Source organism: Stenella coeruleoalba (assembly GCF_951394435.1).
Source record: "Stenella coeruleoalba genome assembly, chromosome: 17".
Classification (NCBI taxonomy): Eukaryota; Metazoa; Chordata; class Mammalia; order Artiodactyla; family Delphinidae; genus Stenella; species Stenella coeruleoalba.
Window position 1 is genome coordinate 61509580 of NC_137163.1, and position 72089 is coordinate 61581668.

Sequence of the window (72089 nt, forward strand, 5' to 3'; positions counted from 1 at the left end):
CTATAGAATTCTAGGTTGGTGGAGCCTCCAGGATTTTTAGCGAGAATTCTTCTATACTTCTCAACCTCTTTCTTATAGAGGTAAATTTTTTTCCTTCAAGATACGACAGAGTTATAAAGGAATATTTCTTGAGGTTCTATGAGAACCTCAGAGTGTTCTAGAGGGAAAACCCAGAAAAGTATGGGGCCCTCTCTAAAACCATGGTCTCCAGGAGTTTCTCACTTTTGTGCTAATCCATAATCAGCCTCCAGCAACTCATCAAAATTCTACTTTTGATAGTCCTACCCGTTTATGACTGTAGCATCTTCTGTTCCATATAAATCAATTTCACATGCTACGTGTCTCTTTATGAACCTGTCTCTCCGATTTTATGGTGTCAGTTTTCTGTACCTCCTTCCTCTCCAAGAAAAGCTGTTGATATTGTTTGTTCAGCTTTTTTCTTGTTGTAAGGATGGGAGTGATGACTTCCAAACTCTTTTTAATGTAATTAATTAATTAATTTATTTTTAAAATTTTTTGGCTACATTGGGTCTTCGTTGCAGCAAGCGGATCTTGACTGCAGCATTACAGGATCTTTCGTTGTGACACGCAGGCTCTTTTTTGTAGTGTGCGGGCTTCTCTCTAGTTGTGGTGTGCGGATTTTTCTCTCTCTAATTGTGTTTCACGGGCTGCAGAGTGCGTGGGCTCTATAGTTTGTGGCATGCAGGCACGCTAGTTGAGGCATGAGGGCTCAGTAGTTGCGGCGCGCAGGCTTCATTGCCCTGCGTCATGTGGGATCTTAGTTCCCCTACCAGGGATTGAACCCACATTCCAATGCGTTGAACAGCAGATTCTTTATCACTGGACCACCAGGGAAGTCCCTAAACTCTCTTTATGTATGAGATGAAACTTAAAGTCCTCCTTCTTGTGTTTTCAATCTTGCTGTAAGATAGTTTTATTGGGTGAAATAAACATAAAATGGATTTCTGTTTCAGACAATCTAGATTCAAGTCCTGTTTCTCCACTTAATAAGTGAGTGACTTGAGACAAATTATTCTACCAAGCATCAGTTTCCTCATTTGAAATTGGGCTAAAACTTTGCACCTAGGACTTCCCTGGTGGGGCAGTGGTTAAAAATCTGCCTGTCAATGCAGGAGACACGGGTTTGAACCCTGGTCCGGGAAGATCCCACATGCCATGGACCAACGAAGGCCATGCGCCGCAACTACTGAAGCCCGCACACCTAGAACATGTGCTCCACAACAAGAGAAGCCATCACAATGAGAAGCCCGCGCACCACAGCGAAGGGTAGCCTCTGCTCTCCGCAACTAGAGAAAGCCCACGCAGCACCGAAGATCCAACGCAGACGAAAATAAATAAATAAATAACAAATAAATTTATTAAAAAAACATATGTACCTAGAGTGTCTATTTTTGGCAATAGTGCACTAGATATTTGCAAACCAAATCTTCCACTAACAACACTAGAAAAAAGAGAGGGGAAAAAAAACATTTAAAAAAATTTATTTTAAGGCATTAAAATAGTGAGGAGTTGTATGACTACAAGCTAAGAGGGAAGGGAAGCCAAAGAGGGACCACCTTTTCCCTCCAGGTAATTACTAATTCCAGAGGTGGTGGCTGAGAAGCTGAGAAGCTAAGCAGAATTTTTGTTAGATTCACAGACAGTGGAGACTGAAAATTGAGTTCAGGGCCCTACAAGCAAGAGGGGTCCAGGAAAATACTCTAGGAGTTCGACTGAGACCTTGAAGTTTATTCACTCCAGCCACAAGGGTAACTAGACTACTTTTCAATTGGCCTTCATCTATTATTGGATTAATGTTATTTCGGAATTCATTGTGTGGTTTCAAGCTAGCAGGCTTGTTCATTTTTGTCAATTTTGCTTGAAGGATGTAAAATTAAAAGCTTGTTGAAGTACTTGTTAGGAGGCCAAAAAAAGGGCATGTATATTATCATAGGGTTGAGGAATCTCACAAAGTTGTAACAGCCTACTTCAGTGCGCAAAATAAAATAGATTTTGTCACACAGTGATTTTGAAACTGTGATTAATATGCAACTGCTTTTGCATATTTGGCTTTCAGTCATTCTTCCCCCTAATATAATTCCAGGTAACAGAATTATGAAGAACACTGGTACAAAGCTTAAAGATTAACTATGTTGCAGGATTTTATTAGTGGGATCTAAATGCCTAACACTTGTTATGGAAGAAAATGTTCAAAATGTTTCAAAGTTGAATTTGAAAAATCCAAGTCTATTTGGAGATCACTTCTACTCCTTAAACTTTTCCCTTTACTCCACCCTATCCAGGCCCTAACTTCAATTCTCTTTTTTATTTTGCTTTTCATGTATGCATATTACCTCATTATTGGGAAGATCATCTATACAGTTATTATGTAAATGATCATAATAAATGTATAATATATAATTATATTTATAAAATTGTATAAATAAAATAATATATATAATCATATATATGGCTTATAGATGTCTCAGATATTTAGTATCATATATAAAACCTTAACTTAATTGAACACTACGCAACCCAAAGTTTTCAGGACTGGGCACTCCCAAGCCCAAAGTCCAAATCTGACAAGTGAGTCACAACTGAATACCAAGTAATATTGTCAGAAGGCTATTTTTAAACCAATTAGTCCTTCTATTTTTATTCAAAAATTGTAAATTCACTGCTTAAAATTATTATGTCTATACATTAAACTAAAGCAAGCATCTGATTAATAAAGGAAAATACTTTTGATTTATTTGTGTAGCTATTTTCAATAAAGGCAATTACAAGGTTGAATTGCTGCAGTGATTATCTAGGTTTTCTAATAGTTTTACCTAATTAGACATCCAGTTTCGACTCTACAGAGTCCCTTTCACCCATTTCAGATCACTTCCCTTCCTGTTCTTGGTTTCTGTTATCTTTTACTCTCCAAATTAGAAAATCTCCTACTGGGAATTAGATACTAACAGAGATTCTTTCAGCATACAGTATTATAAGAACAAACATTGATAACTCTCTTGATCAGAATATTGGTATGAAAGGTTTAGCCTAAAGTTCAAAAGAGGAGAAGATTTATATATAGGTATAAAGACCTTGAAAACATCTTACTGGAGCTACAGAAGACCTAGAGTGTACTTTAACTGTCAGTTGGATATGAGTGTATGACTCTTTACTTCATTCAATGATGAAAATACAAGATACATCTGAAAGTGAAAGTTGGATAATAGTAAAAGAGAGAAAATTATAGATTTAAGATATAGGCTTGGAAAAACAAAAAGATAACATTTCACAAATTCTTAATTAGCTAAAAAAAGAACTACTGCTAGTCAATAACTTCAGGAATTATTTTTTAGAATGCTAACAAGAATAAATTTTCTTTCTTAATTGTACATCCCTAGTTTTTCCAGTGAGATATGGTTTAACATTTGGAGTTACTTCAAGCCATTATGATTTCTTTGTTTCCTAATTTCAATTTATAACCACTGCCATTCAGTAAAATTCACACTGAACTTGGAAGTATCAAAACACTTCCAAGATGAAAGACTGCCAAATTCAAAGACTACTTTTTTTTTCTCCTTAATGCTTGAGAGCCAGTTTTATTGTGATTTGTTAAATACCTTCATAGTTTTGAGTGTGTACATCCAAGAGTCTTGTTACAACTTCCATGGCTGCCAACACTAAAATAGTGTTATGAGCACATTGCTTACATGGGATGAAATTACTCAAGGTGGAAGATGATCTGATATATTATTTGGAGCATTATGTTTCTTTAAAATATGTTCATCAAATTGAGAAATACAGTTCTGTGCCAGTAAAGGAATGAGTAACTATTAATGCAATTCATGGAAATTTAAACTTAAATTTACTAGTATTCCCAAATTCCTTAGAGTACTTTTTCCTATAATTAATAAAAGATCAAAGAATCATAGAATGTGAATCTGATTTTCAATATCTGTTTCATCAGCTTTATTTAAGAAGTTTCCAAAAATTTCACTCTTAAACTAACAAGACTTCCTGTTGGTGTGTATATGCTGTAATAAAACAATCAAAATCAGTGTATTTTTAAAATTAATGGCAATTGAATGACAATACCTTTAGTATTTACATAAAAATAGATACCAGAAAGAGGAAGTGATCCACAATGTCACGTTTTTATGTTTTCACCTATTGGAAAGTAGTATTTATTGATAAAAATTACAAAATGACATTTTAAAAGACAATGTCAACAAATCAGCTTTTACAATTAACATTTTTATCATAAGCATTACTGTAAGTGATGTAGACCACAAAACTGAACAAGATTTTACGTGTTCATTTCAGTTGATTTTCTTTAAAAATAGCTGGTCAATGATGACACACAATATATGAACTCAAATCAAACCACAGCTGGAGTACAGTGGGAATGAAGATATTGCCTTACTATGGTCTTGAACTGAGTTACTGGAAGCACACTGGCAGAAAATTAGCCAATTATTATTTGCTTTTTTACCTGCATGTTTCCATCGTGGAAACCTCCATCATTATACATTTTTCAAAAGTTTTTATTTTATTGTATTTTAAAGCAGGATTAAATCTTTATTTTTTAGTGCAATATTAGATTCACAGAAAGGTGGAACAGAAAGTACAGAGAGTTCCCATATACCCCTTACCCCCACTCTGAAAAACCCCCATCCCTTTTTAATGTCTCCCACTGCAATGGTTCATTGATTTGGTACAATCAATGAACCTATGTTGATACATCATTATCACCCAAAGTCCATATTTTACATTAGGGATCACTCTTGGTATATTCTGTGGGTTTTCACAAATGTGGAATGAAATGTATCCACAATCATAGTATCATACAGAATAGTTTCAATGCCCTAAAAATCCTCCCTGCTCTGAAATCCTTCGTGCTTTGCCTATTCATCCCTTTCTCCTACCAACTCCTGGCAACCACTCATCTTTTTTCTGTTTCCATAGTACATTTTGCCTTTTCCAGAATGTCATATAGTTGGAAATGTACAGTATGTAGCCGTTTCATATTGGTTTCTTTCACTTAGTAATGTGCATTTAAAATTCCTCTGTGTCCTTTCATAGCTTGATAGTTCATTTCTTCCTAGCGCTGAATAATATCCCACTGCTTGGATGTACCAAAGTTCATTCATTTGCCTACTTGAAGGACATCTTGGTTGCTTCCAAATTTTGGAAAATTATGAATAAAGCTGCTGTGAACATCTGTGTGCAGATGGCTGTGTGGACAAAAATTTTCAACTCCTTTGGGTAAATACCAAAGAGCATGATTGCTGGATCACATGGTAAGAGTATGTTTGGTTTTGTAAGAAACTGCCAACCTGTTTTTAAAACTGGCTGTGTAAGTGTATATACTACCACAATGAATGAGAGTTCCCTTTGCTTTACATCCTTGTCAGTATTTGGTATTGTCAGTGTTCCAGATTTTGGACACTTTAATAGGTGTATCGTGATATTTAATTGTTGTTTTGAAACGCCTTTCCCTGATGACACATGAAAGATATATCGTTAGGGAAAGGCGCCATATGTTTATCATTGCTTATCATCACCATATGCTTATTTATCATTCACATATTTTCTTTGGTGAGGTATCTCTCCAGGACTGTTGTTCATTTTTAATTGGGTTACTGGGGGGAAGTGTTGCATTTTAAGAATCTTTGTCTCTATTTTTGATGGGTCCTTTATCACTATGTTTTACAAATATTTTTTCCTAGTCTGTAACTTGTCTTTCTATTCTCTTGACAGTATCTTGCACAAAAGTTTTAAAAATTTAATTAAATCTAGCTTATCAATTATTGCTGCCATGGATTATGCTATTTGTTTTGTATTCAAAAAGTCATTAACATACCCAAAGTCATCTAGATTTTCTCCAACATCATCATTTCAAAATTTATAGTTTTGAGTTTTACATATAGGTCTATGATCCATTTTGAATTGATTTTTGTGAAGGGTGTGAGATCTGTGTCTAAATTCATATTTTCACATGTGGATGTCCAGTTGTTCCAGCATCGTTGGTTGAAAGGATTATCTTTTCTCCATTGTATTGGCTTTGGGACCTTTGTCAAAGACCAGCTGACTATATTTAAGTGGGTCTATTTCTGGAATCTCTATTACTTTTCCCTGATCTGTCAGTTCTTTCACCAACATGACACTCTCTTGATTACGGTAGCTTTGCAGCAAGTCTTTAAGTTGGGTAGTGTCGTTCCTCCAACTTTTTGTTTTTCTCTTTCAATACACTGTATTGCGTTGGCCCAGAATGTGGGCTGTCTTGGTGAATGTTCTATGTGAGCTTGAGAAAAGTGTGTATTCTACTGTTATTGGATGAAGTGCTCTATAGATATCAATTATATCCAGTTGATCAATGATGTTGTTGAGTTCAATTATGTCCTTACTTATTTTCTGCCTGCTGGATCTGTCCACATCTGATAGGGGAGTATTGAAGTCTCCAATACAACAGTACATTCATCTATTTCCCCTTGCAGTTCTAGAGGTTTTTACCATATGCATTTTGATGCTCTGTAGTTAGGTAAATACACATTAAGGATTGTTATATGTTCTTGGAGAATTGCCCCCTTTATCATTATGTAGTGCCCCTATTTATGGCTTATAATTTCCCTTGCTCTGTAGTATACATACTCTGTCTGAAATTAATATAGCTATTCTTGCTTTATTTTGATTAGTATATCTTTCTCCATCCCTTTACTTTTGACCTATGTGAGACTTTATATTTAACATAGTTTTCTTGAAGACAACATATAGGTGAGTTTTGCTTTTTGATCTACTTTGACGACTTCTGTCTTTTAATTGGCATTATTTAGATCATTGACATTTAAAGTGGCTATTGATATAATTGGATTTGGTTGTCTTTTTTCCTGCATTTTGTGGTTTTAATGAGCAATTTATGTGATTCCATTTTCTTTACTATCTTAGCATATTAGTTATAATTTCATTTACTTTTTTTCAACGGTTGCCTTAGTGTTTTCAGTATGCATTTAAAACCAATCTAAGTCAACTCTCAAGTAACACTATACCATTGCACAAGTAGTACAAGTACCTTGTAGTAACCAAAAAATTCCTAATCCCTCTCTCCTGTCTCATATCATTGCTCTCAATTCATTTAACTTATCATTTAGGTACACTCGGGAATACTGTGTTGTTACTACTATTTTGAACAAATGATTAAGTATTATATCAATTAAGAAAAGAATAAAAGTTTTTATTTTACCTTCATTTATTACTTCTCTGATGCTCATCCTTTATGTAGATCTGAGTTTCTGACCTATATTCATTTTCCCTCTTTCTAAATAACTTCTTTTAACATGTCTTGCAAACTAGGTCTACAACTTTGTCTCTGAAGTTGAATGTCTCTGTCTTTTAATTAATTAATTAAACAAATATTTGTTATGTAAGCTACATTCTATGTTATTCTACTAGGAGTACAACGATAAATAAATTCAACATGATTTCTTATCCCAATAGCTTAAATTCTAAATGGGCTGGTGGGGGGAGAAAGAGTAGGCAAATGAACAAACAACATAATAAAATGATTGTTCGTTGAGATACATGTTTAAAGGCATTCATTATGGTAATGAGGAAAACGATACCTCAGGGGACAGAGTAAAGATTCTCTGAAGAGGTAACATATGAGCTGAAACACGAACTGTTAACAATGTATTAACCATATGAAGAGTATTCTGAATAGAAAAAAAAGCCCTAAATTACACTAAAATAAATAATAATGATGATGATGCAAGTCCAGTGTACTAAGTGAAGAGGATTGAATGGGAAATGATTATGTCGAAGAGATAGGGTGTGTAAATTATCTAGAGCTTGGTGGGGGCATGGCATGGAATTGAAATTTTACTCAAAGAGTAGTGGGAAACCATTAGAGGTTTCAGAGGGGTACTGCCATGATTATTTATGTTTAATTATGGCACACAAATCCGAACTTCCAACATAATGCCTTTCTCATTTAGCCTAACATTCGATTTTACAATTTACCAAGGCATCTTTCTGTGCTAGATTATCAGAGAAAAAAAATGGCTACCCCTTTCAAAAGATATTTTTGAACAAACCAAAATATTTTCATGTGTATTAATTGTAATTTCATTTATTAAAATATACCTTTAAGTAAATAATTTCCTTTTTATATTTATTGCTACTAAAATTTTATTATTTTTTAGCTGTGAAAAATGCACAAGTTGAAGAAATTGTTTTGTAGTTTTTCAAAGGGTTTTCTAGGGAAAGCTTGTTTTTGTGTCTGATCTTATCTGAATCCACCTGGGAGTCAGGAGACAGTCTTGGCCCCAGAATGAACTGCTGTGAATACTTGGCTGGATCTCAAAATCCATGTGTGACTAGCACTTTGAGCTTTCTGTAATTACAGAAAATTCTCAACCTATAGGAATTAACTTAGAGTGATTCTCATTTATAGCACTCTTGCAATTGCACCTGTGTAATTATTTATGACACACAGAGGAACAAGAGCACAGACTGGCAGTCAGGCTGTCTAGATCAGGCTGTATTGCCACATAAAACTTGAACTTCTGGGCTATGTCCTTGGGGTCATTCTAGATACCTGGTTCAGGTGCACCATCAATTCCTGGATAAGAATTAACCACTTCCTTGCATGTTCACCATTCTCTTTCCAGCCAGGCATTTCTTATATTATAATAAAAATATGTATTAAAGTAGATATTGTATATCCTTTTTAAATTATTATTTATAAATTCAAAAAGCTTTTTGCTACTACATATACATATATTTGTTGGGCTTTTTTTCATAGTTCAATAATGATAGTGTTTGTAGTCATGTTGATAAAATGTTAGTCAGTAGGTCCTTGGGTATTTTACATAACTCTCTATTGCAATACTTTACTAGAACATAGCATTGTCACATTAGAGTGACTTATAAAAGAATACTCAATATATTTTAAAATTCCTGTATATATTCAAGTTATGATCAGTACAAGATTATGTGGATCACTTTTTAAAGGAGGAATATAACCTAAGTGTTTATTTAATTGGTTAAAAAAATGGATTATTCACCTATGTTCTAATAGAATTATTAAGATGACTTATCATAAATAGCCTGACAAAGAACCTCGTTGTTTTTTAAAATGATATTTTAAAGATAAATTCCTCCAAAATATATTCTAAGAAACTAAGGGAAGGTCTATGTCAATGTCAAAATATACTTAAAACAAATATCTAATATTTCCATTAGATCATGATTTTGCATTAGTTTTTGATGCCTTAATTTATCTGAAAATAGAATAAACTCTCAGAAATGTTTCATAGTTTTCAGTGTTTCAGTGCAAACATTTTTCATTAGATTATTTTATAAATTTGATTTCTGATGTAATTTATATTGATTTTTACAAATCTGATTTTTACAAATTTTATTTTTAATGATAATATTTAATTTATGTGGTTAATTAATTTTATTTTACCATTACCTATGATAGTATATAAATATGAATTAATTCTCTATGTTGTTTCAGATTGGGTTCCCTAGGGATCAGACTCTGAATTTAGCATGTAGTATATTTATTAGGGAAGGCTTTCAGGATCTGAAACAGGAGGAAAGGGGACAGTGCACAACCTTTCAAAGAATGACGTAGCCACAGGACATGAGAAAAGATGGTGAGAACCAATTAGGTCCAAGATGGCGGAAGATTCGACTTCCAGTGGACCTTGAGCCTCATTATACACTCATTGTAATACATTAGCATATGCTAAATGACACACCCACAGGTGCCAGGATAGTTCTGAGGCCAATCATAAAAGGTCAAAAAGTGGGAGGTGGCCCAATTCCTGGAAATCTCCACCTCTTCCCCGAAATAGTTGGAATAATCCTCCCACTCATTAGCCTAAGAAATTACCCAGCCCATAAAAACTAACCACGTCATATTTCAGGGCCTCTCACCTTCTGAGATGGCCCACACTCTCTGGAGTGTATTTCTCTCAAGGCTGTTCTCACCTTTTGAGACAGACCACATTCTGTCTATGGAATGTGCATCTCTCTAAATAAATCCACTTCTTAACCTATCACTTTTTCTCTCACTGAATTCTTTCTGCGATGAGACATAAAGAACCTGAGCTTCATTAAATCCTCAGACCAGGGGTGTGATCTAAATTAAAAGACAGTGGGTTCAAGTCCCCTGAGTTGTGGGGTTTCAGATCTACACTCTTAAAGAGGATAGAGGTGGGCTTCCCTGGTGGCGCAGTGGTTGAGAGTCCGCCTGCCGATGCAGGGGACGTGGGTTCACGCCCCAGTCCGGGAGGATCCCACGCACCACAGAGCGGCTGGGCCCGTGGGCCATGGCCGCTGGGCCTGCGCGTCCAGAGCCTGTGCTCAGCAATGGGAGAGGCCACAGCAATGAGAGGCCACGTACCACTAAAAAAAAAAAAACAAAAAGGATAGAGGCAAACTTTGGGAAAGAAGAAGCTGTGATGCAGACTCAAAAAAGACCTCAGTCAATCCCATAATGAGCTCTGAAACTGGACAGCTGTCCAGAGTTTTCCTAAGTTGGGGGAGGAGGGCTAGGCTTCTATGCCCCTGCACTGACCAATCCTTGGATGCAGGCTGCTCTCGAGGAAGAAGGTATGGTGATGAATGAGGTGACTTTTCGTAATTTTCAGAGATCTCTGCCCACTGATTGTTCTTAGCCAGCTGCATTCCAGCAACTGGCAAAATACGTCCTTCAGTCTACGGTGTACCTTGTGCCTCTCTGGTGCATATCTTCCTCTAAATTTAGTTAGCAGCTCCTCTGTGATTCTGGAGAGCCCCTTTTCTGGGGGAAAATTAAGAAAGAAAGGTAAGTGGAGTAGATTTGATAACGATACCAAGCAGGACCTTCTGGGGGTCCTGGGAACAAAAGTCTTTCTGTGTCCCCCATTTCTTCATTACAGGAAATAGGCTTCATTCAGCCTCCGTGACCTTCCCTGAGTTCCAAAGAGCAGGTTCAAACATTTGCTGATTAGGGAAGGGAGGGGATGTGAGACAAGGGAGGAACAGTCAGAAGAAACAATAGTACAGCCTTGGGGTAGGGTCCCGGTTCCCCCTCAAGGGATACACATAACAATACCTTTGAGCTGTTTTGCAGATACTGAAACTCCCACCTGGTGGGAGAAGTTAACAGTGCGGTTGTCCACGAGCACGTAGACCAGTTGGAACCAGAAGGTTGATGATGCCGACTCCCACATACCTCACCACCAACCACTCAGAAAAATGTCCAGGAGCTGATAATGCCCTCTTCTTTGAACCATTACTGTAAAACTCCTCGCTACCCCTTCCAGGTCAGGACACATACTTGTGAGGGCATAAACCTGCTATGGTTCCCTCATGCCTGGCAAAGCAATAAAGCTATTTTCCAATTCACCCAAAACTCTGTCTCTGAGAATTAATTCGGTGTTGGATTACAGATGCCAGATTCAGCTTCAATAACCCACAAATGAAGATGTCCTTAAGGCTGCAGCTGATCATTGTGCCCCCTTCTTCTACTACCTAGAGTCTCCTCACCTTTGGTTGAACCACTGTAGTCTCAGTGGCTTGCATGGCTGGCATGATCCAGACCTTCATCTCAGGGATCTGAGTCTCTAATTACCAAACTCTTCCCAGGCACTGGCTGTGGAACTTGTCCGTTTTCGTTCACAGATGGGCAACGGGGCACCAAGAGATGCCCAAAGGATCACCTGCTCTCTGCTCCCACTGTGTAGCAGCAACTCTACTTCCTGATAATCAGGGGCAACTACCCCTGCTCAGATAGTGATTCTTCTTTTAGTGTCCTGGTCTCTTGGAAATCATATAAATAGAAAATATTTGTAAATGGAAGTCTTCTTCAGAATTACCTCTTTAGAGCCAATACTTCTAATCACTGAGAGCCCAGAGTTATGGGCACAGAGAGCACAAATTCCCCAAATGGGCTGGGAATCATTTTTCTACCATTTGATTTCCAGATCTAATGATTTTACTTTCTGGGGATACAGTTAGAATGTAATGTGTCCTGAAGGATAGACTCCTATCCTCAGCATTTATTATCTGCAAGCTGTTTCCTCTGATGGATATTCAAGAAGCCATTTCTTCTCTCCGTAAACTCAACAGCTTCTGGCTGAATAGGAACCAATATCAGGTTTGATAAGATATCAGGCTGATCGAGATATCTTCTGACCATATTATGGCAAACGGCAGGAAAGTCAACATAGCCTTGGATCAACTCTGTCAATGTAGATCTTTGGCTGTTCCAAATGATAGGACTAAACAGTTTCTGATCCGGCATCCTGCTGCAGCTTGGAGCCAAGCTGCCCCGGGGGCAGGGCGGGGCCTGGCAGGTGGACAGACACACAGACCCTCGGACCAGGGACTGCAGCACCACCTCCTTCCTCCCCTGATCCTTTTTTTTTTTTTTTTTTTTTTTGGCGTATGCGGGCCTCTCACTGCTGTGGCCTCTCCCGTTGCGGAGCACAGGCTCCGGACGTGCAGGCTCAGCGGCCATGTCTCACGGGCCTAGCCGCTCCGCGGCATGTGGAATCTTCCCGCACCGGGGCACGAACCCGTGTCCTCTGCATCGGCAGGCGGACTCTCAACCACTGCGCCACCAGGGAAGCCCCCCTGATCCATTTTTGACCAGAATGAAAAAGAATGCATTCATTAGATCAGTAGCCACATACCTCATACCTGTAACCATGTTAATCCACTGCAATTAAGGCTACTACTCTACTTGGTTGAAGTTTGTGGCAGTCTACTCTTATTCTCCAGGATTTCTCTGTCTTTTTAGGATCCATTTTGATGAATTAAATTGAGATATAACAGAGACTACTATTCTTTCATTCTATAGGTTTTTAAGGGATAATAATATTTGTTTCCTCCCCCTCTCCCACACCAGCTTCAAATATGATATCCTTTTAGTTACTGACGTTTTCTGGAGAGTGGGAACACTTTTCTAAGCTTCCTCTTGGCTTTCCCCACTAAGATAGTTTTTATCCAGCAGGACAAGGAACAGATGGTTGGATTCCGACAACCTCAAACTATGTCCAACCCACTGAGGTACTAGAGAAATGATTATCAGATTGACCTTTGGACTCAGCAAAATCACTGTATCAGTTAAGATTCAATCATAGAAACAGAAACACAAGAAGTTATATACAATTATGAACTTATTTTAAGACTTTGATATTACATAGTTTTAGGGCTGGTTTAATACTCTACATAAAATTGCTGCTTCTGTAAATAGTTCTGTGGCCTGAAGTCAACAAGGTATTAGTTGGAAAGGAAATATGGACATAATGGGTAAAAGCAAGGACAGACTGGAGTGTGTGAAGATGAGTTGGAATCCACAAGGGCACATCAGAACTCTTACTGATGACTCCTTGCCTCTAAGAATCCAACTGCTATCAAGTGAATGACGTGCCTGAGGATCTCGTGTCATTTCTCAAGGAGCTAACCTTGCTCATGGCCTGGGAGTCAGAGAAACAATGGCAGCAAAATCAGCCAGAACTGAGGGAAGTGAACATGACTACTTCCCCACACAAACAAGGGCAGCCAGCGATTAAGTGACAGATGTATGAGCTGCAAATGCACCTGGTACCTCGTACTAATCTTCTGAGCATAGAAGGACATGGCTGCTGCTTCACTTACGCTTTCCCAATTCACACAAACAAATTTTCTCTTGTGGCCTGAACTAACCCAGAAATTCAGGGAAAGGAATTTTTGTAACATAATTTCAGTTAGTTATTTTGAAACAAATCCACCACACTCATTGTGGGCCGATCCTAGGCCATGGCTCTATTTATTATCCAGCTTCCTTATGCTACCATTCTAACAGGGGTCCATGAAGATGCTTCAGGTTTCCAGGTATCAGTGTCAAGCAAGAACCTCTTGCAACAATTCCAAAATGTTTATTTTCCTTCCTCCAGGGAATGTTTATCTGAGTAAATGGCCATAGGTCTGTTTGGAAAAGGACTGGGGGAATCCTTAAAATATATACCTGCTATAGAGATATAGGGCCTGTCTGTCCTGGGGGCTCTTTTTCAGTCAATGAATTCTGGGTTAGAAAATAGACCTAAGTCTGGGAACTTGGCAAGATACTGCAATTTAAAAATTTTGTTTGGCAACCCTCAGCTCATCATCCTTGTTTCTTCCTTCCTTCCTCCTTCTTTCTGTCTCATTTTTCTCTTCCTTCTCTCCTTTCCTTCTTCTTTCTTTCCTTCCCTCCCTCCCTCCCTCCCTCCCTCTCACCCTGCCTTCCTCTGTTCCTTCATTCTTTCTTTTTGGTTGCATAGATTGAAAAATACCCTTGTTGGCTATTTATCTTGTTACCGCTATGGTCTCTTTGGGTCTAGCCACCATCTCCATAGCTCTTTGCAGATCAAGCCCCTTTAGGTACTACTGTAAACTTGGTGCTCATTAAAATGCTTGTGCTTGTCTGCATCACCACTCAGCCGCCATGATTTTAGGGTTCTTGCCAGGAGGCTAAACTTTGTATCCTAGTAGGTTGTTTCCATATTAATATAATCTCCCTTATTCAGCTTTTTGTTATGTCCCTCCTGGATCCTACTCCCTGGAATCCAGTTCTAACAGAACCAACTTCCTAACTGCTGGCATTATATCTCATTATGTTGGAGATATAATTCCCCCTTATTCTCTCAGCAAGCCTAGCATTTCCAAGACCCGGCAATGTTGTGACTTAACCCTCAATATTGGTTTAGTCAACAGGAGAGGAGGAGGGGATATGTCCTGAGGGGCATATGTCTTGTCTGAAGAAAAGGCCTTTGCTTGTCCTCAAGCAGTGAGTTCTCCTTACCAGAAAGAGTCTTACTCTCTTTTTTTTTTGCGGTACGTGGACCTCTCACTGTTGTGGCTTCTCCCGTTGCGGAGCCCAGGCTCCGGACACGCAGGCTCAGCGGCCATGGTTCACAGGCCCAGCCGCTCCGCGGCATGTGGCATCTTCCCGGACCGGGGCACGAACCCGTGTCCCCTGCATCGGCAGGTGGACTCTCAACCACTGCGCCACCAGGGAAGCCCTAGATTCTTACCCTTAACAGCAAGAGTAAGGCATTTCTGCAAAGAGTTCCAGAATATTTGGGAATTCAAAATTTTCTATAGAAGTTCCTATCTCAATTTCAAGGTCCCATTTTTCCCAGTCAGGGCCCTTACCCTGGTGTAGCTGACTTGCCTCATTTGAGAATTTAACCTCTCTGGGAACTGTGCTTACACTTTTGACTAAATCGTGGGCATGGCTTAAACCTTCTCTGTCTGCCCGACTATTATAGTACTCTGAAGTTAAGATTTCTCCATCCTTTCTGTGACTGAATGCAACTCCTCTCACTTGGAAATTGCTGTGGCCCTGACCCTCCTTCATTGATCAACATTTCTGCCTCAAGGGAAATCAGATGAATCTCACTAGGGGCCCTCTATACTGGGTCACTGCCATAGCCCCTTATGTTCTTTGATTTGACCTTCATTGACTACTGCATGCTCTTCCTTGGTCTCAGCCTCTAGTGTTAAATCATTGAAGATTCTGAGGTCTCTATTTGCAGAATTTCACATTACTTTCCCAGAAGCACCATTATGCCTGTGCTTAATCATAGACTGGTCTACATTTCCTTTACTCTGATGTCATCACCCCCTATTTTTCAAGAAAAAAATTTTTTAAAGTTTCAGTACCTGTATAGCTTTTTCTTATTTTTGAGAAGTGTTTCTCTGCGCAATTCAGTGGGATTGGAGGGAAAGAAGAGACATAAGCTAAAAAAAATCATCTCAAATAATCAAGCTGAAATGGATGTCATGTCACAATCAAACATGGGGTTATGATAAACTTCACTATTAATATATTTGATGTGTTTTCTTTTTTCTAAGTCACATTCATTCTGTGAACTGGAGCTAGGACTATTCTTACTTCTGCTATAAGATTAGGGTATATATCTTCTATGCTCCACAGAGATATAAAAATTACCTGTTTCATATTTTAAATGATGGTTTGAAAATTATTTAAATTGTGACTACTAAGTAAAAATATTGATTTTTTTTAAGAAATTGGGAGAATGTGGTGAGGATGAAGTGTCTGTATACAAAGAAACTCTAAAAATGAAAAAAAAGTGCAAAATATGATTAAAAAAAACATGTGCTTTCAAATCTTGGGGAAAAATATCAGCGAAAATAGCTGCAATAATTGAATAAAGTTACTAAAGAGCAGTACATGCAGAGCAGGCGAGTGATGGGATGGAAGATGGCAGGTTTTCATTTTACACCTTAAGTATAATTTGTGTTTTAAATGATGTATACATGTTACCCTGATAAGAGTGAAAATAAAATAAAACCTAGTAGAATTCTATAAAAATAAAATCACTGGTTTAATAATATAAGAAATGGTACAAAGAAGCTTTAAATGTGAACGAAGGATACCAGGAATTAAAACATTTAGGTTAAAAATTTACATGCCAGGGCTTCCCTGGTGGTGCAGTGGTTGAGAGTCCGCCTGCCGATACGGGGGACACAGGTTCGTGCCCCGGTCCGGGAAGATCCCACATGCCGCGAAGCGGCTGGGCCCGTGAGCCATGGCCGCTTAGCCTGCGCGTCCGGAGGCTACGCTCCGCAACGGGAGAGGCCACAACAGTGAGAGGCCCGCATACCGAAATAAAAAAATAAAAAATTTACATGCCAAATTTATGTACAGTGTTTAAGTCAGCCTAGGGCATCTGTTTTAATTATTGGGACAAAACTTTCAAGCAAAACTACATAATTAAAGTGCAAATATGAGGCTCTTCCTTCAATCAGTGTCCCACTCTACAATTATTTGAAGATGTGCTAATTAATTTTGCTCTTGCCTCTAAAGACCAGTATTTTGCACACTCTATGTAAATTTAAGTGACAATATAAAAGACACCATCAGTATCTCTAAAATTATGAAATCATTTTTGAACCCTAAGGAAGGACCACATTTTAGGTTTTTTTTTTTTTTTCTCAATTTTTATTCAGAAAGTTCAGTGAAACAATATGGTATCACAGTTTAGAAATATTTTAATCTCACTATAATTTAACATTAAAAAAACTAGTAATTTTTGATTTTCAACAATGAAATTTATAAAAATAATTTTACATTTATAAAATGAATCATTATTTCACAATAAATTATTCTTTTTTATTACCTGAAAAAAGGTTTGTGCTATATAAAAGCAATAACTTTGCTTATCGACATTTTGAAGATATGCTGAAAACTTCAGTTCCCCTTTGTCCAGCATTTTTGGCAGTTAAGTATACAAAAATATTATATTACACATTCCCTGACCATAGTATTTAAAACAAATTTGTTAGCAATAATTTCTAAAACATGGCTGTTTAGTAAATACATGCAGATAAGTTAGAAGGTTCACTAAAAATGAATTATATGTTTTACATTCTAAAGATTTTTTTAATGTCTTCTGAGAGAACAACACAAAAATTAAACAGAAAACTACAAAATATATTTCCATTTATAAAAATCAAAAGCATTCTTATTCATGAAATAGAGATACTAGTGTAAATTTTTTTAAAAATGAGTTAAATTTTTTTTCTGTCCTCACTCTCTCTCAAAGATATATTTTACAGTTTCCAGGTACCAGCTCTTCAAGGAATTTTATTGATTCTATTAAATCAATGATAGCTTCTAAGTAATCATTTTGCCTTTTTAAGAGTTAATAAGTTAGTTACAGTTAACACAAGCTTTTTATTTGCAGGGTAAGTGGGGGGCTATGAAATCATAATCATAGAAAGTTTGAAAGGTTCTGTAAAAATCATTTAATTCAGCCTCTTGCAGCTTGGAGAACCCTTTTTATATCATTAATAATTACTAAATCAGTTTTCCCCTGCTTCAGCAAATGAAGTGTGTGTGTGTGTGTGTGTGTGTGTGTGTGTGTGTGTGTGAATGAGAAAGAGAGAGGGAGGCATCACTGTTTCTTGAGGCAGCCTGTCAATTGTTTTAAATGAGCTCCAGATTTAGATAATATCAAATTGTCAAATAGTTTTGGGCTCCAATGAACTACATTCCTCAGTCCACTGGATTTTTTGAAAATGTGCTGAGCCACTGATTTAAATTTGTCTTTGCTTTCATCATAACCTACCTGTTATATATTTTAGTTTCTTTAATCCGTTCAAAAGTGTTTTTTTTTTTTTTGATTTGTTTTTAGGAAGAAGATTCGTTAAAAGTACAAAAGTGGTTTCTTATTCATGTTGCAACAAATTTACACTCATTTACATGTAAATATGTGTTAACAGGTAACACAATGGATAATATTCAATCATCACTCAATTGCATATATTTTAAAACCACAGTAAGAAGCTCACATTTTCATTCTATACCAAAGATTTAATCTCCTTAAACCAGACCTGGACTTGAATATGGCTCTCCTACTTTTTAGGTTAATGAACTTTGGTTACATTATTGAAACCCTCTAAGCTAAAGGTTTCTTCCCTTTACAAGAGAAAGATAATTATACCTCTCTTACAGGGTTGCTCTGAGGATTAAGTGAGGCAACACGTGTGTGATAGATGGCTACTTTGTCACCCGATAGCAGAAGCCCAGTGATGTACAGTTTTTGTTGGCACAAGGCTTTCTACCTAACACTCCCAGCCTCCCCGAGAACAAGATGGGGGCATGGGCTGAGTTCTAGTCAATGGATGTCTGCTTCTAGATTGTTTTAGGAGAGGGAAATAAATGTCTGTCTTGGTTGAGCCACTCTTTTAAGAGTTTCTTTTTTACAGTTTAACCTGTATCCTAACTGATAAAACTAACATGTTTTATTTTAACATACATCTTCAAATATAGGCAGATTTCAAGGAATACCCAGTCATCTATGGAATGCCTATTTATAATCTTCTAAACTTTATATAGGCATATTTAACTGTGGGCCAAAAAGATACTTCTTAGCCACGGGATACCCATAAGTGATTTTTCTTCAAAGAAATATACCCTATTCTACACTGACTGCTTTATTTTTTGAATTTGCAAGTTTAAAATTTATTTAAAAACTTGGTTCATTTAATATTAATCTGGGATTTGTGATCTACTGTTCGCAGTCAAAAAAGAATACTTAGCTCTGCATCACATCACCATAAGCAATTATTTACAGATTTAAATTAATAATAAGACAACAAATGAAAGTAGTACATAAGATTCAACTGGTTCATGCACAGTACAAGTTTATACTATATAAACATATTGAAGCTCAGATATACATTGGTTGCATCTAAAGGTTTTAAACAATAGCAACAACAAACAAAATGAGCATATAAACAAGAAAACAGGATACCATCTTATAACAGCACCATGAAGAAGCCTTGGCTAAGAGTTTGCCAAAAGTGCTATCCTGAGATATTCCAAGACCAACAACTTTTCACATTTATGCAGTGCCGTTCAGAAGTAAACATATTCTCACAATTGCTTCTGTTTGGAGAGAGGCTGGTGTGAGATGACTGAAGCTTGATTTGCAGCTATTTTGTATGGTTCTTGTCCAGAGCCTTGAGGTGGGGAAGGAAGTGGGGTTTCTGGAGTTGCTAAAAAAAGAATCAGAGAATTGTATACAATGGTGACAGTCACCTTGGCCCATCCCATTAAGTCCTTCATGACACCAATATGCATTACTTTATTTTGGATATGTTTTGAAAAGATCATATATAAAGTAGTGATTATAATACATTATCAGGTCATTGACATACTATTGGAGATGCACTCCCATCTTACTGTCCCAATTAGCATTAAACTAAATCATACTTAAAAATCTTGACAGTCACTTTAAGGTGTCTTCTTACTTTCTTAATAGCATTTATGAACATCTGATTCTCTCATAAACCCAGCAGAAAAAAAGTTAAAATGAAAAGAATTAGTTTTTTTCCAAATCTTACAATATAAATTTTATATTGTAAATCAAAATCGCAATCAAAAAAGCACATAAAATAAAACATATTTGGTTTAGATTTTACTAATTCAAACATTAGATGACATAAAAAAATTAAGGTAAGATAATTTTTCAAGTGCTTTGAAATCTATGTTGTAGTTAAAAGCATCTAAAAAATACTGGCTTTGTCACTTCCACGTTATTCTATTACAAATACACTTGGCGGTCCCTTGCCTGTCAATGCAAAGAGCACTGAGTAATTTAAAAAAATAAGTTACAGTTTGAATACTTCATTGTCGATAACAGTATTTCTTTCTATTGGCAAATTTTAACCATATTACAAAATAATCTAGAAGCCATTCTATAGTTTTTAAAAGCTTGAAATATTTTAGTACTCACGCTATTATTCCGTATATTTAACAGAACAAATAGAAAATGTTTAATGATCAGACTGAGTCATTGCAAACTTCTTAGATATTTTTTTCCCAAACAGTTTCTTAAAATTCCATACAAAATGAGAACAGTCCCTTTTTGCCTGGTTTTCTTTAATATATTAACTTTATATTATTAAGTGTGAATTAGCAGTTACTTAGAAACAATGTCTTTAGATATAATTTAATTGACAAAAGAATTACCAAATTTGCTTTAAAAATTATTCCTGGATATTTAGGATGGATCTAACACTCAAGTAGTCTGCTCTAAAAGACCAAGAAAATATGCATGAACTTAAATATGTGTGTATATGCTTGTGTTTAATATTTTGCTTTGTGTAAAATATAAACTGTTCCAAATGAGCTTAAGCAAAGCAAAGTTTTCCTTTACAAATGAATTTCTTAAATATTATGTTGAGAGAGGGAAAATAAAAATAAAAAGTGTGATGATGTGATTCTAAAAAGATTAGGGTCAGCAAACATGCTTTTAAAATACTACAAAGCTAGCATTTAAAAAGTAAAGGATTTAACCACCAGCAGAATTGTTAAGCTTTCTTGTCAGTTGATACCTACAATGTTCAATGTGTTGTTAATGTGTTTTATTTTCCAAGTTTATGAATAAACTGATCTCTAAGAGACACAACTTCATAGACTCTTTGGTATGGTATTGGGCTTGCCTCTCTCTGCTCTAGACTATTAATTAAATGAAAGTGGTAACATCTGCTTTGCAAGAATGGTCCCAGTATGGTTCCTCAAAAAATTAAAACCAGAACTTCCATAGTATCCAGCAATTCCACTCCTGGGTATATATCTGAAGAAAACAGAAGCGCTAATTTGAAAAGATACATGCACCTCAATGTTCATAGAAGCTTTATTTACAATAGCCAAGGTATGGAAGCCACCTAAGTGTCCATTAACAGATGAATGGACAAGGAAGATGTGAAAAAAATATATATAGATATATTTATATATATTGAATATTATATATTATATATATATATCATTTATATATATATGAATATTACTCAGCCATAAAAAAGAATGGAATTTTGCCACTTGCAACAACTTGGATGGACCTGTAGGGTATTATGCATAGTGAAATAAGTCAAACAGAGAAAGACAAATACTGTATGTTTTCACTTATATGTGGAAACTAAACAATAAAACAAATGAATAAATATAACAAAGCAGAAACAGACTCATAGATACAGAGAACAAACTAGTGGTTACCTGTGAGAAGTTGGGGAGAGGGAAGGGGAAGACACAAGAAGGGGATTGAGAGGCACACACTACTAGGTATAAGATACAAGGATGTGATGTACAACACAGGGAATATAACCAATAACTTTAAACGGAATATAATCTATAAAAATATTGAATCACTATGTTGTACACCTGAAACCAATATACCCTCATAAATCAACTGTACTTCAAGGAAAAAACAAAAGAGAATGTTCCCAAATTAATGTCTTTCAACTACCTTGGGACCCACAGATTAAATGTGCTATAGTATACATCATTTGTATTTTTTTCTAACAATTTCATTTCTGCCTCTGGCGTATACTCATAGAACTTTGTGTTTCATACACTATTTACACATAGATCTACCAGTGTGTGTATCTAAAGAACAGCAGTGATAGTATGCATTTCTGTGGCTTCTACTCTCCCTACCACTAGGTAGCAGTCAGATGGAATGGTACTCACTTAATTTTGTCGCATTGCACTCAACATTTGGGTAAAACAACATTGTAGCTAGTTATTAAGGGCACTTGTAAATTCAGTAGGCAATGCTGGTACCCATAATAATTGTATCACAATAACTGAAGGCATCTCAGTGAGGTAGCTGGTTTAGTGTTCAGAGGCAATAGATCAAAAGTAAATCTGGAATTAATTAGTATGAATTCAGAAGCAATTAATTCTAGATATTTTTGTCAAATAGAGATTTTTTTCATCTCCAATGTGACATATAAAAATAAAATTTGTGTTAAATCTGCAATAATATCAGATTAACTATCTACTAGCAATCCCTAGTATTTATATAGTCATTTTAGTTCCAAAGAACTAAAGGAAGCCTAAGGAGCCCACGCTTTGCACAATTATGATATACATGAATGTCAGTTGTCACAGCTTAGTTAAATAGCACCAGTCTTTCGAAAACATGATTCAAATTTCAGTTAGCATGTTAACTCTAATTAACTGTGAGTATTGCATAAACTCACAAACTTCACTGTGTTACAAACTTCACTGATAACTCTTCAGTCTACTAATAATTACCTAAAATAATAGACGTGCATTTTGATCAGTGACCAATCACATCACATCCTTCATTCTGTCCATGATTATTCAATGAACATATTTCCTTCCGTTCATACACTGACAACAAACTGTGTAGTTGTGTTGCCTCCTCGTCTCCCTCTCAGTGACAAATCCACATGACAATTTGCAAAAATGGACAACTGAAAGAGAACTGGCCAAAAGGGGAGAATGTGCAGTAAAGAAACAAAAAGTGATAATGTTGGAAGTGAAATTCAAATCGAACACAAATGGAGTTATAGAAGAAAGAGCTGATGATGGAAATGTTGACACTATCATTGTTTGAGTCCCTAAAATTCAGCCAAGAACTTAGTGAAGGAAAGCTTGTCAACAGAAATGAGGAACCAGTTGCACGGAAAAGGTTGAAGAGGTCCCAGAGGGAGTGAAACTGGCAAAAAACTTCACATCAAATGGATTCTCAGAGATATTTTAGGACATTAAAAATGCAAAGGATAAAATGTTGGAAACTGACCCAAACTTCCAAAAGAGTAAAATCCATCAAAGATGGTCACTTCCTCTTGTAAGTCATTAGAAGAGAACATGGCAAGCAGTGTTTAAACTACTCTTCATATTTTTTTACTAAAAGATAAAACACATTAATTCTCAGTGTTATTAATATTTTAAATTATGGTGCACTGAGAGTTAAAACTACTATTTTTTTTTAGTTTCCCTATACATTTATAACCTATAGCTAAAAGAGTTCTTGATGTTTTGACAAATGTATTTAAAGGTCACAAGCAATCATAATTTTCCTGTTGATTATTAAGATTCCTTTGCATGGTTCCACCTTGTATAGTCATTTTTATGGTCCTGTACTACCAGGCGAAGCTAGGACACCCTGTATGTTCTTTTGTGCTCCTAAACCTATGAAGAAGAAAGATTTAGTACTCACATCTCCATTTTAGAGAGAAAACTCATACCTAAGAAGAATAAGTGACTTGCTTCACAATCTCCCACAATTAAACCTTGGAGAAGAAATTATATCCAATTTTTATAATTTCTGGGCACAAATAGATTCTTTCCCCAAATTCCACCTTTTCTCAGGTAATTAAGTTTAAGAAATACTATGTTTCAAAAGTAGCCCAGGGGGCTTCCCTGGTGGCGCAGTGGTTGAGAGTCCGCCTGCCGATGCAGGGGACACGGGTTCGTGCCCTGGTCCCGGAAGATCCCACATGTCGCGGAGCGGCTAGGCCCGTGAGCCATGGCCGCTGAGCCTGCGCGTCCGGAGCCTGTGCTCCGCAACAGGAGAGGCCACAACAGTGAGAGGTCTGCGTACTGCTAAAAAAAAAAAAGTAGCCCAGATACTTACAGATCTGGTCTGTATGAACCAGTGTTGACATTGGACCCAAAAGTATAGTTTGTCCAGTTAATGGATCTTGAGATAAATGTGGGTGCATTGGATGATGGAGATGGTTAGCCTCACTGGAAGCACCTACAGAAGATAAAAAGATGCTTGCATGAGTGATATTTAATCAGGAACAGCAAGTTTACCTTGGAACAATTGTTTTGATTGACAGCTTGAATATTGCTATTTTTGCAAAGTGCTTTTTGGAAATTCAAAAATAAATTAATAGAGCCACTGCCATGTTAAAGACAATGTCAGCTTTCACTGTACATTGGTTAGATTAATGTTGTGTCATATTATGTTGTATATTAATAATGGACCTTCTGTGCAGTTTCCTGGAATCATTAGGTTTGCTGCCTGTTGTTAAGGCAATTCCAAGAATCACTTACCTTAAGTTTACAGTATTTGGGATCACCCTACTAGCATAAACAACTTTTATTTCAGAAAGATATCATTAGAAACACATTAAGCACTAGAAAACTAAAATTAAACTAAACTAAAATAAAGTGATTTTATAAGGAAATTTAATCTAGATCAGAATACAAAATAAATGATTTCCTAAGTTATTCCTGACATCTACTGCAGCAATGAAATCTCGTTTTTCCCTTTTCATTGTGTTGTGTCAGTTAATTACTTCAGGAGCACAATGTTTATTTCTAAAGTATTTACTATATATATTTTTTGGTTTTGTTGCAATTCCAATATCCTTGAGCTTTTAGAGGAGTCAAGGCATAGAAAAATATAATATACTCCAAGAAGTACTAACAATAGGAGATATAGTTCTATTTACCATATTTGGGAGGATCTGAAAATTGAGGAAAGAGGGACAGGGTAGAGTAAAGATGGTGGAGGTGAGTACAAATGGAGGGGAGGTTTGAATGTGTTCAAGTATTTCTGTTCCCATCCAATGGGTTTTGCAGACTTTCTAAATATAAAATACTGAGTTCATTACATCATGGACAAAAGGTAAACAGGTCAAGTTGCTCTAAAGTACTGTAGTATGATGTTAATAAATAAAATAGAAATTCTTAAATATACTCACCACCCAGTAACATCTCCTGAAGTAAGTTGTCGATTTTAACCATCCCAAAAAGTTTAACGAATTGTATCTGCTCAATCATTTGCCAAGTGATGCTCTGCAGCGTTGGCAGGAGTAGAAGCAGCTCCCCAAACCTGCCCCGGGAGTCGTACTGCCTGTCGTTGATGTAGTCCTCCAAACTCAGCTGCACTTGGAACCTCATGTTCTTAATCTTTACTGGATCACTTAGCCCTTTTGCATCTAATAAAGGAATAAAAAGGGCAATCTAAATACTTAACCTTACTAGAGTGCAACAGAAAATATTCCAGTATTTAAAAAGTAGTTTAATTTTCACTGCAATTAGTTTTAACGGAACTTTGGAAACAAACCTGGATCAAAAAATACAATTGCCTTCAAACAAGCATATTCATTGTCATCAATCTGAATTTCTTGAAATGGTCGGACCAGCTCGTCTAGAACCCGGTTGGCCACACGGCTAATCTCAACTTCACAGCTGTTGCGGTGAATAATGTAATTGTTTCCTAGGTAAAAAAATAAAATAAAATAATAAAATAATCACCTTCCTCACACACACAAAATTGTCAGACTTTGCTTAATTTTTTACAAACCAATATTTTAAATGGTCTTCCCTTGAAGAAACAGGAATAGTACTTCCTCTTTCAAGAACATTGTTAGTTATGTTAGAAAAACTTTAGAACACTTACAGGATCAATGACATTGATAATATGATCACATGCATTTTAACAGCCTCGGTCACTTGTGATAATACTAAAGTACAGACTAATAGCAAGCTAATTATTGACAAGGGAGAAACAAGATATAATGATTAGCTTTCCACAATATCAGTTATCTATTAGTGTTTTACTCATTCATGAGCATATTACAAAACCTAAAGAATCTCTCTTGCTTACAGTGAACTAAAAATGGCATTCCTTTAGTGGTCTAGGCGTATATACATGTAACAACTACTGAGACACAATTTTAATAAACCTAAGTAGACGAGGCTGATTTTTGAAAATTAGCATGTATATTCTCATGAGTTTCCTCATTAAATAGTAAATTCTCTCTTCCTGGACTTGTTTAAGTAGAAGCAGGATGATCACTTTACAGGGCTGTATTCAAAGGAGTTCAGAAATTGGACAGAGAACTGGACCACCTAATCCCTAAAGGCATTCTACCTTAGAAAGTCTGGGGCTATAATATGATATTATTATAGCTTCTAAAACATTAGAAAATTGGAAGCTTATTTTAGCCCCTAAAACAGCTCCTAAATTTTTTTCTGGTTTTATAAAAAACAGAATAGGGCTTCCCTGGTGGCGCAATGGTTGAGAGTCAACAAACCAGAATATTCTGACTTCTTTCACTGCAGGCAAAGACAATCTTCAGTAGAAATAATAATGTGCAAAATTATTCAAAAAATGTAGCCCTGCTCTTCTTATGAAAAGTGAAAGTACCTAATTATTTAGGGTAAAACAATTTAGAACTATGTAGTAAAACTGTTTTGATTTCTATGTATATTGTATTCAGATTTATAATGAGAACACTATTGCAGGGGAACTAAAAATGCGAGAGAAAGTTTAACAGAATTTAAAAGCAGTCATATCATGTGGTTTAGAATCCTGGCTCTATCCCTTACTTGCTTTGTGACCTTAGGTAAGTTTTCTTGGCCTTCATTTCCTCACCTACGAAACAGGCTGAAAATAATAGTACATATCCCTCAGGGTTATTGTGAAGATTAAATGAGAGAGTGTATATATAAACATGTAAAGCACTTAAAGCAATGCATCGTACATAGTAAGTCCTCAGTAAATATTAGCTATTGTGATATTATGCTCAGTTTATTTATATTTGGGACAAAATATCTATCACAAAAACGGAATAAGACAAGTTAATCATCATTTCACACAGCCAGAGGGAGGTAGAGCTTATAAACATTAGAGGGATCTCAAACATCCCAACAGGAAACCTAACTTTATACGTTAAGTAGGGTATCAGGGCACTTCCTTAATGAAGACACAAGCTTTTCCTTTGTGTCTTATCCCACCTGCCATCCTACTTTTGTGTGTTATAGCACTGCTCTTTAACTCTCAGAATTTTTCAGGCATTGTCACAAAAATTTTTTTTTAACTGGGGGTTCTGTAGCATATCATGGGCAATGAGATCATAGGAGATAAACACGTTCCTTAGAAGAGTATAAAATAATATATACTATAATTATTAGGTAGACACTGAGAGTATATGAAACAACACTGGGACTCCATAAGATGGTGACACAAATCACTAACTCTTTGTCCTGATATGATTTAAACATACCTCAATGTTATGTTTATTGAGCAACATCTTTTATTTTTAAATCTTAGTGCACCCTGAACATCCACTCTGAACTTCCCTGAATTAACGGCAAGGAAAAACAGGGCTTGAGTGAGGACCTGACCAACTAAGTCCAATTTGTGAAGTGACAGAACCATTTCGCAGTGTCTATGAATGCCTGGTACATACAGAATAGGCCCCATGGAAGTACGAAGCATGCATAATTTTTTCTCAAATTAAAAAAAAAAAAAACTTACCCAAAAGCAAAATATCTTTATACACCATGGATCTCTTTGTAGCTCCAAGCAGTAAATGTTCCCCTGCGTGAGCTCTCAACAGTGCCACCTTAATGAAAAATTCCAAGTTTAACAATTAATTATAAAATATAATGATTAAAAGATTATATAAGCCTGATTAATTTAGTATTCTTTAAGACTGGGACTTTTTTTGTTTTAACAACTACAGTACTCATAGATTCTTGCCATGATTAAGGCTTCCATTTTTCTACTTTTAGCATATCAACAGAGTTTTACTTTTCAAAATTTCTAAAACTAACAAGTCAATACAATGGCAGCAAAAAAAAAAGAAAAAGAAAAGCAGAACAGTTTAGTATTTGGGAGTGAATGATGTTTGGGCATAGAGTCAAACAAACCAGAGTTCAAATTCCGGCTTGGCCACTTACTCTTCTTTAACCTTGGGTTAGCTGACCACCAGTATGTTTGGGACTCATTTGTTTTCATCTATCAAATGGACATAGTGATAAAAATCTGAAAGTGTAGCTATGAGGACTAAATGAGAAAATATATGTAAAACAAGATCTCTTATACATAATCAACTGAATAAACAAAAGGAAAACAAAGATTGGTGATATAGCGAAATGAGTATGGGGGATCTGGGTTCTGACACTTTCTAGATTGAACCTTTAACTCTGCACTAAGCTCTCAAAGGAGCACCATTGCCTGCTGAATAGCACCAGTAGGAAGACCAGGAAGCATTTCAAATTTAACACATCAAAGTAATGCTTCTCCAACATCTTCATCTCCTTAGTAAATGGCACCATCATCCAAATGCTTTTTCACACCAAAAACAAGGGTCTGTTTGGATCCCTCTCTCATTGCACAGCAAATCCTAGTGTTGCTTCTCCATTGCTACGGCCCCTGGCCAAGCCTTGGTCATTCTTCGCCTGGCCCACCAAAATACACTCCAAAGAGCTACTAGGTATTCCTGCTTCCTTTCTGGTTCCTCCATCCTAAGTCCTTCTTGCCAGAGCTTCTACGATGATAACTTGTAATAATAATAATCACTTAATATCACTCCTCTGCTAAAAACTCTTCACTGGTTTCTTACCGTCCTTAGAATAAAACCCAAAAACCTCAACCATGGCCTCCCGTGAGGTTATGGCTCAATGCTTTTGCCCCCCTGCCCACGTCCCTGGTTTCATCTTACAACATCCTTTGCTCACTTTTCTCCAGGCACACTATGCCTGCCTGCCTCAGAGCCTTTGAACTTGCATTTCCTGTACCCAGAATGCTTTCTCCTCAGATCTTGACATGCTTAGCCCCTTGCCACTCAGGTCTCAAGAAAAATCTTCTTTAATCCCCAATTTAAAGGATCTGCTACCACTCCACTCCCAGTCATTCTCCAACAACTCATCCCATTTCATTTTATAGAACTCTTCCCCACCTAGAATTAACTTACTCATTATCTGTATATTTTTATTGTCTGCCTCTCCCAAATAGAATGCAAATTTTATGAGAATAGTGGTGTAATCTGTATTTTTACCGCCGGATACTCACAGTTCCTAAAACTGAACAGTAATCATAAGAAATATTTGTTTGATGAATACACTGAGTGAATTTAACTGATATATGGTTCAGTTTTAAAAGCTGTTAAGTTTTTAAAGAGATTATAAAACTTATGCCACAGAGCTCCCAAGAGTATTAAATAAAATAATGTAATATATAATGCATTTGAAGCCCGAGTGCCTTATCCATAATAGACATTCACCAATCCATGGCTCTTAATGTTATATTAAAGTGTCAGTTAGTAAATGAAAATTATTATTGACAAGTTACAGGATTTCAATTTCCCAATTTTAAATCATTGTCTTAATACATGTCAGCAACTTTTTTAAAAAAAAGAGTGGTAATAAAAATATAAAACTGATAAATAACATAACCCTACTTATATGGCTTGGGGTGAGACAAGTAAGTTTTAGCAATTTAGCATTATTCACTCTGAAATAACCTTCTGAGCCAAGCTATCTTTACGATATGTCCACAACCATGACTCATACCAGGAAGGGAGTTACAGAACATTTTAAGAATGATTTCAGATTTCACAGTATTTTCTTTTTGTAACCAGGTGAAATGCTCTCCTAGAAATATAACTGCTAACTATCTGTGATCACTTATTTTCTGGTTATATAAATATTTTGCCCTTCTTTGATTTTTAAACAATCATGTACTTTTCCCTTTGATTGTTTCTTTGTCTTTGTTTATCAGTGATAAAGAGCATTGGTCAGAGGGTATAAAAATAGACACTGGTTATATTATATATCATGCTTTATTTAACCTGGGGGAACTGGAAATTTTCAAATTATTTACATCTACAGAATATTATATACTACTTAGAAGAGTTAAAAATGAATCTGAAACTAATAATCTAATCTTTATAGACTAATTAGAACATTAAACTTCTTAACTACTTTTTTTTTTATTAAGAAAGTGGATCGCTTTATTAGAAACAGTGAATATAAAAAGGAGATTGATTTCAGGTAAGAACTCTTTAAAAATATTTCAAGACTATACAAGTAAAAACTTTTTACAAAGATGTTCAGCATTCCTTTTCCCTTGGTTCATTTTAAAGAACCTAAATATTTTATTTACTTCAAGACATCAGAACATTAGACTGCTGGTGAGTTAAGCTCCTTGAGATAATTCAAAATATCAAATATCTCAATTTTTGAGAACTTATATATTTGATGCTAGTAATTAAAACATTATATTATATTGATATACTTTTTTTTTTTTTTTTTACTGATTTGAATACAGTATGTTGATAATCTGAAGTGTAAGGTCACTTGAGAAATGAGATCAGCTAATTTTTTTAACATTCAAGTTGTATTTTAGCCACTAAGTTCTGTTACAATTCTGCAGGTTCAAAGAAAAAGTCAGATTAAGTCTCATCAGTGCCCCTACTGCTGGTCATTTTTATGGGTAACTAGCAGTTTCCCCCTCCCTCTAGAATAGTCAAGGTTTATAGACCTGTTAACACTGATTAAATGGCAGTACTTTCCAGTATGTTTACATTTACAATAAATAATGTAATAATAAATATAAAACAGATAAACTTGAAGGTTGCTTACAGGTTAATTTATCAGACAAACTCCAATGTGCATAACCTTGCAGAAAGTCTGGGGAAAATTAGAGTTCATAAACCATGAAAGGTAGAGACAAGTATCTTAGCTACTTCTTTAAACATATTGGAAAGTGAACTTTTAACTATTAACTAAAATATCTTAATATACATATGACAAAGTATGAAAATGTCTATATTAGGAAAAGATCACTACATCTGAATTCTATTTTCAGTAGATTTCAGAACACAATTCTACAGATCTTTTTTTTTACCAGATTTATACTTTTTATACAGTAAATGCTAGAATAAAACTGACAACATGAAAGGCACAATTTTATATGTTAAGTGCATAAAAGTGCCTACAAAGACACCAACACAACCTGTGTGGTTTCTGTCTAGAAGTGGCCTGGTATTTCTGAAGAATTTTATATGCACCTTTAGTAAACACTAACACACAGTGGGGTACCATTTGCCTTCCAGACATTTATTCTTCCAATACTTTATCTCACAATGGCAGTTATCTACTACCTGCCTTTCTCCCTTACTTAAGCTTTTTAAACCTCAGGAGGGAAGAACATAGGCTTGATCAACCCTCATCCTATCAATAAATTTATAAGACCCCTAAAATAGAATTTAAACAGTCTGTTTCTCAATAGACTGTTTAACTTCAAAGAGAATGAACAAGAAAACCAATCTTTCTCTCAGATAATTTAACCTTTGTCCAATATAGTAAATCTACTATAAATATAATTAACAGAACTGAAAAACTTAGCACTGTTCCAAAAACATTTTTTTAAAGCATTCATAATCTCTTTAAATTATACCTGATCATCCAGTGGTAACTCACAAAAGGCAGGAATATATTTAGCCCATTCCACCAAGACTAAGAGCTGCTGTTTCATGGATTCACAGACATCACCAATACTGGCAATTTTCTTAATATTTATGTCAGTGCTCACACCAGGGCTTGAGACTGAGATCTAGCATTAAGAAGAACATTATATTAATTCATCACTGAACATAACACAAGACCACTATGTCTCTTTTTTCTACAACTGCAATAAGTAAGCCCCATTGAAGTGGGCACTGTCATTGTCACAGTATCTTGAAATATACTAAACATTTAAAATTGAGAAATCAAATACCTATCAATTCAAGTTAAATTGAGAACATTCGCTGCATAGCACCATGGTCTGGGAGTACTATCTTATTTTCTGGCCAAACCTGTAAAATAAGTTACCACAACTTTCAGGGAGTTTCATAATTCAAGATGACTATACAAAGAGCTATGGAATATCCACATGAACTATGTTGTATGATTTTATTTTTAATTGAAGATGATAGTTCCATTAAGAAAGCCCATCTTTAATTTGTTGTAATTTATGAAGGAAAGTTTCCATTGGATAAAGTTTACCAACTGAGGAGAAAAGATTTAGATGAGAAGTTGCTGCATTTAATGGAAGCCCACCCAAATAAAGTTAAGAAACCAATCTTTGACTCAGCAAGTTGAAAATCTTAATGTATAATGATACATTTTTTAAATGATATATAATTTTGAACTATCTAAGATATAAGTAGTGTTCAAATGCCTTTCTGCTGAAAAAAATCACTTTCTAAAAGTTCTTCTAAACTTAATTTTTGAACATGTGTGTGTGTGTGTACATGTCTTTCTGCAGTGTATGTCTATTTCCTCACAGTTCCTTTCAGGCCATTCTCGAAATACTTTGTAGGACCATCAAGTAATCTTCAAATAATGATGATGATAATGGTGATGTTAACTTCATCATTTACCCTTGTGTTAGCAAAAATGAAAGTAGTTGCATTGACTCATTATAGAACCTGATTAATAGCTATTTCGTTGTTTGCTTTATAATAGAAAAATACCATTAACATTTCTAATACGGGCAATGGTAAAACAAACTTTCTTCAAAAGGTTTCTTTATTTGATTCTTAAGTGATTTACTTTTATTTATATAACTAATCACTTATATTTTTAACTTTAGAACTGATATCCTCACTCTAGAAATTTCAAATAATAAAGTTCCTGTGTTTTCTAAATTCTGGTTCTTCCCTTAAATACCTGTTTCCAGGGCTTCCCTGGTGGCGCAGTGGTTGAGAGTCCGCCTGCCGATGCAGGGGACACGGGTTCGTGCCCCGGTCCGGGAGGATCCCACGTGCCGCGGAGCGGCTGGGCCCGTGAGCCATGGCCACTGAGCCTGCGCGTCTGGAGCCTGTGCTCCGCAACGGGAGAGGCCACAACTGTGAGAGGCCCGCGCACCACAAAAAAAAAAAAACAAAAAAAAAACACCTGTTTCCAAAGCAGATGTTAAGGTGAGTTCTTGAATCTAGAAGTCATTTTCAAGGAAGGAAGCTCTAATGATAGGACTCAACTAAACACCCCCAAAGCTGTGATAATTGATTTCCAGATTCAATCAGTAAAACAAGATACTGCTCCCAGGGCATTGTGCTATGCATTAAGTATTTTAAATCAACCTTGCAAACAAACTTTTAACACTCAGACTGAAATGCATTTAATTTTTCCATTTAAAAAGTAGGAACTTGCCCAAGAAAAGTTAAAACTGAGTCAACAGTCCAACTAATATTTTCAAAGTAAAATTCTTCAATTTGCATAGGTGTAATTTATTATAGTAATGAGCACATTTGAATGAACTTAAATCATTTTAGTATTATGCCTAAATAAACATCTGATTCTATTAAACAGGGCTGGATGCTGGTGCAGCAGTAATGCAGCAGTACCTGGCGAGACCGAACTTCTGCTTGTGCCAGTGTGTTAATGGAGGGGATGTTGCTGCCATCAAATGTGCTTCTTCTGGTGCTTATTCTATCACGTTCGTTTTGCACAGCTAGGGGAGAAAATCACAGTATTTACTGGTCAGTTTTCTTCGATATATCTCAGAATATACAGTTTGAAGTAAAAACAACGTTACTATAAAAGGAGAAATGGGATGCCTCTAAAAGACCTTGGGGGGGGGGGTGCTTGAGGCAGGGAGAAAAGTATGACTGAAGGTATGTTTCATTCTGTACCATTTTTAAAGTAGAAAGAGCCAGGCTTGTCACTACAGTTCATAAAATATTGCCTTTTGGGACTTCATGATGGCATTCATGTTAGAAAGTGTTGGGTCAGCCAGTTCAGCCATGCTGTATTTTTACGAGGTTGGTTTTCCATTCTCTCAAAGTTAATAAAACCATAAGATAACTAGAGGAAGAGTACAACCTGTGAGATTGACCAGGTCAAAGATAAGAGTGTATTCACTGTCAGAAAATATGAGTCATACATTTTGAAACTCCCATTTTTCTTTTTCTTTTAAAACACTAGCAAAAATGGAAAGTAAATTTATTTTAGTTAAGGTGATTTTCAGATCGCAATCCTATGCTCTCTTATGAAACAATGTCCTCAGGACAGTTTACAAACATTAATAAGGCAAAAATTGCAGCATGTAGGGGTCTCTCTTGAGAACATTGAGATTAGAATATCAGCATTTTGGAACAATGAAGAAATATTAAGTATTTATATGAAAGTCTTCTAAGAAAGAGATCTCTTTGTTTCAGAAAGGAAAAAAAAGAATAAAGTGTATCCCCAAATTTTTTATTGAAAACTAAATTTTTAAAAATAAGGAAGAGGGAGAGGGTTAGTATGAATTTGTATACTTGTAATACATAGAATAATAGAAGTCAGATGTCAAAGTTGGATTTCAAACGTTAAAAGGTAAAATTATCTTCTCTTAACCAAAAAGAATGGAAACAAAATATGTAGCCCCTAAATTATTTACACTAATGCTCTATCCAATTCTGCTGGAAAGATAAGACATTAAACGATCAGAATTTTTTTCTGTAATTATTCTTTTATTAAAGAAATTCACCAATTTCTATGCCAAAATCTGCTATCTAACCAAACTTACTATTAACTATCAACTCCACTAATTTGAAAGAGAAAATATTAAACTTCTTGCCTTTAAGAGTGAGTAATCTTTAGTTAGAGTGAATCATTAATATTTTATTTTTAAATCATATTTACTGGTAGCTTACTTCCTCTCTTTCCTTTTTTTTTTTTTTTTTTTTTTAGCAAATATTGTCATTGACTTTCAGCCTAAACTGACTCATTTGGAAATGTATACATGGAGGTAAAAAAATTAAAATGTAAGTTATGCTTTTATGAATTTCGTTTACATGACCAATCTTTAGAAAAATGCTAAAAGATATTGTGAACATTTGTAATTATCTTGCAGCTACCTTTTTTGACATGTTTCCATCTAACTAACCTTAATATTATGCTATTAGTGTAAATAAGAAAAATATATCTACTTTGAAAGCTAAAAGTTACTTCCTAATCTATTTAGGAAAAATTAATACATTATTCTATGAACAGTATAAGATATACTTTCACTGTTTTTGAAAATAATTTTATTTAGCAGATTGTAAACCTCTTAATGGAATTGTAGAATCGTGGTTTGCTTTTACATTGGTAGGAGTGAAGCAGAGGTTCAAGTAGAAATGAATGAAGATAATTGACAAAGCATGTAATTAATCCCATAAACTACCAAATAGGCCACTAGAAATAAATCATGTTGAAATGAAAGTGTTTTTCCTTTAACTTTGTGAACTTTATTTTGCCTTCTTTTCTGAGGCTAGCAACTGAATGAAATGAATGGAATTTTTGTCTCTTGAAAATACTGAGTGACAAAGAAAAAAACTATGTTTAAGATCGGTTTGATATTTTTCACATATCTGATTTAATTTTTTAATAATATATGAAACAGTTCTGAAAAATATCTCTTTGTATGTGATAGTGATAGGGATGAGCATGTGGCAAAATGGTAAACAGAAAATTGTATAGCAGCTATTCCCTGCCAAACATTTAAATGTGCTAAACACATTTGTTTTGCTAAATTAACCATAGTTAGAACGTAGGATAATATAATTAGATTATTTAATATGTTCAAAATGAAATTAGTGCACATTAAAATAGAGCATCTAGTCCATTGTCTCTGTCTTTGAATAGAATATAAGTTCCCTGACAAAGGGGATTATTTTGTTCAGTATGTTCACTACTGAAACCTCAGCACCCACAACAGTGTTTGGAGAGCAGCAGTGCTCAATAAATTTGTTAAATAAATAAATGAATGCATGAAAAGTCAATGTTCAGTTAATGTTTATGAAATTAATAAAGATATTAAACTGTTATTGAGAATGAAAAATTTAAAATTCATTTAAAATTCATTTATAATTGCATCCTATTAATATAGTTTACCATTTAGCTTTTGAACAAGACATTGGAATATTTTTTCAGACAATAATTTTCTTGCCAGGGATTACGCAGTAGTGGATAGAACATGTCAAATCGGTCAGCAGGTAAAGACGGGCTCTACCACTCACCAGTGGGTATCAGTGTCCTTGAGTAAATTCTTAAACTCCAGGAACCACAGATTCTTCACTGAGGATAATCAGAACTCATGTAAAGGTTATTGTGATTAAATGAGAACATGTGTGTATAACACTTTTCATCAATAATGTTAATAATCATTATGTTATATATTATTACCTTCTTTTTTCATTCCTGCTCTAAAGCACTTTCTTAATCGACAGTATCTACATTGATTCCTTTTGTCTTTGTCAACAACACATTGCCGACTGAACCTACAACACCAAAAAAATATATTAGTTTGCAGAAAACTGTTATTTATCAAAAAAAGCAGATAGACTTTAAAAAGTATAGTCAAATTTAGATCAACAGAAAGAATGTATAAGAACAAGTAACTATGACTTTTCTAATCTCATGATCAACATGAAAATACAAGCCTCACCTCTCATGCAGTCTTTCTAATAAAACAAAACTGAATGATATCTCACTTTTGGCCAGTATCCATGATCATTTCTCTCTTGAGCCATGAAAGCCAAACCTAGTTTAAAATTTGTGGCATACAAATTCTAATGCTTACTGCTAAATGATTTCAGTGTGACGGGGAACTTCACTCCTCTGAACTTTCATGCTTTTCTCTATTTAAAAATTTTTCTATTAATTTTACATCATATCCAATTGGAGTTTACTCTAAATTCCAAATTACATATCAAGAGGCAATTGAATAAAGTATAAAGAGTAGAGTCTCTGAAAAATTAGGTACCACTTCACACCCACTACAGTGGCTATAATCAGAAAAAAACAGACAACAGCAAATGATGAGGTTGTGGAAAAACTGGACCTCTCACACACTGTTATTTATAATACAAAATGATGTGGCTGCTTAAGAAAACAGTTTGGCAGTTTTTCAAAAAGTTAAACACGAGTTACCAAATGACCCAGCAATTCCACTCCTAGGTATACACCCAAGAGAAATGAAAACATATTCACACAAACACTTATACACAAACGTCCATAGCAGCATTATTCATAATAGCCAAAAAGTGGGGACAACCCAAATGCCATCAGCTGATGAACAGATAAACCAAGTGTGGTGTACCCACACAATGGAATATTACACCTGGCAATAAATAAGGATGAAGCGCTGATACATGCTACAACATGGATGAACCTTGAAAACACTATACTAAGTGAAAGAAGTCAGAAAAAAAGGTCACATGTTGTGTAATTTCGTTTATGTCAAATGTGCAAAAGAGGCAAATCTGGGCTTCCCTGGTGGCGCAGTGGTTGAGAGTCTGCCTGCCGATGCAGGGGACGCGGGTTCGTACCCCAGTCCGGGAAGATCCCACATGCCGCGGAGCGGCTGGGCCCGTGAGCCATGGCTGCTGAGCCTGCGCGTCCGGAGCCTGTGCTCCGCAACGGGAGAGGCCACAGCAGTGAGAGGCCCGCATACCGCAAAAAAAAAGAAAAATAAAAAGGCAAATCTATAGAGACAGAAAGTAGATTAGTAGTTACCTCATATTGGTGGGGAGGGAGTTGGGGGGAATGAGGAGTGACTACTAAAGGGTACTAAGAGGTTTCTTTATAGGATGGTGAAATATTCCAAATTGAACGTAGTGATGATTGTACAACTCTGTGAATATAATAAAAAAATGAATTGCATACTAAAAGAAAAAAAATGTACAGTCTCTGGAATTAAACCTGAGCTTGATTCCCAGGTCAACATTCACTGTCTATAGAACTTGAAAATGTTATTTAACTTTCCAAGTTAACCCACAATTGTAAAATAGGGAAAACTTGCCGTCACAGGTTGTTAACTGAGCATACTTAAAAGACTATGAGATCAGCAAAACCTGAGCTTAAAAAACCTTTTTGCCCCTAAACTTACATCAATATAATATTTTCCAAATGGAAAATCATGGCATTTGCTTAATACCAATATATGTAAAAAAGCTAAGTTGGCGGCAGTATTCATAATGGGAAGGTGGGAGGAGTAAAGCCATACATGTCGTTGGAATAGTTTTTAAATTTCCAAAATTTGTTATGGGAACGTTTCTTTCCCACTTTTCTCATACAGGAAGGGTGGAAATCTTGAAAGCTCTGTGTGCTGACATTCTCTGACTCTTAAAAGTTCTTGCTGGAGTGTTCAACTCAATATTCTGTAATAACCTCTATGGAAAAAGAATCTGAAAAAGAATAGGTATATGTATATGTATAACTGATTCACTTTTCTGTACACCTGAAACTAACACAACATTGTAAATCAACTATGGTCCAACATAAAGTAAAAAATTAAATTAAAAAAAAGTTGCTGTTGGATTTAGTTGCTTGGATGGTCATTTTTCATATACATATATATATATATATTTCACCTTCAACAGAACACATAACTTAAAAATTGTAAAAAGTATTGTTTACATGTTATTTTGTATGTATTTTAGTTTTAATCTTTTAGAAGCACTCAATATTTGATGTAATCATAGAGAAAATGCTTTTGATGAAGGAAATCCGCTTGATTACTTTACACCTCTCGAGTCTGGCTGTATATAAAAGCAAGAACATACTCTTTTTTGTTTACCAAGAAGCTTTTAAAGTGGATGATTTAGATTTTTATACCTACTTTAAGCTGTCCTAAAAAAGTTACTAGAGGACACTAGTTTAACTTTTCCCACATCCCTAGAAGTCAAATGGCATCATATTGGAAGAGTTAACTTCTTCCCAAACATCCAACTTGTACCTAAAACACCTTAACAATCCTACACATGACTTTCAGAGACAGAGCACACACAGATATTTTTATGTTAAAGTCAGTCATTTTTTAATAACCCGTATTTAACACAGATATAATCTGTATTCAAGAACTGTCATTCTGAACACTCAAAGGGAAATATCTAACCCTAAATCATGCTATGATGTTGACTTTTTTTTTAAAAAGCCTACTAGAAATGTGTGATACATAAAATATAAATACATTTTAGACAAACGTTAAATTCAATTACAAAATTGTGGCACGAGAAATACATCTAAAACTTTAGAGCTGAAAATTTCATTTTATTCAGTAACATCAACAAGCTACCAAAGTCATCTGCCTTTTTATAATTTTGTTCCAAGACTCAGGACGTGATGACGCTAAAAAGATAAGCAATATGCAGAAACGTACACGCATTGTGAAACCATTTAAATACAGATTTACATATGGCTCTTGGTATATGAACACGTGGAGAAACAATAAAGAAACACAAGGAAAAGACAAACACCAAAGTTCAGATGGTATTTACCTCTGGGAGAGAGGGGAGGAAGAGAAAGTGATGGGGAGGTGTTCACTGGAGGCTTCAATTATATTGGTCTAAACTGGGTGGTAAGCATGGGGAGTTTTTAATATACATTTTATAAGTCTAAGATGTTTCATAAAAGAGAACCACCCGTGTGACTGCATGTGTATACACACCCACACATCCTCACTTTTCACGTTGCTTATAAATTTTGTTCTTAGAGTTACAGAAATTTGAAAGCTCTGAATTTTATTCCTGTACTTCTTGCATGGCATTTTGAAACACCTCTAAAGATCTCCTTCTGGGAAGGAGCATTTCAAGTACCTGCAGGAATAAACGTGACTCTTGCGGATGCTGCGTCTGAAGAAGCCCTTGCACCCGTCACAGCTGGAGGCGCCATAGTGCTTTCCTGTCGCTCTGTCCCCACATATAGCACATAGACAGTTGACACCATTATCTGTGGTATTCATACTTGTTGTCTCTGGGACAGAACTATCTGTTAAAGAAAGACAAAGTGGTAGAGTGCAAGTTAGTACTGAGTATTTCTTACATAAATTGGCCTACTAATTATTCATGGGAGGGAAATAGTCCCTTCCTCAACTTCTTGGAAGCTCCACACCAGTGCTCTCCTTTTATCCACTGGCTGTTTCTGCCAGTCTCCGTTCCAAACTCCCCACTCGTATTTTGGAGGATTAAAATTTGGTATACCATAGGGCTCAGTCCCTCAACTATACCCTTTCCCTAGGGAAGCTCATCCAGTCCCATGATATTAAATATCATCTGTATGATGAAAAATTCCCACATTTTATTTCTAGGCCCGATGTCTCCCACGGGTATCAGTCTGAAATGCCCAAATACCTACTGAACAACTTCACTTTGGAGTTTAATAAGAATTTCAAATTAATGTATCAAAAATAGAACTCTGATTTTTTTTTTTTTCTCCTAGAACTTGTTCTTCCTTCAGTCTTCCCTAGTCAGTCAGTGGTACCATCTGGTACCTAAGGCCAATAATCTGGCCTTTACTGAATTCTCGCCTTCGTTGCTCACATCCAATCCACGAGTCGTATTTAAAACACGTATCGAAGCCACACCTTTTCAGCCTTTTACCATGGCCACCCTTATCCAATCGAACAGAATCTTTTCCCTGGATTATTGCAATAGCTTCCTACCTAATTTCTCGAATACTTCCACCCTGGTTCCCCTACCGTTTATTATCAGAAAGCCGGCAATGTGCTCTTGGCATAAGAAATTCACATCACATTAGCCTTCTGCATCCAACCCTTAGATACAAAATAAAGCCTACACATATTCCCATGGCCTACAGAGCCCAGAGTGAAAAGGTTCCCCTTCCATCTCTCTGATCCCATTATCTGGCACTACTTTTCATCCTGTTCACTAGTCTCTAGTAATGTTGCCTCTTTTTTTTTTTTTTCTCCTTGAAGTCTGTTCCCATCTCAGAGCCTTTATACTTGCTAACCCTTCTGCCTGGAAGGGAAGCTTTTCCTCAAGAATTTCTATGAGCTGGCTACCCAGTTTCTGCTCAAATCTCACATTTTCTGTGAAACATTCTGTAAACACACATCTAAAAGAGTCATCTCTCATTTGCCCTTCAAGTAGAACCTAGTCCCCTGCTTATATTTTAAACTAACCACTTCATTTTCTAAAATTATAATATGCTTTGGTCTGTTCATTTATTACCCATCTTTCCACATAGAATAAAAACTTCATGATGTCAGAGGATTTATCTGTCTTAGTCACCCCTCTGCCTTCCAGCTCTTAGAACTACGCCTTCCATAAAGTGAGAAGTAATTGTTTTGAAGAAAGACGCTTCAAAAATCCACATCGATATTTTTACTTAAATATTTCTTAAATTAGTTAATATTGTTTACTACATCTTTACAATTATCTATGTACTCAAAATATATTAAATAAATAAGAATATATTATACACTTTAATTAATAATAAATTATATAATAATGTAAATATAACAATTAATTATATTTCCAATATAAAAAGGATAAAATCAAAGACTGTTATGTCCAAATTACATTCTGTGACAATATATGTATTCTACTTACTAATACTTCTGAGTTGACAAATATTGTCATATATAACTTCATAAAGTTACAAAAATCTTCAGTGAGAATATGCTTAAGGGTAATCGTGACATTTTAGAATTTAAATGCTAGTAATTTTTCTTTTGATAACATAAACAAAATAGATATTAGAAATATGGCAGAAGTGTTAAGGATTGACTGTGTTCTGGAAGATTATATGGAAACAAAAAAAAATATTCAACTCTTGCTTCCAGTTTAATGTCATACTTACATATTATTAACAAGAATTTACATATTATTACAAGAAAACAAGTTAGACAACACTTTGGAAATAGCCATATAAGTCAGTTGTTTTAGTAAATATTTATGATAAATCTGTCCCTACTATTTAGTAATCTATAGCCTTTAAAAAATTCATGAGTCTATTGAGGTAAATACTTTATTAAATACCTTAGTCAAGTCTAAACATAAGGATTAAAAATAGTGACTTCCTGATAGAGGCACTGTCAATTGATTTTAACCCCTTTGTGCTAAAATTTCAGAATTCATCTTCTGAAAATGTTTAGAAATCTTCCCACTAATAAATTATTGTTGTTTATTGCAAATATTACAGCTATAGCAGTCACTGAAATTGTACAGCATAGTAGAACGTTAAGATATCCTGAGTACAAGATATATTCTCAGTCCTGAGCTAAACACACACACACACACACACACACACACACACAGAATTTTCCAAAGCATACATAATTTGCAGATTTTATGAGTTCTAACAATTATAACTGATCTTGGACAAAATTTTTACATGAAAAAATATCTAAATTCAAAGTCAGTAGTAAACTGTATTCTATAAAGACATGAGCCCTAAACAAGTCATGTCTTATTTAAAGTTAAAATGTTACAGTATATAAATACCAAGAGCTTTGTGAGGCTAAACATTAGCTTGTCAAGTGCAGTTATAATATAAACCCTTATTTCTTTTCATATTTGTGTTCAATGCAAAAACTTGATAGTAATGTTAAATACAGTTTCTCATCAGCAGCAGTTGAGAACTGGAATAATGAAAGAAGGCAACCAGTAAAACTCTCCAGTGTTCTAAGGACAATTTTCCATATGTCATTTTAAATGTTGCATAGAAAATATACTTTACAGCCAACCTGCCAATATTACTCATTACTGTGATTTACAGTAAATAAAATAACTGCTGAAACTACTCTTTCTATCTAACTGGCCCATGACAGAATTCCGAGGTTACTTTATTATGCATAGCTAAGCTTTTTCTATCTCAAACATAAGATAGCCATAGCATTATTAATTTAAATTTTGCGATGAAGCGCAAAAACCTCAGATTTGTGGCCTTAAAAAGCAAGCCCTGAATTCTCCAGCAATAAAACACATGGAACCACCACCTGGGAAGCTCAGTTTTCCTGCTCTTATTATACTTACTTTTCTTTTTTATCTACAAGCAGATGAGAACTCACCATTTGAATTATACAGAATCTGCATAGTTTCAAACTCCAAAGTTGTGTAAGTTGGGTCCAAAACTTCACTGTAATTTGCCATCTCCATGTCCAGTATCGGTTCCGATACCCTCATCATTGATTTAGATACACACATACGAGTGGCACCACAGGCCCAGAGTGTGTGATGGCTGTTGGGCTTTCAATCTGTGAGGGATAATCCAAAGTTAACTGTAACTGAGTGACTTATGTGCTACAGTGGGAGGAGCTGTAAAACTGTAAACTCCTTCAGCAGGCCATATTCTGCTTACTTCTTTTTCTTTTATGGTGTACGAAAGCAATTCATTGTGATAATGTTGGAATGCTTCATGAAATCACCTTATCTGAAGTGCTTAGTGGACTAACATGATTTCCTAAATGGATTTCCAGTAGACAATAAATGATGTCATTAAGAGGATTAAAAATAGAAAAGAGAATACCTCTGATTTTGAACTGTCATTATAGCATCATTTCTCCCATTTAAGCGGCTGAAATCTCATGCCCCATGTTCTAAAAAAATGAGAATCACTTTTCTGTTATAAATAGGGTAAGTCAAGACTGTAAGCTAACACTTAACATAAGCACTTAATAATTTCAAGTTTCTTTAGCTAACTTTATGTTGAGGAAAAACAAATTTTCAATTTGAAATGACAGGGATTTATGATATATTCCAGTAGAAGCCTGGGCATAGCCCTAATATGGCCTGAAACACATTCTCTTTAGTTATCAATCTATGAGTCAGTGTCCCTTGCATGTCTGTAAATGTTCCAAGGGCAGAACCAGTGCAGTTGCTAGTATCTTGTAGGCATTCGATAAGTAATTGTTAGACAACCACGGTGAGATGCTGGGAAGCTTGCCATGGCATGCAGCCTGAGAGCCCTTAAAAACTGCTTCAGGGAGGCCCCTTGGAAAAGATGTGCAGGAGGCTGAATACCAGTGTGCACTGAAGACAGGGTAGGAAAGAAAGCTAAATCCTCATTCTCCATAGTGGAGAGTCAATGGAGAACATTAAAACCGAAAGTACAAGAAGCAGCATGTCACTTAAAGTCATGGGGTAATAGTGGGGGGAAAAAAAGAAAGAAAAAAGAAGGCTAAAATAAATGCCTCTGAGAACGATGTCCGTTGACCTTTTTTGTTTGTTTTTTGTTTTGTAGAATTCTTGGGAGAAACTTTGTAGAATTATTTAATTCTTAAATCTATGTGCTTTTATAACTTTAATAAAAATAAAAACAACAAAAAAGGCAAAAATAATAATAAATAAATAAATGTTACATGAATAAGGTTTCATATATTTTTACTTCTGATGTCAGTTACATTCTAGACATTAAACTGAACATGTGTAGATTTACACATTCCCATCATCAACTTTCTCATACATAACATCTATAAAGCACACTATATCTTTTACGTGTATGTATGACAAGAAGCATTTAGAGTGTGGGAAATTTAGAAGATAATATTCAAAGATTATATTTTATTTCTGAGAATATGTTTATTGATTTTATCTTCCAAGAAAGAATTCCAGCCACATTTACATTATAAAGTCAGAATTTCATTTTCCACATTTGTTAACGATTACTGCAAAGTAATATTTCTTATTCAATTTCTTAACACCATAGACTTTGTGACTACTGTATCTTAGAAATTATTATATTTTTCATCAGGGAAGACTGGCCTCTTAAACTCAAAGCCATGTGAAGAAAATAGCAGAGTCATTTCAGCAGCCAGCGTCACTAAATCAAACAGGGATCACTGGAATAGTCCTCTTGCCTTTATATTCTGTAGGATTCTTAATTGTGAGGATAATATTGGGGGGATAAATTTCAGGGACTGATTTTGTTTAGAAGGTTAACTGTAGTAGTTGTTTTTGAAGGGCACAACATGAAAATCCTGTGGTTTTCATTTACATGAAGTGGTTCTCATTTGTGGTGAAGTAGCACAGACCTGTTGTGTTTCCTGTGTGAACACAAAGAGGGCATTGTGCATTGCCCACAGTCTTTCACATGCACGTAGTGACGAACCGATGCTGAGGTATGTCACCAATGGGAGTGTACCAACAGAAGGAAAAGAAGCAAAGAAAAAGGTCGAGAACCATTCATTTATAAGACTGCAAAACACTTAAGAGAAATGTGATAAAAAGAGAAATGTGGATATAGATCAGGAGAACAATGCTGTCATAGTTTTATTGGTCTACTCCATCCTGTGTCCATGGGTGGCATCACCATGGATCAGGGCACTGCACTCAAAAGTGGAAGGAGCTTTAAATTCATCTCAGCACAGATCCTCAAGTAGCCACTGGCAATTAGATCTGGTTTTCAAGATGAAACACATTACTGTAAATTATTTTCTTCACTTTATCAAGTAAAAACTTGAGAATTTCCAGAAGATACAGAGGATTGAAATAGCAGGCATATCTCTTTAATGGGGGCAGTCTGTCTTAATGATCTTCAGATGTGGAAACTCCCACAGAATTCAGTCAGCCTCACTCTAGTGAAGGAAAGATTCTCTTTGTTTTTGTTTTGTTTTGTTTTTAATCTTCTAAGACATTACAAAGTAGAGTAGAAGTCCTCTTTTCTTAAATTCTAGAACTGGTAATTTACTGAACTAGTTAAGCAAATAAAATAATTGAAACAAAGAGTCATAAAAATGGTATATCTATACTTAATATGTATAATTGTTACTGTTTTGTTGGATAACCAAGACCTTTTATTTGTGTAAGAATCCAGATAAATGGATTTTTTCTTTTTAAATTGAAGTATATATAGAATATACATACATATATTCTTTTTCAGATTCTTTTCCATTATAGGTTATTGTAAGATATTGACTATAATTCCCTGTGCTATACAGTAGAACCTTGTTACTTACCTATGTTGTATAAAGTAGTGTGTATCTGTTAATCCCAAACTCTTAAGTTATCCTTTCCCACCCCACCCTGCTTTCCCCTTTGGTAACCATACATTTTTTTTCTATGTCTGTGAGTCTGTTTCTGTTTTGTAAATAAGTTCACTTGTATCATTTTTTAAGATTCCATATGTAAGTGATATCATATGATGTTTGTCTTTGTTTGGCTTGCTTCACTTAGTATGATAATCTCTAGGTCTATCCATGTTGCTGCAAATGGCATTATTTCATTATTTGTTATGGCTGAGTAATATTCCATTGTATATATGTACCACATCTTTTTTATCCATTCATCTGTCGATGGACACTTAGTTTTCTTCCATGTCTTGTCTATTGTAAATAGTGTTGCTATGAACATTAGGGTGCATGTATCTTTTGAATTAGAGTTTTCTCTGGATATATGCCCAGGAGTGGGATTGCTGGATCACATGGTAACTATTTTTAGTTTTTTAAGGGACTTCCATACAGCTCTCCATGGCAGCGGCACCAATTTACATTGGGGATTCTTTCTTATTATTTTTTTTATAAATCCCATACACTACCTTTGATTTCTTGTATTTTTTTTTTAAGTGGAGAAAAAAGTCAAAGGTATCTGTAAAGCAACTGGAATACAGAAGCCTTCTAGAATTTTATACTTTTTGAAATATATTTTAATCAACTTGCTTTTATTCACTTCCAAAGTACTTTCCTTGGTTTTTATAGGGAAATTTCTTTCTTTTAACACTCATATTTCATTAGATTATGTAATATTTTACTAAATTATAGAGTAAAATAACAAGAATAAATGGCATTAACATGCTAGGTAAAAAATACAGGTGATCCTTGATAAACTATATAGAGTTGATGAGATGGTCAGAGGACACTGCGGCACTAATAACAATAGCCAAGGTGGAAACAATACAAATGTCCATAATGGATGAATGGATTAAAAAAAATGTGATATATAATGGAAAACTATTCAGCTTTAAAAAGGAATGAACTAGTGATACATACTACAACACAGATGAGCCTTAAAAACATTATGATAAATAAAATAAGCCCATCACAGAAATACAAATACTGCAAGATTGCACTAATGTGAGAAATCTAAAATAGTCATCCTTATAGATTCAAAGAGAGGAATGGTGGTTGCCAGGGGCCAGGGGGAGGGAGAAAGGGGAAGTTACTAATTAAAAGGTTTAAAATTTTATTGAAGCAAGATGAGTAAGTTCTAAAGATCTGCCATACAACATTGTACCAGCCAACAATAATGTATAACACAACTTAAAAATTTATTAAAAAGGCAGCACTTATGTTAGATGTTCTTAGCACAATAAAATCAAAAGATTTATGATGAACTGAATTACAGTATGGGAAAATTATCAACCTTATTAGTAATCAGAGAAATGTAAAACAAAACAGTGTTGTTAAAAAAAAAAAAAGATGCCTTCTACTTAAGGAAAGTAGCCTACCCTGGAAACTAAATTAGTATCTTCTACAAAGGAAGTTGAGAACCTGAGTCAATGCAGGGAGCTGGCTAAGTAGAGATTAGATTTTTCTCTTGAATTGATTTTAACATGAGATAACTTGTTTTTTAAAATTAACTTGTATTCCTCCATAAGACAAATCCCTCCTCTCTACTTTTAAAATTAATTAGGCTTCATTGAGAATATTTTTGTTTGCTTAAAGAAGAGTAAGGAAGGACAATGAGGAGGATGAGAAAGAAAGGAAATAAAGAGATAACGAAAAAAGAAAATGTCACAGAGAAATAATTTTAGTCATGGTTACTTTGGATTTTTAATAATGCATCATAATCAAGCAAGTATCACTCTTTAGTGTTTTGTGTTTTCCCTTTCAATAGTGATTGTGACATTTTCATAACTTAGTAACTTTGATTTTTGGAAACATGTCACTTGGCACAATTGAACAAAAGAAAATTATACCATTTAATTGTACAGTATAAAATGTAGATGTGTAAAACAGTTATGGTATTTGTTTATATATTTTCATATTAAAATTCAGGTATTTCCAGCAAAGGGACAGATGAAAAGTCCAGGGAGCTTTTCATAATTGCTTCATCAAGTACTTCTTACGGATAAATTCATTAAGGCTACATTAGATTAAAAGCTTAAGTAGTCATAAGAAAAAATGTATTAATTTTATGCCTAGGTGATATAGAAATGATTGTCCTTAAATAAATGGGACTTATGTTATTAAACCCTACCTTCAACATAATAAACTTATGAGTAATTTTAAATTTAATTCTTAATGTTTAATTGGGAGAATCATCAAATATTCATGCTAATTCCTACCACAGCAATTTGTAATAACATACATTTTCTAAAATAGAGATATATAAACTTAATCTACATTCAAAAACATAAATATACATCGTAAACTATGATCTACTGAAAGCTCCTTAAACAGAGGTCACTTTGCAGTATCTGTTCTGTACGCTGAACAAAATGTTACTGTTTTTTAGTGTGATCTCATGGTTTGTAGGCTAAGATATACCTTCTTACTTCTAGTCAGGTCATATACCTCAGAAAGAAAGACAACATTATTTGTAGATAAAATGTCAGTTTTAAATAGCACAACTAATGTTCTTGAAAAATGTTAAAGCAATGGTTCCTTAAACTGGCATGTGAAATATGATATTTAAATTTCTTTAGAACAACATAACAAGAGATGAAAACAAAACAGGATTTAAAGAAGACAACAACTCAGTTCACTATTGACTGACTATTCAAGATAATAGCAGAAACATTGCTATCTTATCTGTAAGACTATTAAGCCTGTTAAATAGTTCTATACTTTAGTTAAATCATTCCTTCAGAGCATGACTCAAAATAGAAAACAGGCTAGTAAAAATCAATGTTATTTTCATAAAAGAATTTTCATGAAAATAATTTGGAATATTAACATTAAAACATTTTATTTTAAAGTTTTAGTTAACAAAATTTGTTCTGTAAATGTATTCCTTTGAGATTACTTTTCATTATCAAAAGTACTATACTAATCCCAAAAGTAGTTTCTTTTGTTTCCATGTTCCACTTTTTCAATTCTGAAGATTACACAAATGTGACCACTAAAAGGTTGATGAAGAAGAATAGCAATCCAAATCAACCCAGTATATATGTTTTTTCTTAACATTTTTATTGGAGTATAATTGCTTTACAATGGTGTATTAGCTTCTGCTTTATAACAAAGTGAATCAGTTGTACATATACATATATCCCCATATCTCTTCCCTCTTGCGTCTCCCTCCCTCCCACCCGCCCAATCCCACCTCTCTAAGTGGTAACAAAGCACTGAGCTGATCTCCCTGTGCTATGCGGCTGCTTCCCACTAGCTGTCTATTTTACATTTGGTAGAGTATATATGGACATATATATACTACCACTCTCTCACTTTGTCCCAGCTTACCCTTCCCCCTCCCCATGTCCTCAAGTCCATTCTCTAGTAGGTCTGCGTCTTTATTCCCGTCTTGCCCCTTGGTTCTTCATGACCATTTTCTTTTATTTTGTTTTAGATTCCATATGTATGTGTTAGCATATGGTATTTCTCTCTTTCTGACTTACTTCACTCTGTATGACAGACTCTAGGTCCATCTACCTCACTACAAATAACTCAATTTCATTTCTTTTTATGGCTGAGTAATATTCCATTGTATATATGTGCCACATCTCCTTTATCCATTCATCTGTTGATGGACACTTAGGTTGCTTCCATGTCCTGGCTGTTGTAAATAGAGCTGCAATGAACATTGTGGTACATGACTCTTTTTGAATTATGTTTCTCGGGGTATATGCCCAGTAGTGGGATTGCTGGGTTGTATGGTAGTTCTATTTTTAGTTTTTAAGGAACCTCCATACTGTTCTCCATAGTGGCTGTATCAATTTACATTCCCACCAACAGTGTATGACGGTTCCCTTTTCTCCACATCCTCTCCAGAATTTATTGTTTGTAGATTTTTTGATGATGGCCATTCTGACTGGTGTGAGATGATATTACATTGTAGTTTTGATTTGCATTTCTCTAATGATGTTGAGCATTCTTTCATGTGTTTGTTGGCAATCTGTATATCTACTTTGGAGAAATGTCTATTTAGGTCTTCTGCCTATTTTTGGATTGGGTTGTTTGTTTTTTTGATATTGAGCTGCATGAGCTGCTTGTAAATTTTGGAGATTAATCCTTTGTCAGTTGCTTCATTTGCAAATATTTTCTCCCATTCTGAGGGTTGTCTTTACATCTTGTTTATGGTTTAAGCTTTTAAGTTTCATTGGGTCCCATTTGTTTATTTTTGTTTTTATTTCCATTTCTCTAGGAGCTGGGTCAAAAAGGATCTTGCTGTGATTTATGTCATAGAGTGTTCTGCCTATGTTTTCCTCTAAGAGTTTGATAGTGTCTGGCCTTACATTTAGGTCTTTAATCCATTTTGAGTTTATTTCTGTGTATGGTGTTAGGGATTATTCTAATTTCATTCTTTTACATGTAGCTGTCCAGTTTTCCCAGCACCACTTATTGAAGAGGCTGTCTTTTCTCTATTGTATATTCTTGTCTCCTTTATCAAAGATAAGGTGACCATATTGCATGGGTTTATCTCTGCAACTCAGTATATTTTTCAGTGTAAACTGGAAACCAATAAGAGGAGAACTCCACCCAATAAAATGGATTATTAATTCAAAGCAAAGCCACCTTTCATTTCTCAAAAAAAAAATGAGTCAATTAAAAAAATCATTATTTTCCTGGCTGCCACTGTCTTAATCATCAGCCCTTTTTCGAAATAGAAATCTTGTCTCTTATCCTTTCTACTTTTGATGAGGGAAAACAAACATATTTAAAAATTAAAACAAATCAAAATAGGCATTTTAATCTTCAAAGTAAGTTGCTATCACTAACATGCAAAGAAAGAAGTCTGAAATTGGATCTAATGACAGGATTCTATTTTCAAAGTGGTTCATAGATTCTTTCTTAAAGCACAGATTATATATCATTTTTAGATAAATAAAAATAATTTTTCCTTGTCTTTTTTTCCTTCTTCAATCTAGCTGATGATCATGCAATGACCAGCAGAACCACAGAACTCATTAGGTCATTTAAACTAAAGTCATTACCTACATTAAAAAATATACAGTATTATTTTTCTTGAAATATACTCATTTTAGAACTGGTGGAAAAAAATTAAACTGCACATTCATAAATTTTACTTACAAAGTTTTCTAATTCCTTTGAAATAATTATAATTATTCCATAGCTTATTGCTCAGTTCATATTGTCTTTCAATTCATGACTATACCCCAAGGAAACAATTTTAAATCCTTATTTTAGATCCACCTTTTATCTGATCAATGCAAACAACTCACATCACTAAAAAATGCTAAATAAATAAATTGGACAGAGATACACAGCATCTTGTGAAATACCTGAATTAGTTTAGAAATGTTACTAATTTTTTTTTTTTTTTTTTTTTTTTTTTTTGTGTGTGTTACGCGGGCCTCTCACTGTTGTGGCCTCTCCCGTTGCAGAGCACAGGCTCCAGACGCGCAGGCTCAGCGGCCATGGCTCACGGGCCCAGCCACTCTGCGGCATGTGGGATCTTCCCAGACCGGGGCACGAACCCGTGTCCCCTGCATCTCCAGGCGGACTCTCAACCACTGCGCCACCAGGGAAGCCCTGCTATTTTTTATAATATTTATGGTTTACCTCAGCTACTCATTTCTTTCTATATGCTTATTAAAACATCAGATTGTTATTTAAAACTAGTTATACAATAAGTGTAAAACCCTGAACTAAAGAAGAGTGAAAATGGTATCATAACTAAATCAGTTACTGTTAAGATAGACAAAAGGAGGACTGTGCAGCTGAGACCTAAATGTAACCAAGAAAACACTCTGAGTAAAAGCTTAGAGGTGATATGAGAAATCTGCATATATTAAACCTACCTTCAAGGTCAGTTGCCTCGTGATTCAAAACAGACTCTCCTTTCCAGAAGATAAGGAGCTGATTAGTACTAAATTATTAACTGGGATATAGATTATACTGGTAAGGAAAATTAAAAAAAGTCTGGATATAAGCAACATGTTAGGATTCAACAGTCACTATTTCTGCATTTGGTTTTTACAATCAGTATTATCATTGTTGCCACTGCAAACTCAGCAAAGTTAGTCAGAATATTTAAGATTGTTGTGGCACTCTGATACCAAAGATGCTGTATTATGCAAAATGAAGGGAAGAAAGTTATCAGTTTGAGCCAGTACCTATCTCAAATATGTTCTAAAGTGGTATAATGTTTAATAAAAATAGCAGCAGTTCTACTATGCTAAGTGTACTGACTTGAACATTTTGAATAAATGTATTATAATGACCATAAGCTTTTGCATCTGGGAGACCAATGCATACATACATACACATATACACACATAAGAGTTAAGGTTTCTTCATTTTAAAAATGTAGTAGTAGATTATACACACAGTCATATCGTCAAGAACAGCTCAACATTCCTCCTTAAAGCTTTCTTACATACACAGGGAGAACAAAATAATTGTTGTTCTCCCTGTGTATGTAATAATGTGATAATTGATTTATTTTATTATTTTATTTATTTGGCTGAGTTGGGTCTTCATTGCTGTGCGTGGCCTTTCTCTAGTTGCGGCAAGCGGGGGCTACTCTTCTTTGCGGTGCACGGGCTTTTCATTGCGGTGGCTTCTCTCGTTGTGGAGCACGGGCTCTAGGTGCGCGGGCTTCAGTAGTTGCAGCACGTGGCTCAGTTGTTGCGGCACGCGGGTCCTAGAGCGCAGGCTCAGTAGTTGTTGTGCACGGGCTTAGTTGCTCCACAGCATGTGGGATCTTCCCGGACCATGGATCGAACCCGTGTCCCCTGCAGTGGCAGGTGGATTCTTAACCACTGTGCCACCAGGGAAGTCTCTGTGATAACTGATTTAGATGAAACTAATTAAGATTTGCATCTCTATTTAATATAGTTAGGTATTTGGTCAACTCAACTGAAATGTTAAATATTTCACCACAATTTATGTAAATTTCTTTTTGAAAAACGCAATATTGGTTGGTTTTTTGAAAATACCATAATGAAGTGTGTCTTTTGGATTAAGAATATAGACGATTAAAATGATATTAATAGCAAAGAAATATTAATTTAATTTGAGCCAAATGTCACAGGTAAGGTCATGGCTTTTGCCCATGTGCTAAGTTTCTAAATTAAAGTATCAGAAGCTATCGCCACTATCAAGTAAGCAATTTGGAATTGCTTAATGTGTAACATACATTAGGTCAGTGATTCACAAATTCTGCTGCACATTAGAATCATCTGGAGAACTTTTAAAGATCTCAAGGCCCAAGTTGCATCAGATACCAATTACATTAGAATGTCTGTGGTGGCAGTCAGGTATCAGTGCTTTTAAAAATCTTTAGGAGATTCCAAAGTGCTGAAAATTTGGGAAACCATTGCTTTAAGCTGCTAAGTTCTAGAAAGGCAAAGATTTTCTATTTTCTATTTATTATTATGTCTTTAGGGCCTAGAATAGTGTCTTCCACATGGTAAACACTCCACAGATACTTACTGAATGTGTGAATAAAATATATATGCAAATAATTAAATTTGACAGAGTATAGCATTAATATTGAGCACAGAAGTAAATTTTGTATGTAACGTACTTTTCCAGTGACTATTTCTACATGAACAAATAGAGAAATTTCCTGCCCTCATGAAACTTACAATAAAATAATAATAATAATTTATATCTCTATAAAGAGGTGGATAATTGAACCATTATGTTTCCATTGGATTCACAAAGCTGAATTGAGAAATTCACTGTCTTATACATTTAGACCTTGAAACAGCAAACTTACTGGTATGTAGGTAGATAGAAAGAGGTGTAAACCCTCCTTAGTCTCTGATTCCTCAATGCCTGCTTTAATTCACATTGTTCTTTATTTTTAGGTATTTCAGTAGGAAGTTGCTGCAAACACTGTGTTAACAAATATGGAACTTTTGCTCCTAGGGGAAACACAGGGTGACCTTCCTGTGAGCTTCTGGTCACAACATTGTCATCAATGGATCAATTCATAAACTTGTTTTACATGGGTTTCTGTTTAAAGACCCCTTATTTAATATCTATATTGTTGATTCATTACCATTGAACTCATTGTCAACAACATTATAACTCATGCCTGAATGACGCTTATCTAACACACATAGTTTCTCTGTAAGGCAAATCATAGCCTTCAGCAATTAGGAACACTAGACAGTACTACCTTTGAGGTCATTTTAAACAGAAAAATCACCATCAAAAAGCACAAAAATGAGGGAAACATGGCACTAAATATGTTGTGAAAAGAACACTTGTTTACAGAACAGAGCTGAAACAAAAAGGTTGTGTTGTCTTATTTGACCTCAACTGGGAATGCCATCATCTAGCAACTCAAACTTTTCATTACTTGGCACTGCAAAAGTGTTTCAAGTATTGATATTGGGGTTAGAAATAAATTTTAGCAAGTAGTCAAATTCACAAACATGGAATCTGCGAATAATGAGGATCCACTGTATATACATATATGCATTATTACTGAGGTTTCCAATATGCAATAAACAGAAAGTTATTCATTGGCTGTATAACGTTAATTTTATTTTGAGGCAAAATAAAATCTTTTGGAGAATTACAAAGTCCTTTGTAGTCTATTTTTTAAATTCCTGTGTCAACCTGTTAAAGTACTACCAACCTTTAAAAAGGTTATGTGAATATATTTTTGTGCCTAATATTTGTTTTAAATGTAAAGAAAAACATTGATATATATTAATAAACCCATTCCTTTTAAGTCTGTCCATTTATGTTGAACCAGCCTCTAAATGTTTACTTTTATTTTTTGTTACAGGAAACTAAATAAGTTTTCAGTTCCAGGGCCCTAAAAGTAAAAACTCTATTTCCAAATCTTTTATTAAAAAACAAAACAAAACCAAAAAACCCTTCAGCCGGTAATTTCACTATGATTTTAGGTTATGATAGTAAATGAAATGCTTGTCCAGCCAAGCACTGTCACATTCACATTAATTAGGGCAATTTAATTTTTCAGTGATAAATATGCATTATAACAGATATCATGTTTTTCTAACTGTTCTCCTTTTAGTTATAGAAGAAAGAGAAAAGAAAAGAAAAGAATGACAACTTAGGTCGGAAACATGAACCTCTGGAAAAGTTTAGGTAAGCCATGAATATGCAGAATTTAAATAAATTCAATATGTATTTGTATCAAAATGCAAAAATATGTTTTACTTAAGTGTTAAGAGCTTATCAGAATAATTTTATAGCGTTACTACTATTTACAAAATGAAATGAGTAAAAATTAATACCAAGTAGAAAAAAAAACAGTATGGTAAAAATGTATGGTAGCCAATCTATTTTTCATGGAAATGAAGCTTATACAATTTTGAGGGCTCTTGAAGAGGAACAAATTACTAGAAACACATTGCCCTAATCAGGACCTTAGGAGAGGCTCAGACAACTGATGAGTCTTGAAATTTAAGTTTCATTAGCTTCACTTGAAATCTACCTCTGACTTACCAAATATAGTAACTGGTTTTATTTAAAATTATATAATCCTGATTTCATCTTTACCTGTGTGACACCCTCCCCATTTTTCCTCATTCTTCTCATAGATGTTCATTCTTTAGCTTGCTGCTATTTTCTTTTCCTTTGGAATCTCATGCATTTAAAATTACTATCACTATTTAGAAATATGAATCCAAATTTTTATTGCAGTGATTACTCCATTGCAAAATATAATTTTATATCCCCAATTTTTGATTAATCCTTTTCTCTCTGGAATGCATTTTTGTCACATACAGTAAAACTTTGCTGCAATAATGTAAGTAGGGACCAAAAATATACAGAATTATTTGTTTCTGATCAGTTATAATCAAACTAAGTGTTAATGAAATGTCTTGGTAATCTTTTTTACTAAATTTCACACTCTCTTTTTATTATGGACTTTAGAAACATTTTAAAAAAACTCATTGAATCTCTTTACCCTAAAATATTTGCAATAGTTCACTAATTACATCCGCATGCTTACATTCTACTGTATACCAGCTTCCTGGTACATTCAACATACCCAAACTAAGAAGACTCACATAGATACTCTCCACTTTTTCATTTATTTTTCATTGTTATAGTCCAAAATATTGGAACGATTAGTTTATCATACATCTAGCAGGGAGGTCAATGTGTTTGTATGAATGAGGAAAGAAGAAAATGAAATAAAGGATTAAAATTTTTTCTACATAAAGATCTCATTGCAGCAATGGGGGCTACTTAGAGAGCTTATGTGATAATGATAGAGATATAATGTACAAATGCCTTGATTCTAGAAGTCGAATTAGCATCTAGGAAAAGCATGAAGGAGAAGAAATTCATTATCCTGTGGCTTCAAGGACTATTCCTTTGTGTTATCTACAGAGAGCTGAGATTCAAAACAAGCCTTTCTGGTTCCAAAGGCTTTGCTTCTTCTCTTATGCCCTCTATTTGCTGGTATGCTTCAATTCACTTTGTCAAGATACTGAAAGACAAGTAACCAAATTCTAGTGAAAGTATTTCCATTATATAGGCATGACATAATTACAGCTTTATATTAACTTGTATGAAATATCACTTCACCAAAATTTAAGTGGCATATTAAGAAAATCATCAAGCTATAGCAGTGGTTCTCAGTGAAGGGTAATTTCCCCTCAGGGCGGAAATTTGCAAATGTCTGGAGACCTTTTTGGTTGTGACAACTTAGAGACAGCAGTGATGCTGATATACAGTGAGTACAGGCCAGGATTGCTGCAAACATCTTACAACAACAGAGTGATTGCTCACAGCAAAGAATTATCTATGTCAAATGTTAATAATGCTCAGGTTGAGAAAACTTGACCTACGTATGGTAGACCTAGGTCATGTGTCCTCATTTAAAATTCAACATATTTTAAATGAGAATCAATTGTGAAAATATGTTCATGCTTTTTGAAAATTGTAAGGCTCAACTGTGATACATGCTTCAGCCTTTTGGATATTATAAAGAAAGGATTAATCTCAATTTATTTACTTAAACCTTTATTTATTGAAATATTATAAAATAAATGTTCTTACAAATATATTCTGATGTAATCTAAGTTACATAGACACAACCTCTTATATACTTCATCATAACCCCAGTATCTCCACAGTCAAGTAGTATTATGCACATTAAAAAACGTTTGTTTAATTAATGAACTAATATACTAGCATAACAATTGCAATTCCTGGGCAGAATCTTCTACCCAGGTTTAAAATGAAATGAGTAAAAATGAATACCAAGTAGAAAAAAACTATATGGTAAAACTGTATGGTAATCAATCTATTTTTCATGGAAATGAAGCTTATAAAATATAGCATTTTTTTGGAAAAGAGTTCATTTTAGTAACTCCAAAGTTAATTTTAATAGCTATAAAACTTAAGAAATATTTGTTATTTCAACAGCTTTAAAATTTGATCTGATCATTACCAAATATTTATACTTTTGGATTTGAGTATGTTTTACTGTTATTTCTTATGTTATTTTCCATTGAAAATTATCCATATATAAAATATTTTATTTATATTACATCCTGCTTGAGATAATACTTTAAGAGTTAGATAACAGTAAATGTAAATGAAGCAAACTCAGCATTCTTTACATTTAACATTCCATATGTTAGTACTTCACTCCGGTTCCAAATTATTTATACAACAATTTACCTAAGATACTATCAAAATATTTTTTAAATTACAATCTGTTTATTAAAAAGACTCACTTCATGTTATTTGTAAAAGTCAGCTACTTTTATAGGAAAATAAATTCTGTTAGGCAGAAAAATAAACAAGAAAAGATATTTGGCAGACAAAATAAGCAAAAAGACACAGTAGAAGAGGAAAAAGGAACACAAATTTAGAGCACTAAGTGAAAGTAAAGTCATCATTTAAAAATTTACTAAGACTTAAAAACTTCTTCTATTATATTTGTGTGACTTCCATTAGAGGAATAGATAGTCCTGAAATCACAATGGTGGAAGGAGTTTCTTACATAATTTGACTTTGACTATTTCTTATATAACTAGTACTAATTGAGCTCTTTATATATTCCAGGCACTCTGCTAAGCTGTTTATTACCCTATTTACTATCCTATTATACTATTTATTTATATCTATCAATTACAAATATTTAATACTATTTATCATACTACCATTATAATCCTTATTATACTATTACTAGATTATTATATTATTGTACTACTTACTATATCTTTACATATACTATTTGTTATTTATTTTATTATACTATTTACTAAGTCTTTAAACTATCCAAACAACTATAAAATGTAGGTACTATTATTTTTCATGTTTCACAAAAAAGGAAACCAGAGACATTAAATTATCTCATTGATTCATTTATTCAACAACAAAAAAATGGAAAGACACATTGATGTCTAAGGAGGAATAAAAAATAAGCCAATAGAGGAAGTAAAATGAAATCATAAAAGATGGCCAATTTAGCACAGAGAAGACAGGAAGAGAAAAAAAAAGACACAAAACATAAATGGAACAAATAGAAAATAACTAGAAAAATGGTAGATTTTAATACAGTTGTATCAATAATCACTTTAAATACAAATGGCTTAAACATACCAGCTATAATACAGAGATTGTCAGATTGAATAAGAAAGTAAAATACAACTATATGCTGTCTACAGGAAACCTACTTAAAATATAACAACATAAATAGGTTAGAGGTTAAAAAAAAGACTAATGATATATTATGCAATTACTAAGTAAAATAAAACTGTATTAATTTCAGACAAAGAGACTTCAGAACAAGGAATATTATCAGGGATAAAGAAGGCCTTTATATAAGGCCTATATATTCTTAAGAAGACATAACAATCTTAAATATATATGCACTTAAAAATCTCCAAAAACGTAAGGCAAAATTCATAAATCTGAATAAAGCAATAGCTAAATCCACAACAGCAGTCCTCTCTCTGTAATTGGTTGAACAAAGAGCATCAACTTAATAAAACACAGATGACTTAAACAACACAATCAACAAACTCTACCTAACTGAATTTATTGAATACTCCATCCAACCCCAGTGGAAAACACATTCTTTTCAAGTGCACATGGAATATTCACCAAGATGGACAATATTCTGGATCACAAAATAAACTTTAACACATATAGAGAGTAGAAATTACACAAAGTATGCTTTAGAAACATAACAGAATTAAACTAGAAATCAATAATAGAAAGATACTCAGAAAGAATCTTTTAATGTTGGAAATTAAGCAACACCCCTAAATAACCCATAGGTCCAAGAAGAAGACTTTATGAAAGAAATTTTTTTGAGCTAAATGAAAATACAACATATCAAAACTGTGGGATGAAACTAAAGCAGAACTTAGAGGAAATTATATAATATTAAGTGCATATATTAGCAAAGAAGAAAAATTTAAAATCAGTAACCTAAGTCTCCATTTAGGTAGAAACTGAAAACCATAGAAAAAAGACCAAAGTCCAAACAAAAAAAAGCAGTGAAATAAGAAATGTGCATGAAGTCATTCATTCAGCTAATAAGCTAATAGATTCAGGCAGTATGTCTCCAGAATCTACATGCTTAACTAGGATTGGAATACTGAAAAGACTAGTAAGCAAAGTAGTATATAGACATTGATAAGCATGAACTAAGATAAATAACTAAAGTAATAATCAGCAATAACATTTAAATTAAGGAGGAAGTGATTCTTAAAGAATTTTAAAGGCTTATGTTATTTAGATGACAGATGTAGATATTAATTTCAAGCTTAAGTACAGTAAACAAGTTAACATTTTAATTTAGTAAGTAAAATAATATAAATATAATATTTAGTTTAAAGAGAGCAAAGGCTAAAAAAGTGGAGAAAAAAATAGAAGAGAAAGTAACTGATCAAAAAGAAAGCGGAAATATTGCTTCTCGGCCTTTTGGCTAAGATCAAGTGTAAAAAGAACGCAGAAATAATTTGGAAAAAAAGAATAAACAAATCACAAAATACAATGACATGTACTGATTGATACATGTAATCATTATAAATGTCACAGTCATTTAGAGAAAATCCAGAAGTTGATAAATTTTCTAAAGCAAAACAATAGTAACAACATCTTGCTTTAGGCTATTTAAAAGAGGAAACACTAATCATAGAAAATTTGAAAGTGAAAGAATGAAAAAAAATATATTAAGCCAACACAAACAAAAGAGAGGGCTATGCTAATATTAGATAAAAGGAACTTCAAGAAAAAAAGCATTATGAAGATGAACGAGGAAAGTATGTAATAGGAAAATACTACAATTCAACAGGAATATGTAAAATTTCTAAGTTTACATAGAGTTAATGGCATAGACTTGAACATATAAGGCAAAAAGGAGCAAAAATCGATAAAAAGACAAATCAATGCTATTATTAAAATATTTTATGCATATCTTTTTGCAACTGATAGATGAAGCAGGGAAAAATTTAACAAACTAATTGAATGAACATACATATACAGACGTTATCATCCAACAATTAAAAATATGTGTTCTTGTCAATCATTCATGAATGTTTATAAAATCTGACCACAGAAAAAGTATCAAAATAAAAATAAAAAGTAATATTAAATAGATCATATTCCCTGAAAAATATGTAATAAAATTAGATATAAGAATCATAGAAATAATAAAAAACACACTTTATTTCAGAAATTTAAAAAATATTCTAAATAACTCAGGATTTGAGTTTGATACTATGAAGCAAAGTAGGGGGGAAAACCTACTTTGTGTGAAACTAAGCTATAGTCAGAGGAAAGTTTAGACTTTTGGTGTCCAATTTAAAAAGTCAGAAAACAAGCAGCAGAAAAAAATATATAATAAATATGAAATAGTGAAAAGAAACATCCATTATTGAAATAAAGCAAAGGTTAAACAAAGAGGTTCTATGTCATCAATTGTTTTTTGAGTAGATAATAAGTTGGAAATAAACATCTGGCAAGTCTTATGAAGAAAAAAGAGAAAACACACAAAGAATATTAGGAATTACAAAACCAACAAAGCAGTTACATCAGATATTTTAAAATAATATGTGAACATTATGAACAACTTGATGGCATTGATTACAAAATCTAGACCATATGGGCATTTTCCTAGATAAATTTAACTTACTAAATTTGATCAGAAGAAATAGAAAATCTGAATGAAGTCATTACTATCTTAAAAATTATATTGATTTATTAAAATCTACCAATAACAAAGTTTCAGGCCCAGCAAGTTTTATAAGCAAATTATATCAGACACTTACAAAGCACACAAACTCAATCTTTTATACACTATTTTACAGCATAAACCAAAAATCTCTACTAATATGTTCTTAATTCTGAAATCGGGCAAGGACAGGTTAGAAGATACAATTCTTAAATAAAAATTAGCAAATTAAATCCAGAAATGTATAAAAATAGAATAAAATATGATCAAGTTGGATACATTGTAGGAATGTTTGGATGGTTTAATATTTAAAAATCTATTGATGTAATACTAATTTAACTTAAAGATTAAATTAATAAAGATGCTAATGTAAAGTGGAGTCATTTGATAATATTCAATATCCATTCACAATAAAAACTCTTAGCAAACTACAAATGCTAGTGAACTTTTAAAATAAAAAATCACATCAAACATTATTCTTAACAGTTACTGATTAAGATCATTGCTTTTAACCTCAAGAAAGAGATGAGATGGCAACTAGCATTGCTTTTATTCAATCTTGTACTAGAGGCCCTAACCAGAAGAGGAGTGTAAGAAAAAATTCCATAAAAAATTCCAATCAAGTTAATTGTTCAAATAGAAAATGCAAAAGAATTTACAAGTACATTATTACTATTAATACAATCATTCAAACAGTCTGCATATACAAGTATCAATTGTATATGCTATACTGGCAACAAACTGATAAAAAATACTGGGTTTTTTTTAAAAGAAAAAAAAAAAAAACTCCCACGCACCAGAGGAACAAAAATGTTAATGTACGTAGAAATGATGAAGAACATTATAAAACTTTATTGAAACTCATTAACATCAACTTAAATAAATGGAGACATATACCATGTTCTTGGATATCAACACTGCTCAAGTTAATCTACAACTTTAACTCAACCTTTAACCCATAGCCAGTGGTGTTTTCATTGTATTTGAACAAGTGATTGCATAATAGATGTAGAAGAGGAAAAAGCCCATGCAATCCCAGATAATTCTGAAGAAGAACAGCAGAAAGGACTTCTCCAATTAGACATAAAGGCACACTTGCATATTATGAAGGGAGTGTGATATCATTATAGAGATTGTCAATATACAAGTAGAACAGAATAAAGCACTGAAAATAGAGCTATATCTGGATGAGAAGTTGATATCTGAATGCCATTCTAGGCCAATGGGTAAATGATGGATTATTTAATAAATGATCCTAAGACAACTGATTATACCTATAGAAATCATACAGTCAACTCCTTAACACAAAAGATACATAAAGTAGATAAATGATTTAAATATAAAAAGTAAATCTTTTAGAAAAAATAATAATCAATTATATCAAATATATTTATTGTGTCAGTATAGGAAATGGAATCATAATAAAAGATTAAAAAAGCATGAAGAAAATATAAATACATCTGATTACATTAAAAAAAACTTTTGATTTGTTTTTGTTTTATAATATCAAAAGATACCATAAGCAAAATGAAAAGACGAAGTGCTAACTGTATGAAACACTAAGCAGCCATATAAAATGGTGATTACAAGAAAATGTAAGAATACTGTGATAAAATTTTAATTTCAAAATTATTTTTAGTTACATAGCCTTCAACTATATAAAACACACACACAAATACACACAGATAGATGATAGATCTGTAGTCAGATGAGAAAGAGGAAAAGAGAGAAACAGAGACATAGAAAGAGAGAGAGATTCATCGATGGGCCATATCTATAACATTTATCTTGTCACCATTTCCAAATGAATCATGATAATGCCTGTCAATATATCAGTGTCCTATGATATCACTATATGATAGGCATTAGAATTCTCAGATTTCTCACCCTCACCCTCAGTTGCTGAATTCCTGTTAGTCTACCCAATCCTGACTTAATACCTCCACTTAACCTCAGGTCCCCTGTCAGTCAAATCTTAGAGCCACAGCACCAGAGGTGGATCCCAGTGTGACTCCCAAACTTTTGCACTTTTTACCACTTTCTCATGTTGGTTCAGTCCTTGGCTCTTCACAGTGAAAACTTCCTCATTACACAGAACTCACTAGAACTGGGAATAAGACCCTAAAATGCTATCTACAAATATCTCATTCTGCTTCTCTTGTGATGCCCTCTCAGCTGATTTATATGTTGAGTAGATTCCTGTAAGTATGTCTGCCTCCATGGTACCTTGTAATCACTCTCTAATGAGACAATATACTCTTTATGAATTTTCTATTTGTGTATCTTCTCAACTGGACTTTTAGCCCTATAGTCACTTCTACTCAGTTCTCTTTGTGAGTTTTTAGCTGTCAATTCTTACACTCATAAGTTTGGCAATCTCATCTTCTCTCACATAATTGCAATTATGTATATATGAATAATTTCCATGTGTATATATATATATATATATATATATATATATATATATACACACACACATATATAAACATCCAGAAATATGTACAGATATAGAATAGGGTTAGGTATAGAGAAAGAGAGAGACAGATAGGGAGAAACAGAGATATTGCTAGGCTAACCCAGACCCACTCATCTACCACTATCTTTGTATCTCAAACTTAACATGTCCTAAATGGAAATTATCTCCTTCACAACCTTCCTACTACACTCCTAAGTCAAATCTAATTCTCCAGCACTCTCTTACTCTATATTGGCACCATCATCAGCCCAGAAGACCAACATCACCTGCCCAGAAGACCAACATCACCAGCCCAGAAGCCCAACATAAAATCCTAAACTTTATTAAATTCTCCCTCTCTCCCATCTACACAATAATCAATTCCTGCCACACTGACTTCACTTTTATCCTTTTTCAAAATGAGGACTTTATTCTGTTTACCATGTTAAAATTAACTTTAGGATCATTTTGACAAGTTTTGCCCAAACTATAAATTAATTCAAAAGCTTCTGAATTATTAATATATGTTAGTTTTCTTACTCAGGAACCTGGTAATGCCATTTATTCCTTTTTATGTTTTCTTCAGATCACTTAATAAGCTTATAATTGTCTTAAACTTGACACACCTCTGCATACAATTTTTTCCAAACACCATGTATTTTTAAAAACACATAACTAAATTTTGATGGAATTAGTTAATACTTTTTGAGTCAGTTTTGTAACTTTATTATAAATATTAGTTTTGCAAAATATATTCTTTGTAAAAAGAATAATGATGCTTATCATCACCATTTCTCTTGCACATTTAATTATAAAAGTCATGTAAGCTTGATTGAAAAAAACCAAAATTTACAGAGTAAATAAATGACAATTTGAAAGTCAATTCTCCCTCTTCCCAGTGTCACTCCCCAGAGATAGGGATATAGAGATAGAGATTGTAATAAAATAGGTAGGAAGATAAGTAGATAGGTTATATAAAAAATAGATAATTATCTATCTATAATTCCTATATATAATCTATATATAAATACACAAAATATAAGTTTCATAAATGCTCACACATATACACATATACATGTAAAATTTTCTATACACATAACCTTTTCAAATGGCTATAGAAATTTTCAGCCCAAATAAAATTGCAGTGTTCAACCATCAGGACATGAATATTATTCTACCTTTATACATGGAGATAGGTCTCACTTCTAGTCACTGCATAAAAGGATTTTTTTTATTATTATTATTATTTTTTTTTGTCAAAAGACATTTCAGTGGTTTCCACCTAGGTCACAAGAATTTGGAAGGGGAAAGTAATCCTTATAGAGTACATTTTGGTTTTATACGGGAGAAGAAAAATGGAATTTAGGAGAAGCCAGTGCATAAACAGCATATTCAAAAAATAATTAGGAACTATAATTAAGTGGTAGTGAGCCAGTTCAATCATGGAATCTACAGCTTTGAATTACAAAGATGGTTAAAGAGAATGATATTCTAGTAATCAAGATATACACTACCTTGTAGGAATTAAGGAATATGAGAATGAGGTTGTTTGTTAATTATTTTCTCTGATTAGGTTACCTATTTCTCCTCATGTGCATTTAAATATTAATCAGAGATTCACTTTAGCACAAGATTATTCAAAAGGATAAAATGAGGGAAGAGTTCAAGTATAAGATAAACAGCCATTTAAACGGAGATAAGAGTTACCTGCTTACTAAGCTTAGAATTTAATAATTACAAAAGCTGCTTGTAAATTTTATGATCGATTTCATTTTTGCTATCTTATAAACTGAACTTTTATGTTAGTAAAATTAGTTTAGAGTTTGGCTTTCAAACTCAAATTCTTATAAAAATCACTAAATCTTTTACTTTCAGACCTCTGTTACTTAAATTTTAGGCTACACAGTTTCTAATACACTAGAAGATTGGTATGCAGTGGTAGAAAGAAAAGGTACAATTCTCTGTGATAAATGTCTGATCTTAAATTACTTACAGAATCACTTTTAAAAGCACATCCAGGTTTTTAAAATGCAAAACACTTTCATTTTCATTAAGAGAGAAAAATCACTAAACTAACCAATTTTAAAAGGGCAATTTTACCACCAAGGATCTTAAAATCTGGAGATGTCTTTCCTAATTAAAAAAATTAATTAGAGTGGATGTTTTAGTTATTACAAACAGATGTCAAGGGTCATTCCACTTAAATCACTGAGTAGTAAGCAGAGTTAATTATTCAGAGTCCATGTATGTACAAAATATTTAAAATGCAACTGCGAGTTAAATGGATTCATCACATTCTTTCTTAGATGATTTTTTAAACTAGATGGAAAAGTGGCAAGAATTCACAAATATATATATTTGCAACTCTTGTATTATGTACTTTTTATAACTTGTATTAAGGAGCTTGCAATATAACTATCTCTAGCATAAAGCACATTTGTATTTGTTTATGAGACAGGACAGTGAAACTGACTCAAAAAGACTACAAGACAAATGTTCTCACATATTTTGCCTTATCTTTGTCCATGTTTTAGTAAGTGAATATAATTTCAAAACATTGGGGGTTTGAGTTTCAAACTTTTGAAACCTTTGTACTGTTTATCTTGTGCTGGAAAAGGATTAAAGAATGAGATTGGGAGAAAATCCAACTCAGTGTAGACCACAGACAATCTTACATGCATCTGGGAATTCCAAAGGTGTACTTGCAGGCAAGAAATGCACGGTATTAATGAATGAGTAGGCACAGCCAGTATGGAATTTAGAGATGTCTCAGGCTAATGCTTCATTTGCGGTCGAGGAAGCAAAGAGGTTAAATGACTCGTCAAAGGTTCACCAACAAGTCAGCAGAAGAATTGGGTTTACAAATCAGTAACTAAATCAAATATTTAGCGGGTAAAAATCCGTACCCACACTCAAAAACTAACATATTTTTAGAGAATGTCAGCATAGAAAAACAGAGACCTTCTTCTCTCTAAACACTAATAAACTACTGATAAAATCTTCTGAAAAGAAAAAAAAAATTTCTTAGTGATAGTCATAAGAAGTGTTAAGAGGTGACTACATCCCAGATTCTGGTAGAAATTTCTATAATTACCTACATGAGTGAGGGGAATTAAGAAATATCTACCCTCCTTTCCACTCATGGACCACCAAATATAATAGGTATAATTCAAAATCACAAATTATAGAGTCAGACAGGTAAGAAGATCAAACTAGTTTCCACAATTAATAATTCACGTTATAAGATCCCAGAGTACCTATATATACGTAATAAGAGATCATTTTAATTTGTACTAAAACCATCAAGAATCTAATAAATCATCATAAGTGGAACATAAATATACAATTTAGACAAAAGGAAATAAAAATAGAATACCAACCTATGAGAAAATATCCAAATTTGGTAATAATCAAAGGACATTAATCTTAAAACATAATGTTATGCCTAGCAAATTGGTTTATTTTGTAAATGACATTATATGCTGCAGATAACTTACATCACTCATACAATGCTGATAACAATATAAACTGCCCTCCCCTAAGTGTATTTATGTATATGAATATGTATAAATCAAGAGATATTCAAATGCTTATAACATTTGGCCTAGTAATACTAGTTCTAAGAAGGTATCTTTCTTGAGATTTAATAAGCAGAGAGGCACTTGGTATTAAAAGCAGAAATACTATTGTTTAATATAAATGGTAAAACTCTGTTTTCTTTCCTGATCATGCCCAGAATTTTACTGGCTTTTAGGATTATGAAGGCAACTTTAGGCTTGTGTATTCCCAAAATAGTCTACAATGATTCCTAGGCCCTTAGAACACCTAGAACTTTCTGTTTACTGACTTTAAACTAGTTCCCATCTATAGCAAAGGATTATAACTTATGATGACATAATTTTTTCATATGTGGCACACTCCCACTGGCACACCCAGAGTTGTCACTAATTCTCTGCATTATGGCTGAGAGTAACTCCATCCCTTTCCTACTCAAAAAATCATTTCATAATTCGAGAGAGAGAGAGTTTTTATAGGCATAACGCTGATTCAATTCTAACATAAAAGAAACAATCCTCACACTTTGATAAAGTATTATAAGAAACAAATTACAATACACATAATATTGATTGTCACACATCAACTTGTCATGGCACCGTGTACAGGAACTCCTCTGATCTAGACCAGCAGCAATTGTAAGAATATCTTGACAACATCTGTCATTGGAAGCCAAAAACTCTGTACGTTGAATTTTCTTGACCTACTATTACTATTATAACAAAAATAATATATGGCATTTATTAGATGATTACTCTTTGTCAGGCCCTATGTTAGTTTACATACTTTATCTTATTTAACACTTACAATAGCTCTGTAGGTGACCACCATTTTAATCTTTTTTTTTTTTTTTTTTTTTTGCGGTACGCGGGCCTCTCACTGCTGTGGCCTCTCCTGTTGCGGAGCACAGGCTCCGGACGCGCAGGCTCAGCAGCCATGGCTCACGGGCCCAGCCGCTCCGCGGCATGTGGGATCTTCCCGGACCGGGGCACGAGCCCGTGTCCCCTGCATCGGCAGGCAGACTCTCAACCACTGCGCCACCAGGGAAGCCCTAATCTTTATTTTATAGAGAGGAAAATGGTGCTTAGAGAGCATAAGTAATTGCCCAAAATACAGTAAGCGATAAAATCAAACACAAATATAGGGCTATCTAATGTTCTCATAACCAGTGCTTTTTTTTAACCACAGGAAATTTCTTCAGATATTGAGAATTATTTGCCTAAGAAGTCTTCTATATGGAAAGTAATCTCCTTCTTCCTCCAGATTCCAAATTGCCCTTCCTAGTGGCATCACGACTATTTTGGAGTTATTACGAGTTTGTGCAGAGAAAGTCTATACATGAAAAAACTGTATGTGTGTAAGTGTGTTTGTGTACTTTTTAAATACAAATAAATCAAAATCTACATTATATCCTTCAAATGTCTTTGTTTGCTTGAGAATCTACCCAGGAAATATTTCCATATCATCATATATATTGGGCAATCACTCTCTCAATAGACAGTTAAGTTGTCTACAGGCGTTTGCTCTTACAGACAATATTATCATGAATAGTCTGCAAACATCTTTGCCAACAGTGTATGAGTCTTTCTAGAGACAGTATCCCTGAGTCAACAGGTATGAATATTTTTTTCTTTTTGAGAGATAGGGTCAAATTACTTCAAAGTTATTGTAATAATTTACATATACACCAACACTATATGGCAATAAAATGCCTGTTTTCCCACAACCTCATCAAGACCAAATATTAACAGAAAGTTTTATTTTGGCTAAAATGAAGAGTAGAAATATTACATTGTTGTTTATACTTCCATTTCTTTAATTATTTGTATAGACCAGGCACTTTACCATATGTTTAAAAGTTTATATTTTTCTTTGAGCTACATGCAAATATCCTTTTGCCTATAAAGCTGGTTGCTACTTTCTTGATTAATAAATGCTCTTTATATATTAAAATAAATATTCATCTAAAATATGTTATAAACTACCATTTCTGTCATGCAGATTTTTAAAAAAATTTCACATAGTCAAATTTCATTATTTGTTGTATTGTATACTTTAGTGTGTTTACTGTATAGAGGTATTCTCACTAGAATTAGAGAAAAAATATTCTTACAAATTTTACAGCTAATATTTTACATTTAAAAATTTATTTCATCTGAGATAAACAACAAGGTCTTATTTTATAGCACAGAGAACTATATTCAATATCCTATGATATATCATAATGGAAAAGAATATTTAAAAAAAAGAATATATATATATATATAACTGAATCACTTTGTGGGTATAGCAGAAATTAACACAACTTTGTAAATCAACTACACTTCGGTAAAATGTGTAGTTCCCAGCCTCAAAGCCTATGTCCGTTTGAGAGTTTACAAGTCCCCCAAGTGCTCTCTTCATGGTTACTGAGGCTCTGTCATTCACACATTTGAGCAAATCTAGTGTGAATCCATGTACCCATGGATCCTGTCGGCACTTTTTTTTATTATTATGAAATTCTTAATTTGTCCAAAACCCATTTCCTCCATTTTTTTCTTTTATTAGTCAAAACCTGCATTTAAAAAATGAGACTATTTGTTTGGTTAAAAAAAAATTCACCTGGAATATATTTTGTCATGATATATGAAGTAGGGATGCAATTGTAATTTATTTTTCCCTGATTGAATTCTGGCCTGTTGTCTACACACGTTTATTGAATAAAACATCTTTTAGCAATCATTTGATATAGTCTCCACATAAACAAAAAAGAGCTGTGTGTGTGTGAGTGTATTCAGGAATACATTTGGACTCTGTTTTATCTTATTGATCTATCATATACCATTTTTTAAGAATTACTGTGGTTTTATAGTGTGTTTTAAAATCTGGTGTTATCTATTACTCCCAGAATATACATATATACACATTTATATATATGTATATATATATGTTATATATACACACACAGAAACAATAAATAAACATATATAACTATAGACATTTAGAGTACATATATATTTATGCATGTATATTTATTTATAATTCAGCTGTTTAATAATATTCCAAAGGTTGTGCAACCAGCATCGCTACCTCTAATTCCAGAACATTTTCATCACCCCCCCCCCCCCCCCGCCAAAACTACTCATTACTAGCCCTTAGTAACCACTACTCTATGTTTTTTCTCTAGTAGGTTTCCCCATTCTGGACATTTCATATAAATGGAATTGTATGATATTTTGTGTGTGTGTGAGTTTGTCTTGTTCTTTTCACTTAACATAATGTTGTCATGATTCATCTATCTTATAGCATGTATCAGGACTTCATTTTTTGTTTGAATAATATTCTATTGTATAGATCTACCCCATTTTGTTTATCCATTCATCAGTTGATGGAGTTGTGGATTGTTTCCACTTTTTGTCTATTATGAATAACACTGCTATGAACATTGGTATACTAGTTTTTTGTATGAAAATATATTTTAAATTCTCTTAGGTATATACTTAGAAGTAGAATTGTTGGATCATATGGTTAATCTATGTTTAACTTTTTGAGAAACTGCAAAAATTTTTCCCAAAGCAGCTGTGATAATTTACATTCTATCCAGTAATGTATATGAGGTTTCAGTTTTTCAGTGTCCTGGCCAATACTTGTTTCTGTGTCTCTTTTTTTATGATGCCCATCATAGGATGTGTTAAATCTTATTTCATTGTCATTCTAAATTGCATTTCCCATTTATGTATCTTCTTTATGAAAGCACCTATTCAAATCCTTTGTCCATTTGTAATTGGGTTATATCATATTATTGTTGCAGTGTTAGAGTTCTTTTTATAGTCTGGATACTAGGCCCTTAACAGATATATGATTTGCAAATATTATCTCCCATTCTGTTGGCTGTCTCTTCAATTTCTTGATATTGTCCTTTGAAGCACAAAGATTTTCAATTTTGATAAGTCCAATTGTTTTTTCCTTTTCTTAGTTGTGCTTTTAGTATCGTATCTAAAAGTCCATTGCTTAATCCAAGGTCATGAAGATGTAAAACTATGTTTTCTTCTAAGGATTTTATCAATTTAGCTCTTAGATTTAGGCCATTGATCATTCTGAGTATATTTTTGTATATTGTGTTAGGTAGGGGTCCAACTTCATCCTCTTTCATATGAATTTCCAGATGACCCAGCACCATCTGTTGTAGAGACCATTCTTTTCATATTGAATAGTCTTAGTACTCTTGTCAAAATTAGTTGACTATAAATGTGTGGATTTATATCTGGACTCTCAGTTCTATGTATCTGTTTTCATTCCAGTACCATACATTTTTAATTACTGCAGCTTTGTAAAAAGTTGTAGTAAGTTTTGAAGTCAAGAAGAATGGGTCCTCCAACACATCTTTTCTTTTTAATACTGCTTCTTTTTTTTAAATTATATTTATCTATTTATTATTTATTTATTTATTAGCCATGCCACGTGGATTGTGGGATGTTAGTTCCCCACCAGGGATTAAACCCAGGCCCTCAGCAGTGAAAGCACAGGATTTTATGTGGTTCCCAAATGTCTCAGTGTTTGCCTACAATATAAATACATTAATTTTCTTTTAAATTTTTCAGTGAGGTTTCTGTTAACATGTATATTATATTAATAATAGCATGGTATATTTTTAAAGTGTCTGTACATATTTTTGAAATTTTTATGACTGAAATTGAGACACCAAGATAATATTAAATGCAATTTAAGTTTAGCTTCTAAATTGATTTGGCATATCATAGCATAAGACTTTTCATTAAAAAAAAATTCCAAGGAATCCTATGAATAAATTCATAGAGTAACAAAAGCTTGGAACACAGAAATATCTAGAGAGTTTCTTTCATTACTGTAAAGAAAACAAAGACAGCTAGGGAGCAACCAGGAAGAAAATAGATTTGATAATAAGATTTAAGATGAAATAAAGATTTTCTGCCCTGAATTTATAATGATGTGCTCCTCTTCAATAGCTATAGGAAACAATGTTATCTTTTTCTCTGTGAGTTATTTATTAGATATATAATTTACTGGGATT

The 72089-nt window shown here is 33.9% G+C and overlaps 1 protein-coding gene across 2 annotated transcripts; it reads right to left on the reverse strand.

The window, feature by feature from the left end:
• Positions 1-19420: 19420 nt before the first annotated feature.
• HNF4G (hepatocyte nuclear factor 4 gamma) lies at positions 19421-43005 on the reverse strand (the record flags this gene model as incomplete). 2 transcript variants are annotated; one of them, XM_079901929.1, is made up of 10 exons in its annotated part: positions 19421-19542; positions 23937-24059; positions 25015-25251; positions 25380-25532; positions 27579-27666; positions 31506-31661; positions 33439-33545; positions 36242-36336; positions 39655-39826; positions 42870-43005. In XM_079901929.1, the coding sequence occupies 10 exons, from the start codon at positions 43003-43005 to the stop codon at positions 19421-19423; spliced, it is 1389 nt and encodes a 462-aa protein (XP_079758055.1). The 2 variants fall into 2 exon arrangements, with proteins under 2 accessions (XP_079758055.1, XP_079758056.1); XM_079901930.1 differs by having other exon boundaries at positions 42852-43005.
• Positions 43006-72089: the final 29084 nt, after the last annotated feature.